The sequence below is a fragment of the Aythya ferina genome (assembly GCF_964211825.1).
Source record: "Aythya ferina genome assembly, chromosome: 6".
NCBI lineage: Eukaryota > Metazoa > Chordata > Aves > Anseriformes > Anatidae > Aythya > Aythya ferina.
This window is the reverse complement of record NC_140303.1, coordinates 17,117,801-17,189,889: the sequence shown is the minus strand read 5'-3', so window position 1 is coordinate 17,189,889 and position 72,089 is coordinate 17,117,801. Positions and strand designations below refer to the sequence as shown.

The window sequence follows — 72,089 nt, the reverse complement described above, 5'->3', positions numbered from 1 at the left end:
GAACATAGACAAAGATAGGAACCTATTGGACCTAAAATGTAGTTCAATCTCTTTCTTTACTTCTCCTCTAAATTTAGTTTTTCAGGAGAGTTGAGTGGGATTTTTATTTTATTTTATTTGACTGTAAAACTTTTTTTTAGGTTTGTTCGAAGTGGCTTGGAATCTTTTCACTTTGCAGAAGTTGCCTCAGGTTACTTCAACCCAAAAGGTTAAGGAGGTCCATGTGTTTTAAGCACTGACCCAGGGTCTGTGTAGTTCTCCAGTCTCCCCTCATCATCTATCACTCCTTTTCATGGGAAAGGCAGGGCAGAATTGTTCAAAGGATGCCCAACCTACCGTTGTTTTTCAGTCAGGCATATGAAACTTCCTGCTCATTTGTGTCTCTTTAATTATTATTCATCAGATCTGCCACCCTCACCAGTTTCAGCGTTACCAACACTTTAATGATCTGTCTCCAACAGGGAATGTACTTGCTAGTGAAACGGATATTTTTATAGCCTTATATTGTATAACATGGGAAAAAGATCAGCATGTTAATAACATTCTTGCTTATTGACTTCAAGAAGCTCCTTCTGGATAGATTACCCTGACCTCACACAGTAACAAGCCATCTACAAAGTCTGGATACACTTCCATCACATCCCTCCAAGTGAATTGGGTTAAAAGTGGCATCAACTGGTAAAACAGATTTACACTAGTGTAAAACTAGAATGAATTTGAAAGTAAATGGGCAAAATAAGAGAAGAGTTTTCGACACAAGCTAACATCTGTTACTGCTTAATATTATTAAAGGAAACTGAGACTGACAGGTTATGCTTTTTTTGCACAAAGCACTGCTTTTAGATAATTTTGGTTAGGAACAGTGTGAGTGCTGGTTCCATAATTGTATGACTGACCAGACTTGTGGTCTATTGTATACCCAATATTGGTCTTCAAAATTTGTTTAATCAGGTAATTGCTAGTTTATCAAGTAGACAATATAGTCTTGAAAGGATTGTAATTGCATCATTATTGTCCACAGTGGGCTATGAAAGAGCTATTATGGAATGAATAGTCAGTGTTTCAACCCAAGTAAGTATGGATGCTCCCTTATTTACAGAGAAGAAAAGGGAAAAGACAAAAAAAAAAAAAAAAAAAAAAAAAAAAAAAAAAGAAAGAGGTTTTAGTGTTTATTTGCTCTCAGCAGCCTAAAGAGATTTAAGTGGGTATCAGTTTAAAAGAATCCTAGGAGAGAGGACATTGGTTTCCCTGCATGAATGCCTTCTAATCCCTGTGTGTTTTTTTTCTGATTTTTTCTGTGTGAATTAGGGTCCTGTTCTCTACCCACGCGACAGCAATTGTCAGAATAAGAAATATTGAAATTTAAAGCAACAAAAGCCTACTAAATCACACAGCGAAACCCTCCAAGTTATGAAGCATGGATTTTATGTGTACTTAAAAAATCATTCTCTGTCTAATCTCACAATGAATGCCCCTTCATCTTCTTGATAAATTGAACATCCAAAACTTCTACTATGGAGAATAACTTTGGAAAAATTCTGGTTAAAAACAGTAATACTGATTAACTTGTATACAGCTATTTGGGTTTATGTTACTTGTATACCACAAATGTGGTCTCTAATACAGAGCAAAAGCACAACACTGGTTGATTTAGCTATTGTGGAGTATGTAACAGGCTATATTACTTGGTTTCTGTTAAATAAAAACTCTCTTTAAAAAGTTTTATTATTTCTTCTATTTAGGAATTTATATCTTCATTCAAATGTGAATGTTTATGAGCTTTAAGCATTTATTTTTAAAGATATTTCACTGTCACTCTATTACTATTTGTGGCTAGAAATGAAATTTTCAGAAGAATGTGTGAACAGATGATCATGTTTCCTGCATGTCCCAAGCCAGGGTACACTGAGATCTTTCAAAATAAATAAATAAATTTTATATAAAATAAAATTGCCTTTTGTGAAATTTTAGAACAATCATACACATCACAGAAGATATAAAATTGCCTTAGATTTGATCAGAAGCCCCTGTAATCAGACACCTATAACTTTCAATGTTAATTTGTTACCAGTAAAGATCTAGGATAAGTATGCTGTCTCCTCTCAAAACTCTGTTGATCTGAAAAGCATTTTAGTTTTTGTGGCATTTATTTTTCAGGAAGCTGAATCAGCTTCTGGATGAAAAGCAGAAGGCAGATACGACTTCTGTTGGTTCAGTTCAAAAGGAAAATGTGAAAGGATCTGTAGGAGTTTGACTTCACTAATCCTAGAGAAATGTAGGGATGAAGGAAATCCCACAAAATAATGATCAAGGCAGATGTAGTGTCCTATCTTTGTCTTTGGACTGGTTGTAAATGTGTGATGCTGACTCATGTAGATAAGAGTTCTCAGCAGACTCTCGTAACCAGAAGAGAGAAGGGAAGGATGAGCTAGGGCTGAAACATGCTGCTCTAATGCATTGCTGCAAAATACTTCAGGTTGCACCATTGCTCCTGCTGCAAGCCTTGAACAACTAGTCATAAATGTCAACTGCTCAAATGATATTTCGTTCAGCATAAATTTATTCTATTTAGAAAATCACTGTGATGGATAACAGAAAATGAGCCATTTGATTTGGGGTTAGTGTTTGTCCGTTCTAATAGATTGGTGATGATTTATATAAGAAAACATGATAGTGTCAGCAACATGACTGTATGCATACACACATAAAAACATATTTATTTGAACCATATTATATATGCCCATGTGTATATAATGTCTTATATCTGAGGAAAAGGAGAAAAATGAGAAATATTTATTCCAAGAAAAAGAAAAGAGAGCATTTGTTTCACTGGGGAAGAAAAGTAAAAAATAAAAATGAGCCAGTTAAAAAAAAAAAAAAAAAAGACTTACGGAGTATGAAAACATGGTACAAGAAGCTAGAAAGCTAGCAAGCAGGAAAATGTTAAAAGCAGGAGGACCAAGAATAATCTTAAGAGCCCTCTCACAACATTACTCAAACCTGGCAACAATGATCCAAAAAAGGCAGAGCTTGACAAATACTGCATTAAAGGTAGGTATAGCCCTTTGATAGCTAACGGAAATCTTAGACACAAACATGTTGAAAGCAGCTCATCAAAATAACCCTTGGTGAACACTTTTGCAAGCAAGGGATGCTAAGTGGCCTGTAACTTTGAGGTAGCTGGCAGTCGGGAGCTGTTTTGCTTGTTCTGGCTCTGGAGGGCTCAGGACTGAAGTGGGCTTCAGTGAAACAGCTTGTAGATCTCTAGTGGGCTTCCTATTACTTTTCTTATTGCTCGTTACATTTAAACGAGGCTTATTTCTTAAATTCACTCAAACAGACATTTACCAACACTGATTCAACTCAGTAAGTGTTAGCAAACATGCTAGTCAGTCATGCTGTCTCCACTGAAGGATGCTCAGTTCTTCCCTTTCTCTCCCTTTTCCTCTGATCTGAAAGCTAACCTTTGCAGATGGCTTTTTCTCATAATTTACACAGGATTTTTTTCAGTTACAGTGACCCACTAGTTTCATAACAGCTTTAAGAGTGAAATATTGAAATTGCATAGCCATGAGCAGAAGCGTTATACTCACAGACTGAGGCTTAAAGAAAAAAAAAAAAAAAAAAAAAAAAAAAGATTCCTCTTCAGCCTTCTGGAAAATGTCCATATTGTCCCATTACTTCAAGAAACCTGATTTTGGTCTCTGACCAACTTAAAGATGTGGCTGGTAACTACATAAAGGTACTTGCTTCAATCAGACTTTTGGCATGCTGTTCCTATCGACACCTATTTGTTTAGATTTGTCTAATAAAACCATCTAGTATGTGATTTATTGATACAGTAGAGCATTAACTTTTCAACTGGGACTTAAGCATGATGGCTTTTTTTTCTTTTTTTTTTTTTTTTTACAAGGATTTGTACCATTCCTATCAGTACTGAATATTCAAATCAACAAACTGCAAAGTACATATAAAATCATGGTGAACAAAATTTACAGATGACAGAAAGATGAATAGAGTGGTGAATCTTAAAAAAGGCTTGGCCAGCTGAAGCAAATATTCAAATACATCTAAATGCAATGTGTGTCTAGGGCCAATGAATGCAAACCACGTACACAGGATAAAGGGCTATTCCTACAGAACAAGCAGTGACTTTCAAGGAGAATTAGGGTGAAAGTGGACAACCAGAGAGTGGACAACCCTTAAGCTGTCACTGAATACACGTGGGGGAAAGTGAAAGGGAAACAATTTTAACTGTGAATCTGGTGTTTACAAGGTTGATAACTGAAATGATTAATTCAATTTCAATATCCACATTTTCAACGGGTATTGAAAGCACAAAAACAGCTACAAGATTGAATGCAAGAAAAGTTGCTTTCCAATGAGAGAAGCAGGGAATTCAGTCTGTTCGTGGAAAAGGGTGATTTGACTCCTACGCATGTGTAGCTGCCACATAAAAACACAAAATTCATATCACACGTTCTTTAACCTAGTGGAAAAAGCCATCATAAGAAGCAATGCCTGGAAGCTGAAGCCAGGTGAATCTAAATGAAGCATGCTAGATGAACCTTAGATGAACATTAGATGTTATCTGATGAATCACCAGACTGAATTGCCTTTGGAGGTCATGCACTTATAGTCACGTTTCCCTTAGATAAAGAAGGGATGATCTGCAGGAGGATAGGCTTTAGTTAAATGCAAGTTACATATTAGTACATCTCAAAACCTTGGGTAAACAGATTTTTAACAGGTTGTGAGACAGCAGTGTCTGATGGTCCTTTCTGCTTCAGGCTCCATGGATACACTGACAAATTGGAACACAGAAACTTGCTTTTTTTTAAGTCTACTTTCTAATAATATTTAATTGTTTCCCTTTTAAATATTTTCTGCCATGTCCAAACTAACCTGGCAAAATATCTTTGAATGTGCTGCCTTAGTATACAGAAACCTGAACATATAACAAATGTGTAAATGCAGGAAAAAAAAAAAAAAAAAAAAAAAAAAAAAAAAAAGTATGTATTTTTCAAGATCCAGACTTCACTACAAGATCTTTACAGAAGGCATGAGAGAGGAAGTGTGACTTTGTAGTCATTAATACTGCATTGTTCTGGCTTCCCACACAGAAATATACAGCACAGAGAAACACCTAAGGTAGGGAACTCTTGCTAATTCATTCTAGACTGTTCCTCAAGCTGAGACCCTTATCTGCATTTATATATTACTTCTGAAATGCAAAAAATGTGGATGTGTGAATTTTAATAAAATATTGCATTCAACATTTCAAGAGCTGTAATACTTGCTGTCACAAAGCAACATGATTTATAGGTGCACTTCCTCATGAAGAATAGCAGAGGAAAGGCTACCTGTGAGATGAATTCATCATAATGTCCAGGAATTGTCTGACTGAAAGGACAATATGGTTTTCTCTAACCAATTTCTGAATTGCCTCCTATTTCACCTGGCTTTCACAAAAAGCTTGTACTTGAGGAAATTTTATGGATCTTCCCTCATTCCCAGTCCTCCTTTTGTAGGACTGGAAGTCCTTCAAATACATCTGCCTTGCAGCTTGCACCACTTCTTTTCTTTCCCTGTGCTCCTCTAGGTATTAACAAAGATAAATTCATCTCAGTCTATAACTACTGCCAGAAATGGTCTGTATCTGGTTATCTAAAACGACCTTTAGTTTTGTTTTCATAAGTTTCAGTATGTACTTTCACCATTGCAAAGATTATTTGTAAAATCAACTGCTATACCGATACTACAGAAACTTGTATTAGGTCAGTATGTTTCCAGGAGAGAGTACTCTGGTCTTCCATACAGTCATGTACATTTGACCTGCTGGAAAGGACACTACCAGGTAACCCAGCTGCTAAGATCACAGACTCCAGGTGGTACAGCACCAATTTCACATCACACTGAGCTGCAGGGAGACTGTCCAGTCTCTGCAGATCAGCTGGTTGTGAGTGTTGGTTTAAGATTTCCTTTCCTACTGTCCAAGTCTCTAGTTCCCAGAGCAAGCCACTTCCATTCACGATTCTCACCATTATTTCCCTTGTGGAACTGGGACAACGCTGCAGCCCCTCTCAGCACCCATAAAATCCTCCCCTCTGGGCAGTGCTGCTCACTTAGGCTCCCAGTGACAACCTCACTGCTTCCCACTTTGTCCAAAATACCCACAAGCATCCACAGACTCCCCCTTCATGTGGGTTTTGAATTCCTGATCACGAGGTCACTGTTCTTCCCTAATCTATCCTGTCTGCATTTAATACAGGCTGACTCACACTCGTCTATTTGAAGTCAGTGTTCTGCCATGACCATCTGCTTCAGTATTACTTTCTTCTGTTTCATAAAAAAAAAAAAAATGAAAGAGAAAAAATAACTCCAAAAATAACTCTAAATGCAAAAGGAGAGATTGCCTCAGATTTGTCTATAAGGCTGATCATGATATATCTATTTAAAATAAAAATGTAGGGCCATTCTAATTTCCTATATCCGTACAAACACTTTCAGGACAGTGCTTTAAAACAATTGTAATAGAATTTGAACTGGCTCGTATTAATTTGTATTGGTGCCTGACTCAAATATACCTTAAGGTGTAGCTTACTGCCCTGATGACCTACTGTCTGTACCATGCTTATACTTTCTTGATAAGAACAGACTTTCTGTTCCCTAGATACATGTTAATGCTAACATGAATAGCAGCATACTTGTGTTATAGCATGTTTCAGGGGCATATATCTGTTTGGGGTCACTGATACCCTCAGGGCCAGAATCACCCTCACTGTAAACGAGAGCTTCACATCTGGCCCTACTGCTGGACGGGGTTGCTGACATGGAGTTTTCCTTGTCCCCTTCTTTCTTGCCAGGGGAAGGGCTCCTGGAGTTGCATCAGCAACTGTATCAGCAGCCTGGAGTTGCACAGGAGGGTTTTGGGGGGTGCTAGAGATTGCTCAGCTGAACAGCAAACCTGTAGCCACAGAGATGTGACTGCAGATCGTGAACCAAGAATTGAATGTCTTGGGTTGTTCTCCCCTGTCTCTTCTTACTAGAACAGCTGTGTAGATTGTCACTAGGGGATTCCTGATCATGAGGGAAAATCTGATTTTCTACTTATGCAAAAAAAAAAGTAAGTATGCAAGTACAGTCATATTACTGATTTCCAGGAGGCCCTACAAGAATATCTGTCCAGGATGGGAAAAGATTAAAAATGCCATTTATGTGACTGATGCTAAACCTTCTATCTTGTAGTCTAGTAAATGAATTTATGCCTCACAGACACCCCATATTATGAAAACATTTTACATTCAGATGGAATAATTGTATATTAAACTTCAAAATTACAACCTGCCTCAGGTTTTAATTTGTCAGGTCCACACTAGAACTGTAGAAATGTTAAGAAATAAAAAGGCTCAAGATAGAGCTGTCATGCATTGCAAACTATTCCGTCTTCCCTGAATTCTCTACTTCAGATGTTGAATCAAAATTTCTCATAGTTCAGGAAAACTCAATACTTGCCAGTCACTGAAGACCATTTAGTCCACTTGAGCTAGACTTCTGGGTTGTATTATAAGATGAGGAGCTATTACAGACTACCACTGCCAGCTTGCTCTATTGCTTTTAAATTGGTTTTGTATGCACAAATAGCTATGGAGCAGGATATATTCCTCATACAGACAGTTATTTAATCTCTTTTAAATTAAAAGAAGGCTGTGAAGTTGGTTTTATTTTTGAATCACTGCAGTAATGAATGCTTGCAAAGAGATAACAGCCCTGGTAATACAAGCGTGTGTAATGCCCAAGTGATTTCATTCATGGACTGTACAACGCTCCTGCCAGTTATGGCACCATTTGGCATCGAGATTGCCTATGCTTCATAGGGTCTGCTGAGAAAAGTGATAAAACACCTTAGAATTTGTACCAGCTTCATATGCTTGCAATTCAAAATCAGTGAAAAAGTGAAAATGTCACTAATTTCCTTTTTAAAAAATTATTATTATTTTAATACCAACAATCAGAGTCAGATGATAACATGTGGGCAGGTTAGAAAAGCAAACTGAGCTAATCTAAATAAAGTTTCACAGCACCTGGGGACAACCTCCTCTAATTTGCTGAAGGCTTTGCTGTTCATAAGGTTCAAGTAGCTATCTCGTGGTTTGGCAGGAGCTATTTCACAAAGTCAAAGACAAAGGCTGTACAAATAAAACTCATCAACTCAAGTAATGCATTAGTTTATACATTATTGAGTCTTTTGATCATGACAGAAAGTTGATTCTGCATAATGTGTTCTGCAGCTGAAATAATTTGCCTGAATAAAATACATGCAGAGAACTAATATGAAAATCAGTGGGGAAGTGGTAGTTGATTCTTTATATTTACCGAATAACTTTCTTCCTGGAATTTGATAGTGTATCACTTCAAATATATTTTTATAAGATGATCCTTTAAAATTGTGGTGACGTGGGATTTGCAGCTAACTTTAAATTGTCTCTAACCTCTAATGTAAGCTTGTTATTGTGTTTGTTATTTTTAATGCCATTGTTTCAAAGTTATTTCATTTGTTCATTGCATTTTCCAATTTTATTTATGTTTAACATTTAACTAAATGAGCACTTTTTAACTTCCTAACCTAGATTCAAGGAGAAAAAGATATAATTGTAATTCAAATCTTGTATTTCTGGTTACTTCTATATAGCTCATACATAACAACTTGGAATTATGCTTGAAATAGCTCTGAAATATTTGTGGGCTAAATATCTCTGAAAACATACATTAAACAGGAAACTGGTGCTATCACCATTATTGGAGTAAAACGTTCTTGCTAAATCTTTCCAATAAATCAGTCAATGAGGCGGTTATTTCATTTCTATGATCTAATGTCTTATGCTACTTTTAATTAAAAATGTATCTAATCATGTAAACATTATTATGAGCACAACATTTTCTACTTATGAGTTTTTAAGTGTCAGCAAACACATCTGGAACTTTGCTTAATAGATAATAGAAAAAGTGTCCAATTTTGCCAACAACAAAAATATAGACAGCAAATTTCAGGAGAAGAATGGGGTCTTGTGTTTATTTGAAACAGCCTGTAGGGGTGATAGATAACATAATGAAGGCTTCATTTAACCACCACCAGTAGGCCATTAATTAAACAAGGTAAGTACGTGTTTTTAGAGAAGACAACATGTTGGAATTTCAAATGACTTGGTTTCAATGTTTTCAGTGCTTTCCATAAAAATGTGCAAACAAAAACTGCCATGTATGATAGTATGTAATGACTGCATCTGCAGCGAATTGCACGGTTATTGCTCAGTCCACCAAATGACACCAAGTCAGAGGATGAGTCTGACTTCCCACCAGGTTGACTAACTGGTGTTGCTTCTGTTCAGTGACTTAAATGTGCTGAAATGTGCTAATTTGGGAGTACATTCCAGTGGGACGTTAAACAGTCAAACGAAGGGAAAAAAAAACATTTTTTTGCCACAAGTGGTGTGCATCGGGGCCTCAGCACCCTGCTGTTTCCCAAGTATGGATGAGCAGGTGAAGTCAAGAGGTGGGAGCTGCCCATTGTCAAGGAGCAGCAGCACATCTAAATTAAAATGACTCATATGGTTCTGCTTCACCTGGAAGACTGACCTCAACCATGAGCAGCGCCATGGATCAGTCCCACTCAGCACTAGGATTTTGCAGGAAGCTTGTAAATGAGGATCTGAGATGCCCTGGGCTCTCTGTGCAGCTATCAGATGGGCATGTCCAGGGTGTGACTGAACTAATCTAAACCTAAACAACTCAGGATCTGCAAAGTTGTATTCATGTGGGTCACAAAGAGAGGACTGAAAAAAACAGATACATAAAAACAGGCTCTTTTCAATTTTTTCCTCCATTCTTTTTATAAAATCTCACTGAAGTTAGTGTTTTAAATGTGAAGTCTTTCATCTTTTATCACCTAAGGATAACAGCTTTGATGCCATTTAAAAAAAAAAAAAAAAAAAAGAGCTCAGTTAGGGTCTTTAATACAGTAAGAAATATTTTGAATGGACTATTCAACATATGACTATTCCATTTATATATTCTGTCAGTCACTCTTTCACTATCCCACATAGAAAACCTTTTGCTGTTAGCTCATATTAGATACATAAAATTTCTGCATTCTTGGTCTGTCTTTTAAGAAATTAGAGGGGACAGCAAGAACAATAATGAGACAGATCCAGCAGACATAATAACATTTTCATTTAGATATTATTCAGGCTGTCTATCTGTAGAGTAGTGCTCTATAAATGATGTTTAACAGTTAACTATATTATTAGCTTTTATGAAATATCAAATTTGGATCCTAAAACTCAGCGTTTGAGAAAATCTTCCAAAACACCATTTGATTACCTGCAATTATATTCCTAAATTAATAATGTGTTAGCACTGTGTTCTAGTGAAAAGGGAGCTTTGTTCAATGTGCTGATAGACAGCAAGGTATCCTGGATGTTGTCAAACCTAAAGCATGCAACCTTATCAAACAGAAAGTAAAACTCTTGTTCCTGCCCTGTATAGGAATGTCTCAATGGGAACCTTTGTTCAGAGAAAGGCATCCCAAGGGCACCAAGAGGGCTTTATATACCAGTATCAAAGAAAAGCTGCCTTTACTTTAGAGACTTGTTTGGTTTTCTAGAACAGCTGTTAAACTGTTTCTGTAGAGTTGTTTTTTGGTATACTGCAGAGTGCTTTCAGCCCGCACTAACACGTCGCGCTTATGCTCACAGCCATGATCGAAGGAAAAGCATGAGGACGGCTTAGGTTTTGCTGACAAACAATGAAATTATATTTTGGTGTTTGTATGGGTGGTTGGACATTGACACCAATTTGTAATGTAAAATTTCAGCTTCTCTGCAGTTCCTGTGGAGTGCTCTTCAACCAGGTAATGCTGTCCTGACTCTCCTGCCTGCCTGTAATAGTAACCACCACCACGCTCTGGCCCAGGAACTGCTGAAGGGCTGCAAATGGAGTCAGCTTCCACATGGTGTTGGTTTGCCATCTAGATGATCTGTGCTTGTGGGTGCATGCTGAAGCTGTGGACCTCACCCCAGGGACCTTCCCCGGCTTTTAGGTGTCCCTAGTTCAAACGCATAGGCCTCACAATTAGCCTCATTTGGCCTGGGCACACTAGTGTGCTCCCATGAGTTGCATCAACAACGCAAATATTTTGACTTTTCTTATTTCTTTTGAGGCACATTTCTTCTTGTGATAAACAAAAGGTATCCTAACAGATAGCATGACTAGTTTTCAGTGAAAGAGACAGAAATCAGGGGCACACTTTTGTTTGCTGTGACCTTATAGCCGTTGAAGTTTCATTTCAGCAGGGAGTTAAAAGCAGGCAATGCACACCTCTGCACTAACACAAAAATGAGCCTACAGTCTGACAGATATGTGCATAACAATTACCTTACAATAGACAATCACAAACTTCACTCAAAAAGTGTGGACAAAGTGTCACCTTGTCCACTGTGGACAGGAGGAGTGGGGAGACCGGGGGACCTGAACAACCAAAATTCTCATTGAGTTACTCCTGTTGTTTGCCATGCAGATTCAGCACACGAGTAAAGAATGATGCCAAATCTAATCTGCTTCAACGACAAAAAAGATATCAGAAATACAGACAGCAACGGATTCCTTTAAACTGAATTTAAATATAATTGCAACTACAGTATCTATAAGTTTATACTTGTATAATTACTTTCACAACTACTAACTACAAATTATATATATGATTGTTTTTAACTGTTTGTTTCATCTAAGTAGTAGAGAACAGTATACTGATAAGTAGCCATGACTTGATGAGGTGAAAAAGAACATCATAGTTTTATTTTTGTGTCATGCTACAAGTAGTCTCCTTGAAGTCAGCTTATAAGTGCCTGACAGTGTGTGCTCTTAATTGGTAATTGTGCCTTCAGTGCTTTCAGCCGATAATATATGGATTTTCTAGAAACTTTTACGACAGTAAATTGCCATATTTAGTAGTCTCATCCTCTCAGATTCTTTTTCAAGCCATGGGAATTATTTCTTGCTGTGCGAAGGCAGCAGGACTTTCTCTCTTAATTTTTATCATTCCATTAAGTAAACCCGCTGAGCAAATAGCTGTTATTATGCTAGTGTAGATTTTCCTCTGCTCCATTAGAGTGAAAATAAAGTTGATAATTGACCAATATCTTATAGCATTTATCCTACATCCTAATTCCAGTTAGTCCCTATTCAGGTATTCTGTTCATTGTGTATAAACATCAGAAAAGAGATCAAATACATATCAGTAAAAAATTCTGGTTGAATGGGTGTGAACCACACAGGCTGTGAGTTATTAGACAGCACAGAACAACTTTTCTCCAAAAGAGTCTGATTCTTACTCTCTGTGTTTCAATTTTTGGATTAATCTCTATGATGTTTCATTTATTTGGTGTATTTTTACATTGCTGATCATTCCATTAATGTACAATGAGGTTTCCAAAGTAGTGAGATAAATGCATGTGCTCAAAACCAACTGACTTTACGTGACATGACTGAGCTGTTAAAACTGTTAAAAAACCAGCCAGGTTTACCTTCTAAATCACATGCATTTAAACTTGAGCACTTGTTGTTTCAAGCACCGATACTTTCCTTGCTTCTCCCTGATTCTCCTTGAGTCACCAAGAAATGCTAACTAGGAGTATGAGCTCACTTGAATGAACATGTCTGTCTTCATCTCAATATCCCAGCTCTCCAGAAAGAGGAAGAAATCCAGTTTATTGTGAAGAGTGCAATGTGTTTTACATGTATGTTGCACGCAATGCCTTTTATGTTGCACCCTGGTCTTCCTGTGCAAAGTCATTACAGTGCAGCATAAAATTCCCTGTCAGCATTCCTCACCCAACAGTAAGCTCTGTAAGAGATCCTACTAGCACAGGGGCTGTTTCCCTATATAAATTCAGCTGTTAGGAAGGATTAACATTTGTAATGGCAGCATTTGCACCATCTTTTCAGTACTAGGCCATGGATGTAAATCCCTTTCCTGAAAAGTTGTCAGGGTAAACTTCTCTAAAGATCATCTTTCAAAGTCTCTTCATTCAAATCACATCCTGTAAAAGGGAGGAGGCTGCTCTCCTCTGACTCAGATGTTCCTTTGTGATGGGCACTTTAGAAATTCAAAGATAATCAGCATGCTGGAAGAGGCATGCACATTAGAGGAACAGAGAAAAATAAAACAAAAGCAAACCCTTAGCCTTATCTAAATCTTAATGAATTTTATCAAAGGCTTTGGGTTTAGATGCCCGAAGTATAATATTTTGGTTTTATATCTAAAAGGACAGGAGAGGAACAAAAGAAAGCAGAACTGGGGAAATTCAACGTTAAGAAATGGACAGTATTTCAAAATGATGGTAAAAAAGGAACTAACTGCAGAGCAAAATACAGGCCCCAGAAATGCAAGAGGCATTATTTTTATATTGCATATACAGAGGAAAATTCTATGGAAAAAAATGGAATTGAAAAAAATGGAAAATTCTATGGAAAAAAAAAAATTATGGAAAATTCTTTCCATAGTCCATGTTAATGGTCATTTCCTAAAATATTCAACATTTCAATTTTCACATCACTGCTTCAGTTGATCTGAGAAGAGATTAAGCTTACCTAGCTGCTGTGTTCAAGAAAGTAATCGAGGCTGGGAATGTGGTTTACTTTTTCACCTCCCATGAGTTGTTTGGGGTTCTGTCATTCTTGCTGTAGCTGTGTTTTGATCAGGGGACATTTCCTGCTCAGTCCAGCATAAAAGACCCATAGGGACTCTGAGAGTTCAAAACCTCAGTCTCTTGATGAAAAGTTTCTATTAGTTTTTCATAAAGCAATTTTAAAGTAATGAGTTTATGTTCAGGGAATAAGTAAAAATAACTCAGAGAAAAATAAATGTGTTGAAAGAATCATGACAGTAGTTTAGCTTTTTCCTTTCTATGTCTTGGCTCTGATGTTTTCTCAGTGATCAAGATAGCTCCCCTCCACAGCACAGAATGTGTCAAGGGTTTGTAAAGCCCCTTTTCCCTTCTTGATCATATGTTATCCTTGTATACTTTTTCTTTCTTTTCTCTCTCTCTCTCTCTCTTTTTTTTTTTTTTTTTTTCAGTGCTTCAGTTTACTCACTACTTATAGTTCCCACATTCAGCTATGGGAAGAAACTGAAGCCACATCCTTTTGCTACTCTGCAAGGACTTCAGGGTCTTTCTCAAAACAGAGAGTAGCTTGTGTTTTTCCAGTTAACATTTTCCTTTTTTAACATGGGACTTCCTGTTACAAAAGAATGACTTGTACAAGGAAACACCAAAGCAAATGTTCAGCTCATTAAGAGTGCAGTTTTTGTAGGGCTAAATTGATTTTGCTGTGGTTTGCTGTCCTTTGGGAGACTATTGACTAATCCATAAGAAATGTAAAATAATAGTAGACTTATCTGGATAAGGTAGAAAGTGAGCTACATATGGAAATAACAGTAAAAGTTTTTACATTCCTCTCACTTCCCAACCTTACAATGTAATCTTAACACAATAAATGTGTAAGAATTATGTTGCATTTGCAACTCCTTTACTGCTATCCTCTCAGCAATGCACGCAGAGGCATACACAGCTGCAGCAGTGGACGTGTGTTACCAGTTGATCCTGTAGACAGCATGAACACAGATGATGTATAAGCCTAATTTCTCAATGAGGAATTGGATCTAGAAATGTGGCCCAGACATTACAGGGTTGTTTTGTGGCTTTTTGTGTGTATTTCTTTGTTGTTTTTAATTGTTTGTTTGTTTTTCATTGAGATTTTTGCTTCCTCCTCTGCCCACCAGAAAGTACTGCGGAGTCTTTTTGAACTTCAAATATGGGGCATTCTGTATTTTCCTTGCAATGACATTACAATTCTGTATTTTCCTTACAATGACTTAAGACTGCCAGAAAGTTCAGTAGAGAACTACACAAAGCAAAACCTCAGTGCTTGTGTTTGGTGGGTGCAGTTTTACTTATCCTTCAGCATTCCAGGAAAAAATGTGGAGTGAATTGCAGTAGAGACCAACTGGGTTGAGCATGCTGTCTGCAGCAGCAGGGTCTGTGCCATACTGCCCAGTCATGCAGCGGCGTGTGCCTGCATCCTTGCTCTGCCCTCAGGTATGAAGCAGAAATGCACAAGGAATTTTTTGTGTTCCCAGTGTTGACACAAAAGAGGCTGTGCTTTCTAAAAAGTTTGAAAGCCCCTGATCTAGTGCAATCTCATCTGGCTGCCTCAGAAAGCTTGCCAATGCTTTTCTGCCTTTGATTCTGTTAATGTTTCCATTCAGAAATATTTGCATTAGACAGGGAATGTGAGATCAACCACAGCCTTTTAGCATGGCAAACTCAGAGACAGGCAGCAGAGGTTTGTGAGCTCTTTGTTAGATGACACGAGCCAAAAGTGGAAAAAAATATTGTAAATGCTCTATTGAAAAACTAATATTTAAAACTTCTAAAAAACATTTATTTTAAGCACCAAAAGTTTATGTAGCTTGTAAGAAATCAGTTTTTGGGACAATAAATATCTGTTTCTATAGTTCTTTTATGTCATTTATGCCTCTTCTCCTACCACCAATAAAACACAGAGATGCCTATAAATCAGCTGGTAGAACCAGTAAAATAACTTACTTCCTTACAGAATATGCTACATCCAAGTATCTTTATTTTTTTGTAACACGTACTGTACTGTCTGTCATGCACTATCGTGTCTTCTTCCCCTCGGTGGCAGGAAGATGTCTGATCCAATTCAGACAGATCATCAGTTAACTATTTTTAAGAGTGGCATTGTTTTCACATGGACAGCATTGAAACCATATGGTCTTTCCTTTTCTTGTCTCGTGCTTTCATCTAACAGATATTTATGTTTGAAAGTACTGGAAAGCATTTAGCTTTAGAATCTATCCCTACCTTCTGGCACTCTGCTTAATTTCCAAGTTTTAACATCAATGAAAGCAGTATTTCAGCGTGAAAGATTTTTTTTTTTTCTTTCTCTTTCTCCTTTCCACCTTCCAAGAGAAGTGATCTGTGCTATTGAGGAAGGAATTAAACAGCTGAGGACTTGCCGAAAATGGGCAGTTTTATTTAAAAGGTTTTAAGACCTTTTGTGTGAGCTAGTACATCGAAATACTTTTTTCAAAATAATGCATTATTTTAATAAGTGCTATGCAGTAAAAATAATAATAATAAAATAAAAAAGGAAGAAGAAGAAAATTAAATTTTGTACTGGATGGAAAAAGATCTAAAAATACAAATTTGTTTATCTGGAATAATTTTGTACTTGAAGTAATTGAAAATGTTTTTTATGAATAAGCACATGACAGTCTTATTCAGCAGACTACTTCAGTACATGCATGCACCTAGCTGCAATTAGTCTGAAGAATGAGAGTTACTCTGGGCTTGTTTACTTGCCAATCCGATGTGTCATTATCAGTGTTTTCTGAGGCTGAAACAAGGCTGATCACACCCCTCCTTCTCTGAGCCAGCAGCTCCTTGCATGATCGGTGCCGGGGATGTGGTGATTCATGCTTGGGGTCACAAGGGGATGAAGCAGAACCCTGTGCCCTAAGCAGAACTTAATCTCAGTTCCACCTGCCTATTTGCCAGCCTGCAGGTTAAAAAAAGTTCAAGGCGTGGGCAGTGAATGAGCACATTTAGGGAAACACGAGTTGAACCATGATCCTTGTTGTGTAGATGAATGCTTAGCTATACATTCTTCCATCTGCCTCTGATAATCATGGTCATGCATCATTAGGGATCTATGAAGGGGCAGTCATGCAAGAATAAGTTAGTCCCTGCCTTCTTATCTTGTGCATTACATTTGCTTTGTCAAAATGTACACAGTCCTGCCCTGCAGGATCAAGCTCCTTCTCTACCAATTACTTCCTTGTCTTCAGAAACTTTTATTTCTTAGATTTTGCACATGGGTTGCAAACATTTTTATAAATGTCAGTAGCTATGTTTTGGGTGTTAAATACAGGAAATCCAGTACGCAGTGATGCACCTGAGATCTGAAGAGGCTGTGGGCCACCCAGGAGGAGGATGGGAGTTTGCAGGGGAAGTGAGACACACCAGACAAGCAAACCAAGAAGACCTGGCAAGGCATTTATCGAGTGCCTTAGCTAACCACCGCATAGCAAGGAGAATCTCTGGATAAATGAAAAGACATATAAAAGGAAGAGTATGCATGGAGGTAGTATTCATCATCATTTCCAGCTTCAAAAGGGTTCAGGAAGCTACATTTTTGCATTGTCTTTCCACACAGCTCTGACTTGTGACCTTTTAAGATGCTCGCCCATCACCAGTTACATACTTTATTGATGTTTTAAATTGAATTGCCTTTCTTGACACCAGGAAAAGCTAGCTTCTTTCCTATGAGAGAGGATCAGAAGCAAATTTTATGCAGAGGAAGTCCAGTTCATATGCACTGTCTTTGTTATTGTCACTATCAGGCCACTTAGCTGGCATGATGAGCCTGGCCAACTCTCAGAGAACTTTGAGCTGGTGCTGGTGGCATGAAATAGGACTGCCATACTGGAGCTGCCACAGCTTTGGGAAGAGACTCCTGCCTTAGCCTATCTAATATTGCAACTGGTTGGTTTCATGTAAATGCAAAAGGAGGGCATTTAAGCAAATATCAAAACCTTATCAACTAACTGCTCTGTTTGGAAGAATTGCACACTGACCCCCAGAGAAAGAGAAGGCTGCCAAAGAATCAAGCTCTAGAGAATCCTTTTTTTTTTTTTCTTTTTCTCCAAAGACTTGGTTTTAGAAGAACGATACTGAGCACATTAATGGCAGAATACAGAAATAAATGAAAATAATGTACTACTAGCCTACCAGATGTGCACAGATACATACAACACTAAGGAAGTGGAAGCATACTTCCAAATGCCCATTGGAAGTGAATCTTAGCCATGCTGCAGAAGTTAAGATGCAGAGACTGAGAGTGGCTACACCTGTGGGCAGTAAGCTCAGCATGAGCATGAGGTCAGTGTCAGAAAACACCAACTTATTTGTCACCAGTCTTTGAAGAGATTAGATCTGAGACACAACCTACCTTTGTTACTCTGGGGTTACTGAATCATGGGGGTCTCATTCCCTGATGACAACTTTAACTGTCCATGGTTAAAAATTCACTGCTGTTATATCCATGTCTCTGTTATCTTTTTCTTCAAGATCTCCCTTTGGTGCAACTGAGGATAAAAGCTCTCTCCTGTGTCATGGGAGCAAACCTCAGGGGAAAGACAAGAACAGCCTATGCTGCGGGCAGAGCAGGAGTGGGCTCTGGCTCACCAAGTGCACATGAAAATGGCTGGGTTTTGCAAGACCCTTTTTGATTATGCACATTAAAGTTTGTATTATATGTAATATGTAATATTTGATTATGCAGGTAAAGATTGTATAGAGACTGACCTACTATACATTTCTTTTCAGGATGACTCCTGTTTTTAAAGGTGACTAGAAGTGTCTAACTCTTGATTTTACAGAGAAAATAACAGGGACTATGTGAAGGTGTGAATGTTTGCATGTTCAGGTGTTCCTTTCTGGAATTTGCCCAAAGAGCTGCTAGAGCTTCCCTATATAATCAAAGGGCCTGAAATTGTCTGAGTGATGCCAGAGAAAGATGCTACCTTGCAATGCAGCGCCAGAACATTTCCACAGTGAGAAGAAAAAAATAAATAAATTGCTAACAGTTTGGGAGGCTTTTTGAAACTCTTTCCATATAAAGCTGTTTTTCAATCTGTCATCAATCCGCAGTAACCCAGTGAAGAAAAACAGAGCTGTGGTATCAGTTTGGATGTCAGATCCAGTTGTAAAAAGCTGCTAAAAACATGCAAAGCCAAATTTGGAAGATCTCAATTTCATATTCCTGGAAAAGGATACATTGGCAGAGACGTGAGTAGAAGTTTTAAGTTATACAAAGAGACTTCCCTAAAACATGTTTATGCTCCTCATTTGACCAGTCTTTGGAGTTCAAATTCTCCTGTCTTTTTGCCTGAGTGGCCAGGTTTGCTTTCACAGTATAAGAGCTCCTACTCTGCCACTGGCATGGTTAAATTCAGAAGCATTTCACATCTTGGTTTAACATATCCTGACCAATCCTCTCGTAAAATTACAGAGAAACATTTCACAAAGTAAATATTGGGAAACTCCTATGACCAGTGATTAAAAAAATTCAAAAGATTTAAAAGCCCATCTTGGAGCCTGCTGTTATGGACACTTTTCAAAGGCTTCCATAAAAGCTTTTATAGACTCTATGTAGAGTAATTTTGTGTTGGCGTTGCCTGCCTGCAGTTTTGTCTTCTCAATTTAAATTGATTTTTCTTTATTTCCTGATCATATTTCCTTCTTCTTACAACTCTCCAGATAGCCCCTTCTTTTTCTTCCTATAGTACATTTTTTTTTCTTGAGATCATAAAAACTGGATCTCAAAGGAAAAAGGCCTTTTTGTTACATGGAATAGATTGTTAGAAATGCAATTCATTTTCTCTGAGCTCCAGTAATTTCAGTGGCAGAAGAGGATAGCGATTCCCCTTGTTTTTCTTACATGCCACCTTTCCCCAGAGTTTCCTCAGGTTGCTGGTAGCACCTCTCACCTAGCTGATGGCCCCAGACACAAACACACACTCAACAGGGGAAGAGCAGGAGAATAGCTCTGCACTGTTCCACAGATTCTTGTTGAACACTTGGTTACTGCCCCAAACCCATTTAGTGGCATTTTTTTTGGTCTATGCTGACAGCTCCCTATCATCTCAACTAGGAACCTTATACTAGGCTTTTGTAAGCATGAGTGTAAATACCTGGGCTCTGCTTATGCTGTACAAAGCATTGAAAGACTTTTGCTTGTGCAAACTGCCATGTCTACTTGTGAATAACAAATTAATATTATGTTCCGTTGTCTGTGAATCATTTCACAGTGTTTCCAGGTAAGTCAGAAGTTGAACAGTTATGTTGCAATGTGACCCTACTTATGCTGTGTCACAGGGAACTCACATAGCATCAAATGCAGCAGTAAAAGATCATGCAAAAGTCTTCCTTTGGTGTTTCAATTAACACACTGAATTTCACACCCATGTGTCACAGCTGCTGTTAGACTTTTAAGCTTAAACATCTGGAGAATCACAAAGTCTATTGTAAGATGATAAACATAGATGTTTAGATGTTTGGGGCAGACAGAAGATATGCATTTTTTTCTTTCATGCAGTCCTAAATATACCATCTATTTTAAAGGTCATTGTGATGTTAGAAAACCATTTCTAAAAAGAATGAAATAAAGTGAATAATATATTTCTGGTTGCTCTTGGCTCTTTGAAAATGGATAGCCAGTCCAATTAGTAAGTCTTGGATAAAAGCAGCTGTTAAACATTTACACGTGTTATATTTCGGATTCCAATCAGGTAACTGTACAGTTCCACTTTTAAATAGAGTTCATATTTCACTGTCACAAAAGGAGGATTTTCAGAAGGGTACATTTAATCAGTTTTCTTGGTCTTATAGCTTTCAGAAGATAATGGTTTTCTTGTTGTTCTTGTTTGTTTTGTTTTGTTTTTCCAACCTTCTCTGAAGCTACTGTATGTAAGAGAGGCCAAATGCAGATGCACAATGTGCCCTGCGCTGCTGATCCTGCTCAAGGGCTGTGTCCTATTCATCTCCACCTTGTAAGCCACCCAGAAGCTGTGTGTTCACCACAGCAGCAGTTCTCTGGCAGACTGTAAACCCTTCTATCTTTGAGAAATGTTCTCATGCAAAACAGCATTGGTCAGTGGATCTTGTTTTCAATTATATCATGAAAATTAAAATCTGGACAAGGTTTGGGATAAGCTATTTCTATGGATTTCTAAAATTGCAATGTAAAGAAACAATATTCAAGAATTTTGGAAGAAATATAAATCCCCATGTTTGAATATTAGGGTTCAAAAGAACTGTTGAACAATAGCAATGGGAAAAATGTTTCTAGATACCTTTATGAGAACTACAAATTTCCCTGTACATTTTCCTAAAGCAAATGCTATTGTAATATTGAAATTCATGCTATTGTTTTTGAGTATTTGAATTGCATTACTACTACAAAAATTTGTAAGAACTAGCATTAATCATTATAAAGAGACAAGATTTCACTGGATTGCAAATTTGCAGAATGGTACTATCATCTCTGGCTCATTGTAAAAGGAAGTCAGTGGAAGTGAAGAAGCATAATTCAAGTATATTGGATTTCTTCCCAGTTCCTAATTTTCCATTTCCATTGAGTCTGTGAGAATTGGTCTCAATCCAATTCCCATGGTATTTAAAGGACTAGCTTAAATACAGCTATATTTGTGACTACATATTATGATCAACTCACACATAGAAAAGAAGGTGCCTCACAGGAGACTCAAAAACTGGTTTTCTGTGCCCTTCTTGAGATCAGAAGTGGGAATCTTGGGAAGTCCCAACATTCAGCATCTGCTCTCCACATAGCAAACCCATGGAATTTTAGCATTGGATAGTACTGTGGATTTATATAAACACTGAGAAACTCCCTACCTAGACCTGAAGAGTTAGAAAAACTAATGAGAAGAGCAACTGTCTGTACAAGAGCCAAAGGATAGAGGAACGGCCACACCGTGCATTTTGTACTTTAGATTTGTTCTTGTTACAGTCTAATTGTGTAGTGTATTCCTGTCATTCGGTGATTATTTTCTGGAAACAGAAGCAGCAAGAAATATTTGTAATAATCACCCTGGACCTTCAGTGCTGCCCTCCAAGCTGTTCTTACATCCATCCTTGGCTTTAGTTGGATGGAATCACAGAGGCTTTCAGGATCAGAAAGCTTTAAAAGCCTCATATGTGTGAAAGCACAAATCTTGCTCCTGTCACAAAAACCACCATGCTAGAATCATGCAAGAATAATATAAGACTCCTCTGAAATACCATGTAAAAAAAAATATTTAATTATTCTAAAATTGAAATTATTCAATATAATAAAATTATTCACTTTTATTATTAAAAATGAAATTATTCTAAAAATGAAAATGTATAAAATATAAGACTTCTTGTTCAGTTAAGAAGAAATCAGAAACTTGTACCTGATGTTTCTGAATGAACTTTGAATCTGAGAATTTCCTCTGTATTCAGTTGGCTAAAGGAAGAGCTATGAAACTGAGCACAAGAAAGTGTCACACATACCAGTTTAAATTGATTATATTCTTGCTATACATTATTATTATTATTATTGTTATTGTTATTATTATTAAATAAGCAACAGAAAATTGAATATGAGATGAGGATCTCAACGATATGCCTGAAATTGGGACTTGAGGATGATGAGATTAAAAGCAATTTCTTCTGTCTACTCAAAATGGGGAGTGAGACTCTGAGCTGTGCTATTCCTTACCAGAGGTATTTATCATGAGAATCCGAGAGCAAAGTGAACATATGATAACTAATGAGCTGCAAAATACAGCATGCCAAGTAGAAGAAAGGAGAGAAGAAGCTGTGTGAAGATCAGACTGCTTTTCTGGAACACTTCCTGCTGTCTCAGTATCTCTTATTTTTATGCTGGTATATTGGATTTGACTGCATGAGTCAAAGTGTCTGGCAGCTCTCATGCCAAGAGAATTACAAGTGGTTTCATGGAAAAGAAAGAGATACTGATTCCATTCCTTTCTCATTGGTAACTTTTATTTGTAATGGTAAAAGCAGAAGCAACGATACTATGAGGGGCTCCCTTCATACAAGGGAAGTGAAAAGGAACAGTGACAGGGAGAGGGACCTGAACATGCAGTCCTTACAGTGGCAAAAGCTGCAGCCCAAATGAGCGAGCCCTGTCCTGCCCTGAAGGGGTGGCAGAACAGTGCCAGCACAGTCCTTACTGCAGAACTGCAGCCCTGACTGTGAACAAGGAGCAGAGCCTTTGGAAAGCAGGCAGTTTTTACAAAAAGGCACGTCCCACAGCGCAGGAGCTTACAATTGGGTTGACAGTAACACACCTGATTTATGGATACCCGCTGCTGCGGTGGTGTCTGTCAGTGGCAGTGGAGGAGTACCTGAGTTTCCAAGCAATTTATGGTAATAGAAATAACCTGTTTCTTGTGAGTACTCACCGCCCTTCCATCTGCTGAACATTTGGAAGAGATACTTTCCATCCAAATTGGATCAGACACTAACTGCATTGGGCACAAATGAAATGCTACAGCCAGCTATTGCTGCCTTGCAAAATTTGTCCCAGACAAAGCATGAAACCTTCCTCCACTTACAACATTTGACATGCTCTGTTTCTTCTAGCAAAATAGGTCCTGTGTAATGAAATAGAGGATTTTGTAAAGGCTATTTGTAACACCACTCAAAACCATTTTCCTGAAGCTAAGAAAATCATGAAATTGCAAACACCTCCAGTGAGAAACCAATGCAAATATTAATGATAGTAACAAAGAAGTATTTACAGGATTGCAAAATATGCGTTTTCGCCTATAACCAATTTAGATGTGGGAAATTTTAAACTGTCCCATTGTAATGTAGTCTCTGAAACTTATTTGTTGCAGCCAGGCTTTACAGTAACCCCCTGATTTTAAATGCAGCTTTTGCAGAATGCAAATGGTGCCAAGATGCTTCTCTACACTCTTCGCACATTCAAGTTCATCTATCTTTTTTAAGTGCCAGTTTACATCAATAAACTTCTGTTCATGAACTTTTGTGTTTCTGTCTAGGTTATGTAATAGCTTTCAAGCCTCCGACAATATATGTGAAAGTATAGCACACTGGTTTTCTGAAAAAGTTGACCTTTTAAATTATTACTATTATTTTTTATTTATTTCTGCACCATATAACATAGCCCTGAGATCTATGTGAAGGGTGCAGTCTGTCACACTCTGGTATTCCTCAAGGTGAGAATCACAGCTTTTAAAACACATGGAGACTTTTAGTTTCTTTCATAAATAAAGACTCAGTAATAGCAGCTGTTTTTTTTAGGTATTATAGTGAATGAAGATTAAAGCCTCTCTTTTTCCTAATAAGGATGCTTTTTTTTTTTTTTTTTTTTTTTCCTTCCCTTACAGCCTTTTGTTTTCTAGTCCAACCTCTTGCTTTTCATTAAAACTTTGTAGAAAATGTGGTCCCATTATGCACCATTCACACACATTTTAGTATTTGTAGAAGTGGAACTCCAGATAGGCTCTCATGATTGATTAAGTGGATGCCGGGACTTCAGAAAATAGTGTATTTTGTTCCAGTGTAGACCTGATATATTTTTGCTCTTTCATTCAATTTTAATGCAAAACATGAGATTTTGAACGTTGATACCTGATGCTGTTTGTGACCCAGCTGGCATATATCTGATGGAATGTATCTATTGCCCACTAATAACTAACATATACAAATATTTAGGTACTTTCTCATGATTCTGTACCTCAAGCAATCAAAACGTGATACTATTTTTTTTTCTTTACATGGTAGAATCAGAAACTATTTGTACACTGGAACTTTTTTTTTATACTTGATAAAAAAAAGTAGATTGATGAGGTTTGGGAGTGGCTCGGGAGACTTGGTTGGTTTTTTAGATAATTGGCACAGCATGTTTTCTGGGGCAAAGAGTTCTCTTTTCACCCTACTCTTATTTCCTTCCTTGCTGTCTTGGAGCAGATGTCATTAACAATGTCTAATTCCAGATTTCTTAATGCATCTTACTTCAATGACCAAAAAAAAAATATATACTTTACTACTAAACATTCACAAGAGCACACAAACTAATACCCATATTTTCTTTTTTTTTTTTTTTGCAATTCTGTAGCACTCTCATTGATCTTGTACTAAATATTTAAATTCACTAATTTTTAACCTTGTCCCTACTCTGCTTCTGAACACAAAATTTTAGCTCTCTGGAAAAAGTAGTTTTTCAAGGATGCTTAAAATTAATTTAGGCTTTTACAGCTCACTCACTGCATTCAGCAGTATTTGGTGATTTAACAGTATGGTTCCAGAATTCAAGTGCCAAGCTTTTTTTTTTTTTTTTTTTTTTAAATTTAAAACAAAATGTATTAATCTCTTCATCTGACTTACTTTAATAGTATTTTTAAAGGTTCCATTAACCATTGTTACTGTTTGTTAGTCTCAGGAGATCACAAGAAAAGGTATAAAATTAACTTTTCAAAGGGACACAAGTAAGAGACAGAACTCTTAGCAACTTATGTCACCCACCCATCAGCAGTATAATACGATTTCTCTCTGATAAGTATCTCTCCAGCAACATCAGGTCTTCATTAAGAGTTTGATGATAACAAATGACCCTAAGGAGGACTCTTTGGTTCAGCTCAAGATCTTTACTAATAATCCACAGCTGTTTGAAGAGTGATGGTGGTGGGAGCTGTTGGGAGCTGCCCTGAAAGAGTTTAAATAGCTTTTCAGGTGGCTTCTATGGTTTCTTTGGGGTAAACAGCCTGGTGCACCAGCTCAGCTGCAGAGACCTGTTCCTGGTTTCTTCTCAGTTCTTGACTGCATATTTTTCTCATTACCCTCATGAAATTAACTCTTCCCATGGAAAGAAGATAGGGAGGTAGGTAGATGTATTGTTGCAAAATGATGCCAACATACTGCAAAGAAGATAAGTTTTGTGAAATCCAATAGTTATTAGTTTCCTTCTCTGTTATTGGTCTCTCCCTCTTGGAAGTTAGTCTTTATCTAACTTCTGAGATAGAACAACTGTTTGATGCTGTTATGCTATCTTGTTAATTTACGTAGAGTGTAAAAAGAGTAGAATGAAGCCTGCTAGTAATGATCCTTAAAGTGAATTAGGGATTTAGCTGGTGCATGTAATTTAAGAAGAAGTGACAAGGAGCATACTGAAGTAAAAGAGTGAAGAATATGGTTAAAGATATGAATGTTTTCAGCTTCATGCAAGTGTTAAAATTTGGACTTAGTTATTGAGTCATAAAAACATAAGAAGTGATACACAGTAATTTTTCCATATAATTATGTGCAAATAAGAACACAAATGATATAGCTTATCCTAGAAGGACAATATTAAAGATTCATGATTACACATCACAGTGGAAAAGTGTTGCCTAATTCATATTTCTGTACAAAATTAAACCCATGAACACATGTAAAACTATGTATTTGTATACAGAGCTATAGGAAAAAAAAGGCCCAAATTGTAATTTAGACTCCTACTCCATAGCATGTTGTTTAACCTGATAGTGAATTCTTATGATCTGTTCCTAAACTGGCCTGAAAAGGCAGTGTTATGAACACGCTAGAATTTCTCAGTCTTTGGCTGACCCTGTTACTACATAACATGACCGCATTGTTGCATGAAGATGACTTACTGCATCAATATTATCATATGTTGTCTATTTATTGTTACTTTAATATTGTTCTAAATGAATTTAACAAACTGACTGTACAGCATTTATATAAAAAATAAAAGCTAAAAAGCTGCCCTCTTGTCCCCTTTTTTTGATAAAATTGTTAGCCAGCTCATATACCAACTGAGTGGTTTAAAATCCTTCCTGTATTGTAGATAATGCAATTTCAATTAGACCAAATTTCACATTTGTAGTAGTTCTTGCACTTCACTTCATATAAGTTACAATGGCTGGCAGGAGGCATACTCCAGATGTGGTTCAGGTTTGCCTTAAAAAAAAAAAATCATCAGAAGAAGCTACCCACAGCATGGTTCCACATTGCTTTTGGCCCCAGTTTGTCGTTTGGCAATTTTTTCCACATTTACTTTAATCAACACAAAGAAGTTTGTTTCTACCAGGAGAAGAATGAATACTTCTGCCTGGGATGTTATTTTTTTTGCCCCAAATTAGCAATTTGAGTTGAACAAAGCATTTCCTGAGTTCATTTTGATCATTTCCAGTGAAGAAAAACAGAACTCCGAGACCATCCAATGTTGAAACATCTTGTTGCAAAACTAAAAGCAAAGTTTGTAGGAATTCAATTTCTTATGTAAAAATAGATCTATGTTGTGACCTTCTAGAGACCTAAAAATATATAAAAAAAAAAAAAAAGCATTCTGTGTAAACAGTACGTATTTCACTGTTTAAAAAAAAAATTGAGTTTTCCTTTTATTTCTTAATTCCAGTTTGTCTTAAATTATTTATTTCCCAAGTCACTCAAACACATTCAGCTATCCATAGGGCTCTGATTCTAGCCATTTGCAATTGTTTCTCATATTGTTTGCAATTAGGTGATAGAAGCCAAATCTTAGAGGAATAGAACAAGATGGAAAGAGGGGTTTTAAAAAGGAAAAGGCAGGTTTGTGCAATGGAGGAAGAGGACAGGGAATTCTCTTGTCAGATGATACATCAGAAAATGTTACTGGAGAGCCTGAGAAAACTGCCAGGTTTATTAAGTAGTCCATTACTTAATGTACAGGTGCAATGTGCAGAGATGAGCTGTCTGTAGAAGAGGTAAGGTCAGAATTCAGATCAGTCACTAACACCTCACCCTGCCAAATTGTTGCCATTTTCCTCAGTCAGAGCAGGGTTCACCATCTCCTTGAGACCTCCTGTGCATTTGAGTTGCTCTGACTCTGGTCCTTGCCACCCTGAAATGCTCTTCTCCAGGAGAAAACAGAGACTGTAGCTACACAACATAAGAGAGCTTTTTAGAAAATGAAGAATGGAACACAGCCAGGACCTGGCTGCTTATGTAAAGCTTTGACTAAGGTAGTGTCAGCATCTATATTTTCCTGAAATTATGACATAAGGAAGTGTCCTTTCATAGCTTATTCAGCTGGGGGAAAAGAAGAAACAATAGCATGACATTTTCTAATCAGATTTTTTCCCCACTTTTCCAAAAGACAGTGTCCATCTGTTTTAGCATCTGCTTAGTGTAGTTCAAAATCATACTAAAAACAACAAATAAGTGAAATGGCTTCACTGCCTTCAAAATGTCGAGATCTAAGGATTTCCTGGGGGGAAAAAAGTTGCACGTGTTGTCATTATTACTGCAATAAAGTGTTGCTGACCCCTGTCTCTTTAAATACAGCGTGCAATCTCCCCTTATTTCAGCAAGTCTGAGAGATGTTCTTCACTCAGTTTTGATGCTTCTAAACACAAATAATAAAAAAAAAAAAAAGTGCAAAAATTTGTCCTACTCTAGACTCATGTTAAAGGTGCTGATCTTTCATTGTGCTTTCCTTGGATCAATTACAGCAAAAATGAAGGAGCTGACTATGCCCTTGAAATGAAATACCACTTACAGAACACCTGATAGAAAAACTTGAAGTCATAAATCAATCTATACATATTTTTTTTTCCACATATCTTCAACAGAAGATGATGGGAAGGAGTTCTTTGCAAAAGGCTCATGCTGGCCATCTTTTTCTCTCTCTCTTTGAGTGCATGCTGGCCATACCCTGCTCTAGTGAGTTCTAGTTCCCCAGACATGCAGAGCAGATACCTTCACTCCTGCTGAACACTGAAAACATTAAATTTTACTGTCGCTTTTACTAATACTCCTGGGAGGGCACTTTCAGGGTTACATTTTTTGCCCTCAAGTGTGCTCATTCTGCAGTTCCAGTGATCTAGCACACTGCACAGAAGTAATTTGATCTCAATATTCATAAAATAATTTTAGTTGGAAGGGATCTTTGGTGCTCATTCAGCAGTTAATCAACTCACATGCTGTGTTCATAAAATAATTTTATCTCAGTTGTCATAACCTGATGGCATATCAGATGCATGTCTACCTGGCACGTGAACTTCTGCTGAGTACTACATTTATAAAATCATTTATGTTTTCATGTCCATTTTAGAATGTTGTCAGAACATTTTAGAAGTCTAAAACATTCTAAAACACCTCTAAGTTGTAGTTCATTGAATAAGTATGGATATGACCAAAAAAAAAATGTTGCCATAACGTATTGTTTCAGGCAAAAGAAGTAGAAAAGAAAGAAGTAGAAAGGTTTAGAAGAAAAAACATTCTAGTTTGGGATGTCTTATATTCAGTGTGATTTTCTAGGAAAATTTCAATACTTGTGTATGTATGCTTTATGCTCAACTCCAAACTGTGTCTTACAATGTTCCTTTAAGGAAAGGAGCATGCCTATCCTAGTGTGGTAAAAGACAGATGCAGCAAAATTTATTATTGCTTCTTATGTTCCCTGTTCTTCTTCCTATGTGTGCTGACCCATCTTCTGCCTCATACATTATGTATTCCAAAAATGATCTTCCAGCATGTGTTTCTATTGTTCCACGTTGTCAGTCTGATAGTACCTGCTTGAATGAGGAAGGGTGGCCCAGGTCCAGCTTTCCTGAAAGGATCAGCCAGTATCTGACAGATATTACTAGAATGAGGTAATCAAACAGTAAGCTACCAAGAGAATTGAAGGATTTCAGTTTCACAGATTCTCTGTGGGAGCCAGACAAGGTTCCAACTGAACCAGACAATAATATGAAAGGATAATTATGAAAGAAAGATATTATTTTGTTTTCTTCAAAAAATGAAGCAAATAGATTTCCAGTCAGAATAACCCTCATACCCATGTTACCTGGGGGTTCAGAATTAAGGAGAGAGATCTACTCCATTGCCTTTATTAATGCTGAGCTGTCTATCCATTTTGTTGAATAGCAGTGGTCCATACTTAGCACATCACAGCAAAAGATTTGGTTTTGCTTATGTTTTTACCTCTGAGGAGAATGAAAGGTCTGCAAGTAGGGAAAGTTGTTCATGCACATGTACTGACATCTGCATTATTAAGCAATGAAGTCTGATTTATCCCACCTATTTCTGTTCCTTCCTTTCCCCTTTTTCCCACAGTTAAAGTTCTTGCTGATTATTGCTGAAACTAGCATTTGTACACTTCCATGAAAGTCAATATATTAGAAAACAAGGGGTTTGGAAACAGTAAGAGATAAAAACAACTGGTGACGGATAAATTAATTGTGTTAACATTGCTGACAAATGTCAGGGTGGATAATAAAGCATGGTTAGAAGCAGCAAGAGAGATGAAATATAATGTAGAGGTTTCAAATAATACCTAGTCATGGTAATTTCATACTGAAACAAATACATCTAAATAGCTGACCTTATTTATAGAAAGAATGGCATTTATATGGCAAAAGCAATGGAATTTAAATTATTGTCTGTAAATGGCAGTAATTAAAGATTACAAGGCTACAGCAGTCTTCTGTAGAAATAGATGGATATCTGATAGCATGAATTAGTGATGGAAAAACCTCTATTCAGTGCATAATTCTCGTCAGATTTTCTTTATCTGAAAACAGTGTTATAGCTCTATCATCAGTGACTAAAATGGAACGAATTAACATGTCATCTGGAATTAAGTCTATCGTTTTGTTGTTATTCATTTTTTCTATCAGTGGAATTTTTGCATGAGGAGGGAAAATATCAATTTATCTGATAAAGTCAGTTTTACTAGCAGTTTCAGCCTACAATGATTATTGTTTTCAGTAACTTAATTAAAACATGAGCTGTGTTAAGGATTCCTGCTTTTTAACTATATGGATAAATTCATTGAATCAAAAGGATTATACTTGTTTTTGAAAGTGTATAAAAGGTAGTCTATACATAGGTTTTGGTGAGAAGTACAAGCAGCATAGTTAGCTACAAATTTTATTGCAGATTTAGTTTAAAATAATGTGAAAAACTTATTTACTGTAGTATATTCTTCTTCTTTCTCTTTTTGTACAATAAATTCTGTGGAATCTGGGCTCCTTGGTTGGTTGCTTTGAAATTCACTTTGTAAGTGAATAATGAATTTGGGAGAACAGCCCATGGAAAAATGAAATGTCTTTTACAGTTATTTAAGTGTTATTATCAAACCAGAAGGCTGGGTAACAGATGAGGTTGTGAGTGCAAAATGTATTCCTTATGCAGATAGCAAAAAGGATTTATCCATAGATCAGATTCATACATGTATAGATTTTTAAAGAAACTCCTATTTCTGAATATTAGTGAAAGTAGAGATAATTCTTTCCTTTTTAACACAACTTTGTGACAACAGAAATATAAATAAACTCTTTTCTAGCTCAAGTTCTACGGTCACAGGAGCAGTTGTACTTATTTCTTATACCCTTTCATTGCTTTTTACCTTGGAGCACTCTGAAAGACATTGCTGTGAGTTTGCTAGCCCAGCAGAGGGTTTGCATTCACAGGGGATTTGCAGCAGTGCGTGTCCTGGGGGTGGCTGCCCCCCTGTCACCGGCAGTGCTGAAGCGGGACACAGTGCTCTGGAAGTGTGGTAAGGACAGTGCTTTGCTCAGGGGATCTGACTAAGGAAGAGGGTAAAGCTTTCCGTGTAAGGAAAAGGCTGCTTTTAAATTAAACTACTGATCTTTAATGTGTTTAACTAATCTTATAACAGGAAGGAAGAAGGAAAGCAGGGAATATATTTTAAATTTTCTTTTACTATCCTACTAAGAATAAATCAAGGAAACTACAAGGTGCCAGTTTTGTACATCCTAGAGTGCTGTGCACTGTTCTCTAGAGATCCTGGGAACTGCTGCTTCTGGACCCCAAGTATGCAATCCCAAATATTCTGCATGAGTTGTTTTAGGAGACCTTATATACAGGAAAATAGTGTATTTAAATAGTGTATTTAAACCTAAGCATAGATGAAGTATAATGAACAATCTGTTAAATGTTAATGCAATTTATCCTTTCTTAATTTACAAACATGACATATTGCATGTATTTAGTGTTAATCTGTTTTAGACACTCATTTGTTTTGACCTATGTCCATAATATATTATGTACCTTGAGATATTTATCTTGTCACTTTGAAACAAGATTACAATTAATATGACACACATGAGTTTAAATTAGTACTCCAACTAGAGATGTGTGAGTAATGAATTAGCCACAGTCTTGAACTGTTGGCAGACAATTTAAATTGCCTGCCTCTTTCTGATGCACGATCTGGAATTGCTAAATATGTACATGGTCTTAAGTCAACATGTTTTTTAGATCATTGACTGAGCAATCCTATTTAAGCACTTTTTCTAGTAGAAACTGAAAAAAAAAAAAAAAAAGTTAGTTTGGGACTGTATAGTCAGATGTCTGACTGTAAACAATTCTTCCACAGATTTATTTTGTCACACCACATTTGGTTTGCTATTGTAAGGTCAAGGCTAAAAAGTTAAGTGGTTGTCTATAGGAAGCAGGACTGTAATTGTGATATCATTAGAAATACTGAATTGTGGATAATACTTTATATTTGTACTTGTCACTTGTCTGGTTTTTGACAAGAAGAGGCAGTTTTGATGGGCTTCCTGTGGTCCTTGTGTTTTTTATCCTGTTATCCAATTTTCTGCTGCACTGCTTTCCTTCTGTCACACTGACTGCTAGCCAGCCTTGCCTCCTTTGCTGGAAGGGCATACAAAGCTTTTCGCTATAGTGGACAGAAATAAAGGGAGAAGCAATAACAGGGCTGAATTTTGATAAGTACCTTATGTCCCCTGCCCAGGGTAAGTCATACACGATCTATGTATCACCTGAAGGTCTTTCAAATATTATGGAAAAAGTAAAATTTATGGAATTTGTGTATATAACCCAATATATACTTTTTGAAATTAAATTAGTCCTGAAGAGTGAGAAAACAGTATATAACTTCAACAGCTATTTATATGTGGCAGGGAAGTACTTAAGTGAAGTGAACCTGTAGTCTCTGAAAAGAAAAAAAAAATGTTTGAAAAAAAAAAAATCATAATGTAAATCCTAGTACATAAGTGAATACTACCAACTAAACCTTTACTCTTTATTCAAGTTATAACATCCACTAGTCTTTTGGATATGAATTTCCACTAGGTTTCCATTTTTTATATTTGGAATTCAGCACAGACAAGATTGGACATATACAAGGTTTATGGTCTTTGCTCATGCTTGCATGCTGATTTAATCTGATTTAGATGTATCATGTACAAAACTGGCTTAGTCTCTGCTAACAGCTACATTTGCTCCTATTCACTGAAAACAAGTTCCTTAACATTGTTTTTTCCCCGGTTCAGCAGTTGATAACACTTTAATGCTTTCACCTGTCCCTCTGAAAGGTCACGCACACATGTAGGCAGTTTGCATCAAGCTGAACAGCAGCCTCCTAAGTGCCCTGTAGTGTTGGCCCTGACTTTGCATGAACCTCTGGCTTTTTCTTATGCTTGTTGTATTTTAATACGCTTATAAACTTCAGGATGCAGGTGTAATTATATAAGCAAAATATCGAGGCTTCATCTGAACTGGTAAAGCTTGGAGTGCTTCGTGTTCCTGCACTCAGATTCATGCTTCATTCAGCCTCTGCTATGAAGTGAGGCAGAGCATGCAAGAACTGCCACCTCCCACCACGCCTGTCTCCTTTGGTAGGGATCTGGTCAGCAGGGGAGGGGTGGCACACATCTGGATACCCTGGAGCCAGGAAAATTGGTGTGCCTTGGGGTGCTTCTGAACACTGCTCAGGAGAGCTATGTTTCCTTCCCAATGCACCTACTAGCCCGCTCTGGCTCCTCAGAAGACTCCCAGGTGCATTGTTTTCTTTTGCATAGCTGAGGTAGGAATGCTCTTACTACAGGCTATTTTGCCATATGCTATAGACTGCCAATACTCTAGCCATTGCTATAATACCATAATAGATAATGTAGTTGATATGAAAATTATGAAAATCCTTTGTTTCCTACTAATAAAAATACAAGAGTAGACTTACGGTTCTTAAAATACAACTTGATAGCAGAGAGAGCAGTAAGCCCCACCTGCAATATCCATTCATGGGCAGGAGAGATTGTTTCAGAAGGTCACTGCTACACACAATCATCTCTTTTCTCAGTAGAGTTTATGCAATAGACATATCTGAAAACATACACATGTATCTTGGCTAATATAATGACAATTTCTGAATACCTTTTTGTTGTTGTTGTTTATGGTAACTATTGTTCAATTTTGTAATTAGCAGTTACTCAATTGCCCTAGGAGATCTTGGTTAAATATGAAATCTTCATGCAAGAAAAAAGCTTCATAAGATTAAACAAAATCAAAAATCCTGATGCGCTAGGATGACAAAAGTTCCCAGATTTTCTCCACTTTGAAAGAAGTAACAGACAAACATTATTGTAGCTGGACAAGCTGTGGAAGTTTGAAATGTATACTGCTGTTTGCACAGCCCAGGCATTTATGTTTTCAGTTAAGTGGTCACACTTGCTATATTCTGCCTGATGTGGGTGATACTTGCTAGAAAGATGTTAAATGGAAACAAAAAAACATAGGTTCAGTAAGCTAGCAGCCATAGCTGTGTTACCGAAAGAATAAACATCTATGTGCTCCCTTTGTCATTGATGTGTATTAAGAAAACACATTCCTCCTATACTTTTAATCATTAAAATACATTTTCAGCACAGGGGATTTCTGGCTTATGTAGAACATTTTTGTGTATGTTATTTTCTCTATTATTCCTCTTGCTATATTCAATATGAACATATACTCTGAAGGAAGAAATAATATCCCTGAACATTTGGGAAATCTTGACACTGCTGTTTTTGGAAAACAAGGCAGTGTCCCAATGAAGCATCTGAATCCTTGATAATAATCAAGGATTGATTAATCCTTGATAATCCTTGATCCCAGTACTTTTAAAACTAGTTTGAATAATGCAATAAGTTATAGAATTATAAACGAAAACACGACTTTAATCAGAGGTTGAGCTATGAGTTTGTAGATCTCTTTATAACTTTGTTTTAAAAAGTTTTTTTTTTTTTTTTTTTTTTTAATGTGCCATATGGGGTGTAGGATGGAGCTGGAACAGATTGGTACTCATTAATCAGTAATTCATACTTCATACAGAGCAGAATTAGTGTTAAAAGTAATGAATTCTGTAAGTTAACATTCTCAGTCAGGGACAGCAAACACAAGAATAATGATTGTTGTCCTTACAGGGTGTCTTCCACAACCTCCTCCTTCATTCCCACAGTACAGCAAGAGTGTATGCAGTTTTAGGCTTGGAAATGAGTGGCTGCAGGAGCCAACATTCATGCTGAGGTATTAAGAGGCAAAGGTGATACAGAGAACCATGAACTGAGAACAGTCAGTCACACCCCAAGCAAATCTGGGATGAGACGGCAGGAGTTACATGATATCATAAGAAAACTGACAACATAAATGAAACTTTAAGGGCATCACCAAGCTTTGATAAGCCAAGAGAAAGGAAATCAGACTAATTTAATGCTCAAAGGTTTGGTTAAAAAAAAAAAAAAAAAAAAAGAAAAAGAAAAAAGTTAGAGTTATATACTGGAACTAGAACTACAATGGACTGCCCAATATATTAGCAAGGTATTTATACATATTTTTCTCTAATTTGATTTTATACTATTGGTGATCTTAAGAAATATTGCTTTTTTTTAGACCACTTAATGAAGGGATGTCATCTGGTACCTCCCAAGCCCAGGACTGCAGTCAGCAGAGCATGCACGATGGAGTCATCTGCAAGGTATGGAAGATGCCCAGGAAGTGCCTTCAGGCAATAAATGGGAAAGTCGGAGTTCTTAATTACTGCTATGACTTTCTTGTCTACTGGTTTTATCCTTACATATAACAAGGCACCATCCCATTGACCTGGTTGTAGTGGTACAGCTCTTCTACTTTTATTCTATTCCTTCATATATTTTGTGTTTCTTCTCATAGGAAATAAGCATTAGGGTACTTTAAATATTTTTGTTTTACTCCAGGCATAAACTTGTGTGTAGGCCTGTGCTAAAATGTGTTATTTGGGTTCAGGTGGAGTATCACAAATCCTACTAACTGGAAAAGCTAAAGAAGATGATCTTAAGCCAAAATAGGTGCTCTCATCCTTAGTGTGCTGCAGAATAGCTATGCATCCATGCCTGTGAAAGAGCTCTTGTAAATGCTTAGATTCGATTAAGTACAGGCTGGATGTCCTGTATTTATTTCTTTTTATATCAAAACACAGGCAACATAAAGGTCTACTCTGTTCAAAAGCTCACTTATATTAAGATCATGCTTTCTGTTTTAATGTTTCTCATTTTAAGGTTGCTTTTATAGACTCCTGCGGTTCAGTGCTGGTAAGTCATATCTGACTGTGGTACACTTCTGAACTTCTGGATACTTATTCATTCTGAAACTCCAGATGTCTTATGTCTTGTGGTTTTGTGCCACAGTAAGATGGTGCAAGGCACTTCATGTTGTCACAGCTCACCTGGGATGTGAGCAAAATATTACATATCTGGATTTGAACAGCCCAGTTCACAAATAATCAGGGCTTTTTTTTTTTTTTTTGGCCCAGTGACTACGGACTAGTAATTTCAGTAGCATTATAACTGTACACTCCCTGGACTCAACCACCATAATAAGGTTTTGAGTTTCCTTAGGAGTAAATGACTGCAAGAGACAATTCCTCTTCTAAACAACAATTAGAGCATTAGCTGAACAAAGAGCTTCATCTGGCAATTAGTATTCCTGTGGTGAACAGGGAGAGAATTAGTCAGAGATGCAAGAGGCTCAGGCTGCAAGAGCTGGAGCAAAAGGCTCAGTGCACAAGCTTTCTGATGCTCCGATGCCTTTTCTCTTCCCAGTTTGAGAATCTCTTGCATTTATTTTTCACAATAGGTTAATGCTCTCATGTTGAAAGAATACATTATGGCTCAAACATTCATCTCTGCTTCAAAAGATAGGCAACAGCTACTGGAAGCAGCAGGGCTCTCTGCTGTGTTTTCAGTCCTGAGGCTGATCAATAAGCTCTGGTGACACAAGGGAGGAAGGGGTAACGCACTCACACACTGTTCAGCCCCAGGAATGCAGAAAGGATGAATAGAAAGCTAAATGTTTCTTTAAGGAAAGAGACCCAAGCACAGATGGCACTCTGTATTCATGGAAGGCTCCCACATGGTGCAAAGAATTAGAGCCTGCAGGGCCTCATAAAAATAATGGAATCACCTATATTCAAAATCTTCAGCCTGATTCACTCTCAGCTACATTGCTGTAAGATAGTAGGAGTAAAGGTATTACAGTCATTGGATTAACGCAGTCTAACACTGTCCTTACAGCTGAAGCTCATACCCACTGTGCAAACTGGTTATCCAAAGGGCTTGTAGTGACTGTGTCATGAATAAACTAGTCAAGAAACCTAAAACTTCATTTTTAGCCCCTCAGAACCAGATCTTGGATACCATATGGGGCTACTGATTCTCCCAGTTGAGGTGGAAGCAACCCAGAAATCTAGTTTAGCAGAGCAGGTGGGGATTTCACAGCAATGGGAACTAGCTCTTGCATTATCCATTACTACAGTGCTGTCTCTATATTTATTTTCTTTAGCTTGAGTAGTGTGAAGTCACAAGGAAAAACAAAATAAAAAAGAAAAATCTTGCTCTTTCTGTCTAGTAATCATCAGATGTCTGAAGCTCCTTTAGGAGAAAAAATGAACTAATGTCATTCTTTGCTCTCTAAGTTGCCAGTCAGAAGAACAAATTTCCAGATATTCCAGAATCTCGGATGTCCTGGAACAGATTAAAACCTTGCTGCTAGAGGAACTTAGCTAATTCCAGGAATCTGTACCTTAAATGGAAATGAGCAGAATTTATCTGGTAAGCATATGTAGTGGATACAAATAATCCATGCCATGTAGAGTCAAATATTTGTATTACTTTCAGCCAATTAAGTCTTTCTACAATTTCTGGATCACTAAATTCATTTGGGGTACTTATTTCAGTACCACAGAAGACGTAAGAAGAAAATAAAATTGTCTCGATTTTGATTCAATATGAATTCAATATGAATTTGATTCAATAGATGCTGGTTGTTTAGGTGTGTCTTTGTAATGTCCCCTAGTAGGTCATTTAGCAAATATCACCACTTCTTCAGATTTTAGGTCCTGTGAGTGTGTCAGTTCTGAATTCTCCCTTGGTAATGGGAAATACTAGTTATATGTCAGTACTGTATTTGCTGCCTGCTTGTAAACAAACATGTATTTGAACTTTTGAGACTGCAGAGCAGTGAAGTTGAAGCAATCTGTGAAGACAAAACCTCTTTATCAACTCTGCTGTACACCCAAATCTGCCAGACTGTTCTCTAGGCAGCCAAGCAGGGAGAAGGGTGATGTGGCTGTGTCTGTAGCTCAGGCATACACCAGGAATTGTATCTGTTCCTGTCTGAGGAATCTTCCTTGCCTGAGATTCTACCAAGAAAAGGACAGATGGAAAGGAACCCTATTCACCCCACACTGTACGTCTTCCCAATCTCCATCTTCTCAGCCATGAGTGAATTGTTCTGTTGTGGTTTTCTGCTTAAAAAGGCCCTTTGGTCTGGGACATGCCTTGAGCAATGCTCCAGCAGGGTCTGGCCCAGGGAGAGTTTTGAGAAGTCATGACTTGACATAAATCCACTCTGACTGGACCTTGAATTCCTGGTAGAAAGGGTCGTTGGTGAGGTAACCTCTGTGAGAAATGTGTGGTTTTGAAATACACAACTGGATTTGGAGGGAAAGAAGCATAATCAGACGATAGTCAGGGCCCACTGCAAATATTGTCAGGTATGTTTTGAATGTTTGAATTTAGAATAAAATTGGAGACTGAGGAAGAAGAGAAGATCATTATGTGAATGGCCATAGGATTTTTGCCATTTATAAATAATAGTGTGTGTTTCAACTACCATGTCAAATGGAGGTACTCTCACCTCTGTACTGCTCCAGAGCGTCATCCTACAAACCCTCATCCTGTCTGGCCATGCATTGGCCCTTAGAAAACCACTCTTTCAGAAGCAGGAGGCCCCTCAGCCTAGAGAGGCAGCCTGCAGCATCCCTCTGTGCCACTACTAGCTGCAGCTGTTGCTGCTACAAGGACACTTAAATACAATACATTACTAACCAGTCAGATTTTCTTCAGGTGCTACAGTTTCCTAGGTGGATTCTAGGTTGTTTGTTTGATGGAAATGCATCCAAGAGCAACATTAGGTGTAAGAGGTCTGTCTGCTTTTAGGCATGTAGCTTAAATGCTTGGTTTTAGATACTTGAGTGAGGCTAGATTAAGCACTGCTGAATTTGGAGATCATAGAAATGACTATCCTACAAATATACATGCTTATTAGGCATTATAGAGCCAGCACATAAACTAAGTTGGAGTAATTAAATAAGAGGAAGGCGAAGGGGTGAAAGAAAACACCATCTGCTAACTCTCGATCAGTCACTTATAAGCAAGCTGGAGTATAATGAAGACCATTGCATTCTGATCATGAATGGATCCTTCTGCTCGCCTTGTGTTATTTTTCCTCAAAAATAGTGCATATGTTTTGTCACAGTTTGGTAAACACATGAAAAAGGGAGGAAAAAGAAAGCTAAAAAACTCTGTTGAACTGTATGAAAAGCAGCAATTTAATGCTTCATAACTTTTTAATATTTATTTTATAGGCATTTTTAATAACATTTACAATATCAATAGTTTGATTTGCAGGCTAAGGGCTTGATTATCCACTGTTAGCAGTTTCACATCATCATAAGATCATTGCATTTGACAGAGTGACTGTGATTTGTCCAGATCAACACTGATTCATGACTTTCCATTCCCAGTTATTTATAGCTGTTAACACTGATTTTATTAGCTGGCTGTTAAATGTAGGGTATTCATGGAATCTCCTCTAGGGTTGAAATAGCAATTGTTTTTTAAGTGTGTGCATTTTCCAAAATGAATGATGACTTTCTATGCTATTAATATAGAAGAATGATATAAAATGACATACCCACCTGTTAACTACTCTTAGCCAATAACATATGTTAACACAAGGCCAATATTCTTTAATAGTTACAAAATGAAAGAAATCAATATTTGGAGTAGATGCAAGTAAATGAATTATTACAAAAAGTAAGCATTGTCATGGGCATTCAAATTCTACTCCTGAAGCACTTAAGCAGACTAATGATTTTATATGAGAAGGAACATGCCACAGTGTGTGGGACAATGTGTATGAAATACACTTGTGCTTGCATGTTTTTTTTTTGGAAGAGATTATATTGAGACATGCAATCACAGATACAGTCTTTTAAGGGGACTTTAAAGGCAAGGAACTCTCACCCACACCTGTGGTAAGGTCCAGCGATGTTAGTTCAGTTCAGCTATGTAACTGAGAGAGAGTCTGAAGAATCTTTTCAGAAATTGTGAGGTTTGTTACGTTGAATAATGTTGAAAATTCAGTGTCCCTAATAAAGGATTTCTCTCTCTCTTTTTTTTTTTTTTTTTTTTTTTTTTAAATCTGGAGGACCTTTTAATCAGATCTCGTCAAAAAATAAAAACCTCTAATTGTGACAGGAATTATCTATTTTCATTGCAAATTTCATTTGAATGGAATTTTGAAAACTAGCTCATCATTAGGTCATTTAGAATGAAAATACTGCATGCCATTTTCACTTTTGGAAGTTGATTTTGTTCTCCGCTTATGCTCATACTGTACCTCTTCTGACATTGCCAGAATATAGTATGATGAATAGCAGTGTGGGATCAGTGTCAGATTCCTCATTGTTTATCTTTGGGTCTGGAGTTAGCAACAATCAAGTCCTTGTTCTTATGAAGTCTATCAAAGCACCCCTTTGCAGGGAAGGCAGACTCCTACAACTGTGGAAGGTCCAATTATGCCTTTGTGTAATGGGGCTGTACAAACTGAGGCTGACAAACTGCAGTGAAAACATGCTTGGGGGAAATGTCCAGTCTGCCCCTAAAATGCATATATTTTCCTGCTCACAACTTCTTGAGGAAAGACAATGTGTTACTTAAAAGTAAGGAAAATAAATCCAAAACATGGTGTATGTCCACGAGGCATTAATTAGGACTTCAAAGTACTTGAAACACTTGACTTGGCGTTAAGAAGAATTTATATGATAACCGTTATGTTTTGCTGCTTGCAAGTGCTCTTCTTTTGGCCTAATTTCTGTTAATGACCTTTGACTGTGAAAAGCAAACTTAAGAGGCACAGATACAATTGTGCTTGAGATGTGCTATTAATGCTCTCATTAGAGTCAGTATGTTTGTTTCTTTGCCAGCTCTTAGAATGCTTTTAAAGTTATGTCCCTGGAGATTACAAAGTCATTTCAGTGCATCTCAAATTGGTTTTAAGGCTGTTAAGGCTGGAGGATTAAAGCACGACACTTGTTTGATTGCATTTCAGCCCAACAAACCAGGACAGATCATGCTCACATATGATCAGAAGCATGTATGCCTCTCTGTGCACTCATGTAAAATTGGAAACTCCAAAACAGAGAAAAGAAAAAGTCCACCTAGAGAGCTTAAGGGAATGACTTTCTCTAACAGCTAATTCTTGTTTCTGAAATTGTATTGCCCCCTTTACACTCAGGGTAGCATAGTTATCACCAGATATATTTTTTTCAACTGACAGGGCTCTCTGAGAACCCTTTCCCTAGCTCCAAAATTATTTGCCTTGCAACATCCACAAAAAGAAATGAAAAGCACTACAGGGCTCTTTAAACATGAGTCTTGGGGAGCTGCTCTCTAATCTGCAAAGTACAGTAGGAGAATGTCAGAGCTACATGATGATAAATGTGCAGGGGCTGTCTCTTGTTTTATCATAAAGGTTTCTTTTTTCCCTATATTTAACTTACATCATATAGTCATCAAGGGTGAGTGGGTGCTGTGGAAGAACTATGTGGGAGCAAATTCCATAGCTAAACTCTTGGGCAGCTTATAACTTAATACAGAAAACGTATCTTTGCTGTGATTGTACTGTATCGCTGGAGTTATTTTAGCTTAGCTGAATGCTACAGTGAATTTTCTGTTGCAAAATAACCTCCCACTTGCCTATTTGACATCCAGAAACTTGAAGGGGGTAAGTTGCTGCCTTATGTCATAGTCAATTACTTTTTAAAAGACAATTTTACCAGTTGGCACCCAGCTAACTGACCGTAGCTGCCCTTTCCTTGGAGGCAGTCTCCCTAGATCAGTTCTGAAGTACACGGGGGAAGTATGTGCACTGTATCTGTGAGAAATAAATAGACATCTCCACTTAAGGAATAATCTGATTTATCCTGTTTTTCTTATGCTGATATACATAAAGGCAGGAATAGGAGGTTTGTAGCTACCCCTTGTTTCACCACAGAGCTCCTGTTATGCTCCCATTTCTATTAAAAATTGGAGGGAGGGAGGGAGGGAGGGAGGGAGGGAGGGAGGGAGGGAGGGAGGGGGAAGTATATTTTGGCATCATGAAACACACCATTACTTGCATATCATTTCAAAGCAGAGGAACCATGGTCTCTGTCACACATTTGTTACTGGGAGAAAAAGATAGGAGTCATAGCGTAGTCAGCCAGGCCACAACAGTGATAATACAAAGCTCTCTTGCCCTTAATATTTAAAAGACCAAGAATATTCTAGAAACTGAAAAGGAACAAATCGGCTGAGTGTGGTTTAACTGACCAGGAAGAGGGACAGGAAGATGATGCAGCCCAGTAAATGGGATCTTCCTGATAAAATAAATGAATAAACTGCTCTTTCAGAGGAATCATAGAATCATTCAGGTTGGAGAAGACCCTCCCAAGATCATCCAGTCCAACCTTTATCCTAGTACTAAAGTCCATCACTAAACTAAGCTCCAAATCTACACATTTCTTGAAAACCTCCAGGGATGGTGACTCAACCACTTCCCTGGGCAGCCTACTCCAAAGCTGCACAACCCTTTCATTAACAAAATGTCTCCTAATATCCAACCTAAACTCTCCCTGGTGCAACTTGAGGCTATTTTGCCTCATCTCAAATGTAGGTGACATTGTTTCTGTTTTTAACAGGAACACGAGGCATTTCACCACTGTGTATTCTTTCCTCGACAGTATTGGTCTAAATAACTGTTATGCACTGAGGTTTGAGATGCGTTTATTGATGTTGTGCTTCTTTAATAGTCCATGTCCTCCCCTAATTCAAATCCATTTGTTCTCCTTTGCATAAGTATCTAGTATGCTTTATAGAAAATCAGTCTTGTTCTAGAAGAAAACAATTGTTACGTTCTGTTCAAAGAAAAGAATTATGGAATTTTTTTTTTTTTGAAAAGCAACTATTGCTACATGTGGAAAAATGCAGAAAAACAGAGTACTTCTTTTCTTTCCTGTCTTTTAGGGAATGGTATGGACTATTCAGACTATATAATATTTAGTTAGGTGAGGAACATTAACAATTAACCTTTTTCTTGTATGTAATTGATGTAGCAGTTAGCAATGAGTACTCAAATAAATTTGCTTGCAGGAAATCATCCCCTTTCCTCCTTTTTATTCTAATAAAGGGTCGAGGTTTAACTATCCCTAAGTAGACCAGATTTAGAGCCAGCATCCTCTGTAACCTGACTTACACACATTTTCATTTTACTAACTCTCATAAATGGTTTATATTAAAGAAACTGAACTATGGAATTTCAAGTGTTTTTGTCCTACCAGGTGTTAGTAGATCAAAAATGAAAAATAAAAGCATGAAAAAAAATTGAAGAGAGCTCCACAGGTGTTTTGGATCTGTAACCAGACAACCTTGGACTGTATTTTTGAAACTGAAAGGAGGAGCTCAACACAATGAGTTACAATGAGTCTCCTCTTGATGTTAATGGATACTCCCTTTCCTTTCAACATCTGCAGAGGACTGCTGATTAACATCTGCTTGTTAAATTCATAAGAAATGCACACATGGTCCATCTAGCTTAGTCATCTGTTTCAAACAGAGGCAATGGGAGATTGCAATGGAATTTAGGCAATGGGAATTTAGGATTTAACTAGTTAATTATTTAAAGGTAGAACTCAAGCCTGGCCTGTTTGCGATGTAGTCTGTCAGTATTCTCCAGCAACCAGAACCGTTGTTGTCAGGGATATTAGGAAGTACGCTCCTCCTGAGAACTTCTACTATTCAGCTGTTGACTTGCTGTTGATGAATTTATCTCATTCTTTTTTCATCCTGCTAACAGTTTCTGCCTTTCTGTGGCAAAAAGTTCCAGAAATTCATTATCTGCTGCATGAAGGAGTTTCTTTTTTCTGTTTACAGATCACTTTTAAGTTTCATAAAAATAATCCTATCTATTTTCCTCATTTGAATATATTACATCTTCCTACATCTTCATGCCCTGCTTCTTTCCATGCAGAAGTGCTGTTTAGATGCACGAAGGACACACACTGCTCATTTTTCAGGTTACTCATCTCTGTATTGCAAATTTCAGCATTTGTTTTACCTAATCCTCAGATGCCATGCACACTTCTGAATGATTAAGCTGCAAATGTGATGGACAGATTTTATTTTCTCAGAATTTGAAATACTGTAGGTGCTCTGAACATAGACTGGTCCTACTGATGAGGAACAAAGGTGGTTCTGTGGTTTCAGACTAGAGGTGTATATTTGCTGCCTCTCATAAACATATTATACATGGCTTGCAGCAAGAATTTTTATTTCATAAAAAAAAAAAAAAAAAAGTCTTTTCATATATAGAAAAAAGTAGATGTAGGCTGCTAGCACAGAAAGATTCCTGTGCAATTTGGTATATAAACAGTTGCTTTACCTACTTGCTCCTCTCCACCTCACCAATTAAGAGTTTAAATAAACCTAGAAAGTGAATCCCTGCTGCAAGGCAAACATACACAGACAGAAGATTAAGAAAAATAATGAACAAAATAGACCAAGTATTTTTATCAAAGGATTTTACACGGAGATGTAAAAAGGAAGCAAAATGTGATGAAGATAGCTGTGCATCAGTGGGAAGGTAAAAGTTTTATCTACTTAAGTTTTCACAATCTATCTTTGACCTGTTTGAGTCAGAAATATAACACGCTGTGACCTCCACTGTTTCCCAGGGGAGTCTTCTGTACACCACAATTCCCCTACTGTTCTTAACATAAGGGACTTCTCATGAGCAAAGATGTAAGCTTGTTTAGTGTAGTCAAAGACTATATAAAATGACTTAATCCCATAGGAACTGTGCAGATACATTGTCTGTGAAAAAAATCCAAGCTTCTCCTTCACAAACAAAAGATCATGAGCCATCCTGTGCAAGCAGGAACAAGGAGACTGTCAGTTATATGTTATGGTGGTTTTTGTTTGTTTGTTTGTTTGTTTTTCCTATCTATGGGATTGCATGGAGAAGATCTGTAACTCTTAGAAGGCCCCTTTGAGATGCATCTCAGAAGTGGTGTAGACACAGGTAGTTTTCAATAAGTGTGAGCATCTATTTTTGACTTAGAGGTTGGGTTAACTCCACTGGGAGCTGATGGCAGCATGCAATAAATAGGAAGACAAACACTTAGGGACTTAAAGCTCCTATAAAAATCAGTGGGAATTATATGAATCCTGTAGGCTATTCAAGATACGTACACAATTTCAGACCATTTCCACCTCCCCAAACGATTTTGAATCCTGCACTTAAAAGCCCTGCACTATACAAGACAAAATCCTGAGGTCTAACATTTAAAATGTTTACACAGAAATATATGGAAAGATAAACAAGCTTTTAAACATGTGTAAGTAAACCACTTAAATCTCTTTCTATTCACCTTAATTTCACCTTTTTATTCACCTTAAAAACACTTAATGTGGATGAGAATATACATACACTAGAAGTTTAGGTAATGTAACTGACTTTAACTGCCACCTTTAGTCGCTTCAAGTGAATCTTTTTGTGTGAAAACAAGCCCTGAATTTTAACTGATACATGCAAGGCTGCCCTGTGAATCACTTGCCTGACCGTTGGAAAGCCTGAGAGCAGATGAAAGTATGTTAAAATAAATGAGCTAAAAAGAATACCTACTTATTATTAGAAATAGTTAGGATGTACTCCTCATGGTATTCCAGATACAAGTTTACTATCACTGTATTGATGGTTTTCAAAGTCATTCTGGTGTTCTGTGTCATATCTTATTTTTATAATGATATGCTTTTTAATATTATTTTCATTTTCTATCTAAAAGTAATGCACTTAAATATCAGACAAGAATATTTTCAGAAAGCATACACTGCTATTTAATTTTTGTTTTTGTATACCTCTAATGCAACATTTTGCAAGAAAATTTCATCTCTGATAAACTTACATAGAAATGGGAAAATTCACTGAAAATAGCAACACTATGCAGCGTTGCATGAGAGTGCAGGGTTGAACAGGGTGACCTGCTGTGATCTCTAAACTCAGGGGAGTGGGATTTCTTAAAAGGATGTGTAACCGAAGCCTCATCTGTGTTTAATTAACAGTTACAGAAGTCAGGGAACTTTGTGAAATATATTCTCATTTAGTTAATGCTTTGTATGGTAAAGATGTACATTTTAATGACAATGAGTGATAATAAAGTATTAATTTAAAAAAACATATGAACTAAATGAAGTTAACATTGTTTCACTCATAATTTACACATATTATTAGAAGTAGCCATACTAGGTTCATATTTAATATCTCGAATATTTCAAGAAAAAAATAGGTACAAGTACCTTTTATCATAAGAAAACAGAAAAGCTGATTTTAAGTATTCCTTTTCAAGTTTTTCATGATTTTAATACGCCATAGCACATTCCAGAGTTCCTCTTTTTTAAGTCTACCACATAGTCACATAGAAAAAAAAATCATACATAGCAAAAATCAGTCTGTATTTTTTGGTGGCATACAGAGCTATGCTCCTCCTTTGTAGAGCTGTGTCTTAGTCAGTATTTCTGAGGGAGCTTTGTGATATCATTAAAACAATAGAAAAATTACAGAACTATTTCAAGAGTCTTTGCATTTTCTTCCATATTGATATTGCAGCTGGTAAACACTAAACTAAGTATGAGATACCTGCCAAAAAAAAAGATGTGATCTCACTGCTGGTCTTAGAGATGGTTTCCAGCTGATGTTCTCAGCATTGTTGCCTTATACTAACAAAAGCAAAACAAACAAATGGAGACTAAAATGACAAAAGTCATTATTTAAAAGTCACATCTATAATAAAAATTAAAGTACTGGTATAGTCTTATGGTCAGGTACAAATTGTAAATGGTAAGAAATATCTGTAAAGTTATAGTATGAATCACGTACTAAATGCTCCAGTTTTTTGTTAGTTTATGGTTCAAATTGGAAGTATTATTGTATGTGATAACCATGCAAAAAAAAAAAAAAGGGCTAATTCTTTTTTTCCTGAATGCACCACAAGACTGTACTACTGTAACATGTTATTTGATATGGCCTGGGCTCCAAGCTTGCCATTCTCACCCAAACTGAGAACTACAAGGCCTGAGCTGAGTTCCTTTAAATAGTTTCCTCTAGATTTAGTGAACTTTTAATCAGATCCTTGGATCAGAACATTATGATAACTGTCACCACCTGCCTTCTCAAAAGAAATAGGATATTCGAAGTGAGTTTACATACGCACCAGTTTTCAGTGGGTCTGTGCACAGTTTATGAACACTAAAGAGTTCAGATTGCAAATTCTAAGATCATTCCAAGGGTTTAGATGGTTAAAATTTATTTTTAATAGAGTAACTTCAAGGGATATCAACTAAAATATCTTATTTTTTTATTTTTTTTCCTTTTCACATGCTTATTTTTGTTTTGTCTTTCATTTTCCCAAGTGTAAGGTTATATTGTGGAAATTAAAGGGAAGCACTTTCCCTGTATTATCCACTTGATAGTACTTGATTTTACTTTGTTTCAGCTGTTTCCCATCCTTATAGTGAAATGTTTCTTCTGTTCTGTTGTTATTGTTGTTGTTTATTTGTTGTTTTGTTTTTAAACTTCTTTTTTCCACAGCAACAAAGGCAGTGAAGAAGTATAAAAATAGGGCAAGATCTAATTGCAACAAAACCCCAGAAGTATTATAAATTGCTAAAGAATTCCAAAAGCCTAAAAAACTCTCTCCTGCAGCTCCACAGACTGGCTTCTTATAAGAGCAATAGAACATGTTGACTTTGGTGGAAGTTTATTGAACATACCAATTGCTGCAAAGTTTGTCTCATTGCTAACTGGGGAGGCAGATATATTTAAAAGGTGGTGTGTTTTTTTTTTCAAGGGTGAAAATAAATAAATTCCATGAAGATGTAAAGAAAAATACTGCAACAAATATGCTACTAAAAAAAAATATGTCTGACTGGGGATTTCAAAATGTCAAACTTCATGGAAGAATTACAAAATCATGCCATGAAATTTGCATCCTTTAAGGAGCAGTGAGAAGGATGCAACATATTTATGACTCAGGATATTTACTTCTCCCAGAGGACTTGAAGGTGCAGGGGACCCCAACAGTTTACTTGAAGGCACCGTGTGCACTTCTCCTGCTGCTCTTCATGCTCTGCTCTTCTTTAGCCTAGAAAGAGGCTGAGTTCTGAGCACTGGAAATTTTCCCAAATAAAAGATGCCTTATTTATGTTCCTTGCTGTGCCTCTTTGGGCACTATCTTAGCATTACAGAAAGCCTGTATGGCATTTTAAATCACATTTAACAGCATAGTGTCAACAAAATTTTATTTAATCTCTGTTTTGCCATATGTTTTAGGTTCATGCTGCATGAAAAAATGTTGTAATGTTAATGGCAGGTACATATTGGTTAATAATTGGCACATAAGCATCCTTAAAAAATCCTTGTTGTGCATGAAATTTCAGTAAGATTGTCTTTACAGTAGACCTCTGGTGAAAAAAAATAATAATCATGTGCATAAAAATGTGCAATACATAATTTGAACTGTAAGCACTGCCAAAGTGTAGAGGAGCAAAGCATGTTTTGGCCTGGGCAGTTACATGGAGAATGACTGGTTCTGTTAAACAAGTCTGTAAGCAATCACTGAAGTAAGTTGGTAGTTGTATTAACAGTTTAAGTTCATCCAGAACAGAAATTCATAGTGTACCCTTGAGAAGAATAAAAGAATGTTTAACATCAATGCATAACCATGTTTGCATTCATATGAATGAGTTTCATTGTTTCCATTAGCAGAAGCAGGAACAGACTGGGCATTTTAAATTCCTTTGATCAAAGTATATAAACAAGCCATGTTAAAATTATCCCGAGAGTCCTGAGTCTAGTCAAAAGAAAATATGTAGCGAAGAAAATTTTCTTCTTTTGGCTTCGAAGAGGATGTCTTCAGAAACATTCACAGGTTTTTTTTTGTGTTGTTTTGTTTTGTTTTTATAGTCTTCACAGAAATAATAAATATCTCCTGGGCAAGTTCCCGTATAGTAAGTTATGTCCAAGATGGATATTGAGAGAAGTCCTGCTGGGGGTCACTGGGAGAAAAGGATGTTTAGATGACTCCTATCTCCCATGGATCTATTTTTAGCAGGGGCACATTTAAAATTATTTTGTGAAGGTTTTTTTTCATTATCATCTGGATACTGTGAGCTTCATTCTGAACAGAGCACAAAGAATATAGGAATGTTCTTTGATCAAAATTCTGCTTTCTCTACTCTGTATTTTCACATGATAAAGTTTTCTCCATGGCATATAGTCATAGTCTTAAAAGACTAGTCTCTAGTCTTAAAAAACACAAGGTAATTGTCATTGATCACTCAAAATGCTATGAAAAAGAGGTAAACTTGAAAGATAAACCAGATATCAGAAAATAGTGAGAAGATAGAAAATATGGCATTAATAATTATTTCAAGATACCGGTCTGCTTCCTTAGGAAATGCTTTTACTTTGGGTACCAGGGAAGGCTGGACTGGGCAAACTCTTCTGGTGTAGTATGGCCCTTAAATGTAACTACTGGAATAAACGCACAGAAATTGTACCATTTTTTAGTCCCATTAGAAAGGCTACAGAGATTTCTTGTTTTTCAAGTGTATGTTTAAACATATTAAAGATATAAACTCATGGTCTGTACCCCTTTGTACCTTCATTTGCCCTATTTTGCAGTAGTTATCTACAGTGCATGAGAAGAAAGCCAGTCAAGGCACTGGGGAAAAAAAAGAGATTTGATGAGTTCATTCTGTAATATTCAATCAGAAGATGGAAAATTGCATCTTGTGTCCTTTTATTCATTTAATCCCTGTAAAATTCTGTTCCATACCCAGTGGGGTATTTTGTTTGTGTTTTCTGTAGAACCCTGTGGGAGTATCTATCCATCGTCCAAACCCATGTACAATACATAACTTGAATAAACACAAGTTGAATTCACCAGAAGCTTTGCCAACAATACAATAAAATAACATGACACTTCTTCAGATATAGTTGCCATGTCCTATGTGTTTTCCTCTTATGATTTACCTTCTGGGAAAAGTAATATGTGATAAACTTGTTGCAGGTGGTAATAAATTAGTAAATGCAGAACTGATTCAGAGCAGCCACGTCCGCCCATCGCTAGCACAGATGTTCTGCAAAAGATTTAGAGACTGCTCAGCCGGCATTCAGCCCCTGAGGTGAATTAGTTGCATGCTTGCAAGGAAAAATGGAAACAGTCCTATTTTGCATGCAGTCCCATGATTATTTGCTTTTTCCTTCCTTCACACTCCTTCACAGAGCCTCTCCCAAGTACAGTATGTCCATGTGCTTACGCTGAGGACAGTTTTTAATCTGCAACACAGTTTTGCTTCTGGTGCGTAATCTTCCTTTAAACCATCTTGTAGTATCTTTACTTGGACTTCTAATAATTTCAGTAAATGTACTCACTAGAAATGTACTCATCAGAAAGTACTTGTTTTTCTAAGAATTGTTACTAGATTAGAGCAGCACAACTTTTGTGGTCAGAAGGGCTGGTTGTTCTATCAGGTTATACTTATCCTATTATAAATCCAGGATTATAGTTACAGGTAAGGATCACCAGACTGTTCTTATGCTTAACTCTCACTGCTCCTTTGCTTAAGGAGGACCTCTGTTAGTATAATTTTTGAGAATGGTGGCTATTTCAGATATGACGCAACACAGCCTTGTCAATCTTACTGGTGTTTACTATATTATTCTTTTTCTTGGCACTGGCCTTTAATCTCAGAAATCTCATTTAGAATCCAAACAGACTGAGAAAGGTCTGTCTGGGCTCTCCTATGACAGCTGAAAAAGGTTAGATGTAATGTACTCAGATAGGTTCAGCAAAGCTGTCCCTCTCTAAATTCAAATAATTAATCTTTTCCAGATTGGCAGTAATTCAACAGTGAATACATAGAAGCTCAAGCTTTGATATTCATGTGGCTCTTCAGCACTTCAGGATAATATATTACTAGGTTAAGGCACATTGAAGATGAATATTTCTGTCCTTACAGTGTCCTTTCCCTCATGTTGTCCTATCTTTAAACTAAAAATACAATGGTGACAGATAATGCTTACAACTGGATGTTGAACTTGCCTCACAATGTCAGTGGCATTTCTATTAATGGCAGACAGCAACCTTGCTGATCAAATGAATAAAGGGTACATTGCCTGGTGGAAATGGTGAATAACCTAAAAACACACAGCCTGGCACCAGTCACACCCACTGGGAATTTGGAGTCCCCATGAATGACTTTTTCATCTCTGTTCTCAGAGGACACTATGCCATAGTGCTTGTAAGCTCATACAGAGGCTAACCTGACTTTACTGCTTGCTGTAGCGATGAATTAAGGTCCCGATCCGCACAGGTATATGGGTGCTCTGAGTGTCTTCTACTTTAATTTCAGTTCTTCGACCTTCTTTGCTGAGTGTATTTGAGTAACTTTGTAGATGTGCACTAACTTCACTTAATGCAGGATCAATTCTAAAATTACTGTTTTATTTGTTATACATGATTTTAAAACACCTCCATAATTGCTGTGAACTAGCTTTGTATCTTTAATAACAGAAGCATCAAAACCAAGCAACAACACCAAAAATTTGAAAGTAGTTGCATCACATCTTGGTCTCATGGTGTAAAATACCTCACCGTAGATTTACAAAGGCATGAATAAATCCTGCAAATGCAAGTTTTGCTCTTGTAAGACCTCACAGCATAAATGCACATACAGCGACTGCTCAGCCTGCTGCTGGATTTATATTTTTTGATACTTCCCAGCCAGGGAACCACAGCTCTAGAGCATCCTCAAAGAGTCACTGTGATGCTTGGAGTCAAAAACAAAGAAAGAGCACGCTTGTTGTGGGGACACGGAAACCTCTTCTAGGTCTGTATGTTCTCTGCTTCCCAGTACAGCTCTGTATAGATGCAATCTGCAATGTTCTGCGATCTGTGCAAAACATTGATTTATTTTGTTGTTTGTTTGTTTTTGCAGTTCAGGTGCTATTCCCTTACACAACTGAGCAAGCTAAACCATGTTAAATTCTGAGGAAGATTTACCATCAACCACAGAAACAATTCTTTTCATACCTCAGTTTTTTAGTAGCATTGCATGCTGTGAGAGTCCACAAGGAGAGGTACTTATTGAGTTGTGTCCTGACAAATGTCACCTCTGCTTAGCAGGTGTCATCAGTGATGAAGTTACCTGGTACGTTACCTTCTAGTGTGCACAGTGAACTGCTGGATGCTTCAATGGAAAAGGAGCCTGACTCCTCATTTAGCACCAGCTATAGGAATGCTCAGGATTCACACTTTCATCTGGATGAACACATGGGCTATCTAACCTGTCTTTTAAAATGGTGAGTGACAGCAAATATATCACAGTCCTTGGATAACTGCCATTGCTGATAACAACACAGGTTTTATTTTGGTCCAAGCTGTTCTAGCTTTAACGTTAGCTCTCTGCATCTGCTCCTTCCTACTTGGTATTTGCCTGTAGCACACTGACAGCATCTACAGATGTGAGCTCATATTTGCAAGTATGAGACTCCTACCCATTTTCTCTTGCTTTATACTTCCATACTCCGGCTGAAAAATGTTGTCATAAGCCCCCTTCACTTTTATTCAAGCAATCCTATTCTCAAACAGGTGTAAGGCACCAACACCTTTTTCTATGCTGAAATGGTCTGTCAAGTTAAGAGGAGCCCAATTCTAAGCAAACCTCCTACTACATGATCACAATTGAGGTGACTACCAGTGGTGTGTCCTCATTACCAGAAAGCTGAGGAGATCAGCGTCCAGTATAGAGACTTTTCTGAGGTGCAACCAACAGAGAGAAGCATCTCAAAAGCATCTGACTGGAGCTTCCAGCTTCTGCTGAAGCAGTGTTGTGCAGGCAGTGGGATTTGAGAGCCTTCACACCCCACTCCCCCCAAGAAGATGACTTTTTCATGTGCTGTAGGAGTGCAAACTAAGCTGGCCTGAGCACCAAAATGTCTTGCTGTCTGTGATATAGTGTAGTGATGCTAAAATTGCACATAATTTAATATGGCAGACAGCTTCTGATTCACAGCTGAACAGATCCACAAAGAATCATATTATTACGCACAGAGGAAACCATGTATGATATGAATGTGATCTGACACAACTGACAAAACCAGACCATATGTATCAAGCTAATCATGCAGACAACAAATTGGGCAGTTTTCAGAGAACAGGTTTTTGATGTTTAGTTATTTTCCACAATAAGACATAAAAGCCTTTTTTTTTTCTGTTGTTTTGACCTTTTGCCCCTGCACTGAAAGTGATGGAAAAAATCTTTGATTTCACGGGTTGTTGGATCAGGCCCAGGGACCACAGTAGTGTAGCAATTTAAGTCTGAAGGGCACCATCAGAGCTGTGCGGAGGCAGTGGGTTAGGACAGTTGAAGAGATTAATAACAGAGCTGAGATTCATAGGGAGAATCACCAATGTGAAGCTCGCCAGGACCTTCTCCCACTGAGTATACCTCTGTTTAGCAAGATCAATCACTCACTTCCACATCAACCAGATTTTTCCAAGATTAGGAAGATAGTAATAATAAATAATTAGCATTTACATCACACCTTTCATCTTCAAAGCATCTTACAAACATTCACTAATTAATCCTCACAACAGCCTCATGAGTTTGGAATTTTCATCCCACTTTTACAGCATTCATTAAGGACTCAAAATCTACAAAGTAAAAGAAAAAAGGAAAAAGAAAAAAAAATGTAGCAATGCCCAAGCTCCCCGTTCCTGACTATATGAATGTTTACTGTCCACCAGTACGTGGGAAAATGTACAAATGCACTGTGTCTTGGGAACACTTCTTTCCCAGTAATTCTTGCATTCTGTGAAAGGTAAATACATATGTATCATAAGCTCATGAATGAAACATAGGGTAAAGTAAACCCTATTATTTTAAGAGTCTTTGAGATTGTAAAAAGTATTAAATACATGAATTCTGAAACAATTACACAATTATTTAATCTTTTACCAGTTACTCTAAGCATCAATTATGCTTTCCTATTATAGATCCCTGAAATATCAAGAGAACCTTTGCAAGTATCTATTAACTATCTATTTGTTGGATGAGTGCTGGGAACATAAATGCAGTGGTCTTAAGAGACAGTAAAGCAGCTGTGTTTCTCAAAGCAGCTAAAAGGACTCATGAAATATTGCTTGCAGTATCTTTTATATCCAGTTTTACATTCATTCTGTGCAAGAAGAAGCTACTAATGGGGAAAGGAGGAAATGTTAATGAATTCCATCCCTACCTCTTAATGCAGGTTACTTAGAAACAAATGGTATCTTTAAATCTTCTAGTTAGTATGCAGCATGGAGAACAAGTTATAGCAAAAGATAAAAAACTGCACAGAACTACAATAATGGTGTCTCCCTGCTCCCTATTGTGTGTAAATTGGAATAGATCAACTGAAGTAGATGGAGCTCAGCTGATTCATGTGAGGCAAAAATGCGGTGTGACTTTGTGGTTTATAGACCCCCTTTGTCTTAGAGAGTCTCTCCAATAAGCAGCTCTGCATTTTTCCAAATGACAAAGAATGTGCTGAGAAACTGCTAAACAGAAAGCCAGTTTGGCTTTGCAGTTGTTTCTTAGATCTTCATTTTACCTGTGGTCAGAAGAGGAAAGCTAAACAGGTAGCTTCTTTTTTGTTTCAGAAGAGGTAGGATCATGTACTTCTGCAGTATTCACACAAAGAAAATTGCTGCTACTTCAAGGTGAATATAGTTTCATTTAGCAGGTTACAAAGCTTCTTTTCTTGCACTGAAACCTAAAAAGAAAATCTCATTCTTGGGAAACACATTGAAATATTTTTTTTTTACTTTGTATTCTGTTTCTACAGAGGCAGTTGATGAACTGTTTAAGCTAGTGGCTTTTATATTAAAAATTGTTATAAAGTATGGCTACAAAAATGAAATGTTATTCACTGAATAGCTGTATCAGCTCAGATTGTGTTGGAGGTGTCTGGGGCTGTGTTGGTAAAAGCTAGTTTCTGAGCTGAATGTTAACTATCTCCAGAAATATCTAATCCCTTTTGTCATCTGTCCTCTGTTGGAAGTTATAAAGCTTTATAAATCTGCTGAGTTCTGCAACTGACTCCTCTCCCTGCTTCCTTGCCTATCTGCTTAGGTTCAAACCTGTAAATCTCCACTTCCCTGCTCTCTGACCTCACCCTTGGATCTGCCTGTTCCTTGCCTATTGCCCACCTCCTGTGCTCTTCCCTCTATATATGCCAGCTGCCAATTCTAACCCACTTCCTTTCCAATTCATTGCACATAGCGCTGTTCCAGGCTTTTTCTGGTTTGATGCTGTATTTTGGTTTTGTTGTTGTCGTTGTTGTTGTTGTTGTTTTGGGGAGGAGGTGTTGCGTTTGTTTGTTTCTTGGAGCCAGGGGAGTGGCACAGATGAGTTCACCATCATGTAATGTCATACGATACTTCACCTTACTCAGGAGACATTCTGGGTCATGTCATGTTACACAGTGCCAGAAGCTCATTAGAAGTTGCTGGAGCCCAGTCTGAGTGACCAGTTAATGCTCACCCACCCTGTATCCTATCAACGTGAGAATGCTGATGCAGAATGTAAGGGATAAAATTCCCCTGTGCCAGATCTTTCTTAGAAGCTCAACTTTTTTTCAACATCAACACAGTTCATCTGTGGTGAGATACGGCATTAGACCACTGACCGCACATACATGTAGTACTGAAAGCACTATATCCATACACATACGTTTATAGTCTGTACATGCAGCATGCATAATGAGACGTATACACTCTGCTATTCTGAATTACAAAGATTTTATAAATGGATAACTGGACAGCAGAAAATTGCTAACTCAAATAGCAAGAGATGACAGGAAAGCAAGTTTGCTGGGCTTCCTGGAACACCTCTTGGCATATCCTACTGTATATTGTACCTATGGGTAAACAAGGGGATGCTTCACTGATGGAAAGAGGACAGAGATGGAGTCTTCCAAGGAAGTTTGAAAGATGTAATTGAATTTCAAAGAAATCTCTAGGAAATCACCCTAGATATAGATGTCAAGTGTTAGGACAATTGTAATATTAATAAAATGCATATATTTGGTTATTATATATATATTAGCATTAGCTTTGGTCCTAAGAAATGTTTACTATCATAATCAAAAATACAGTAACAGAACAAAACCATGCACATTTTATCTCTAGGACAAACCCAGCATTAAACTCTGGATACTTTTAAAAGAAGATGTAAACTTTGGAACCATGTAAGGAAATAGCTCTTTTCCTTTCAGTGCTGACCAGTATTATATTTGTGCTGTGCCAATCAGAAAGATGTAATTATGAGATGTGCCTGCTTGATTACCCTCCAGGAATCACATATTCCCCTAGAGGAATCCTCTCCTCTCTTCCTCTCCTACGAGGACCTCTCACTTCAGGTTATGGGATATGACTGGGTGTCATGAATCCACTGAATCCCAGGCTTTCACTTTTTGGGGGGCTTGAGTGGGCAATGCGGATGGCCAGGAGCTAGAGGTGGATAAAAGTGACTGCCCTGTGTATCAGCCAGAACTTCATAGTGAGTGTAGGTTTGTGGTTAAGGTCAAGAAGCCAGACAAAAATGGACTATAAAACAGGGACTAAATGAAAACAAGCTATTTTTAAAAAAATATTATTATTCAGAACAATAAAATGATTCCAAATATACTGAAGAACAGTTGCATTGTTCCTCAAGCACTAAGGAGAAATTAATTAACACCTTTGTAGTGAACTTCGCTTGAGTTTGAGGTTTCAAAATCTGGAAGGTGAGTGTGGTTTTGAGATTGATCATAATCATTTTACAAGTTTATTCATTTTTCCCAACCCAGAGATTTTCTCTCAGAAATATTATTGCTCCATTTTGTCACACTTAAATTAGTCTTCATTTTGTGAATTTCTTCACTAAAGCAATTTGGATGGTTTGTATTCAGCTGCATAATTCATTTTGAACAATACACAGGTAATGGAGCAAAAGATGTATAAGGTAAAAAACATGTGCTGAACATATGTACCCCTGTGATGCATGCCAAACTTAATTAAAAATCTGACCCTAATTTGCTGTGGGATCTAGATAGCGTACTGCTTTGTCCAGATGTTTTCAAAATGAGAAAAATATATTCTCTATTGTAAGTTTGTATTTTGCAGACTCTGGGAAACTATTGTCCAAGCACTATACAGTCCCTGTTCCTTAAATACAGCCACATTGTTGATGGTATAGCTTATAAAGCTCAAGTACAATTGAGGCCCTCTGAGGACTGCTCATTTTACATTAGGGAGACTCAATGTATAATGATGAAAAGAAGTCTTAACAGACCCCTCTGAGAATACAGGTTCTTAGGCTATTCAACAGGAGTCTATCAGCCTTTCTTCTAAAGTACAATGTAAGCAATAATTTCAGGTTGCCTGATATTACTTTTGTATACATCATGATAAATGCAGAAAAACATTTTATTTAATATTTGATTTTATTGTATACAGTTTATTAATATATCTGTTTCCTGCAACTATTTCAGCATACTGGTTTACTGACACTGTCCTTTATTTCTGCAGTGTAAAAGAGAGAATGATTGGAGGACTTTATAATCCAGCATATTGCTGGATGTACTCATTAAATGCAATTTTGAAATTTTATTAATAGCTATTCAAGCTACAAAAATATATGTATTTCAATGAAAAAAAAAAATCCATTTTGACATACTTATTTGCATCATTTGCAGTGGCCTACTCAAGAAGAGAAATTAACTGCAAAAATTATTCTGGGAGTTATTTAGATAAGAAGTCCGTGTTTCTTTCACATCATTAGTTATTTTTAAGATGGTTAGTTTTTGATAAAATATTAACAAAGGTGTAGTTTATAACTAATAGTATTCACTGAGCATAGTGGAATATGGAAAATTCCTGGCCCCTATGGAAATCACTGACAAAATTTGACACAGTATTTTGCATCTTTGGGGCAACAGAAGAAGAATTATCCTTACATGATCTTTAATTGGCATGCAGGTAAAAATTTTTACTAGCTAACAGAATCAACTTAATATTTAACAAATTTAATTGTTTCATTTATTATACAGCATATTTTAATGCACCTCTTTGCTGCAAAAAATGATTACTATTTAAAAATCTTAAACTACCCTATTTTTCCCCTTTGTTTATTTACCTCTCTATACTGCCAATAATATCCGATCATGCAGACTGAGTTCAGTAACAACATCCAACATTGAATGAATTATCTGAGGCCTAGCTGATAGGCTCACAAGGAGAGTAATGGATCTCATTAGTCGACGGGAGCTCCTAATCTAAGACCAAGGTCTTGCAATGTTTAGAGACAGCTGAAGTTGAGACCTCTGCTCCTTGCATGGTTCAGTACTAGCTCCATAATATCTCTGGACTTTCCACAGGTCTGGATCCAACCCCCTGACTTTGTCTTTTACTGAGGTTGTGAGCTCTTTAAAAACATCACTCTTGTCATGCTCTTGTTCAGCACTTAGCAGAAAAACACACTCTTCCCGGGCTATCTTCTGGGTGATAAAATAAGACAAATAACTGCTCCTGCATTTCTGGGGAAAGACTTCTTGCTGGAAGGGAGTTTCTCTCTGTCCCCTTTTGACTGTGTGAAGAACATCCCAGGAAGATTTTGGATGAAGTTACAGATTTTTTACAGTCACAGAAATATCATGAAAACCTACCAGATTGTAGCTTGCTAAGAATACTGCGAGCAAGAAAACAGCCTGGACTCAGACAACACTGACAGGAATAAAAACGATGTTCTCAGGGTATTAATAAACTGCAGAATTTCTCAATAGCTCTGAATAGATTTTTCTGTATATATTGTCACAGAACCTCAAATATAAAAGGACTGATTCACTAATTGTTTTCCTTCACACAATTTCTATTAACAAACACACTTTTAATATTTTCCTGTTATTTTAACCCTTATTTAACTCTTTGCCACAATGGAATTCTATGGCCTGTTGTGCTATTTCCTGGAAGACCATAAGGCTCCTTGCCACAAGCATTCTTTAATTTGTCTTCAGGGCTGACAAAAAATTGCTTCTACTGATCTGCTGTGTGTGTGTACATGAGTTCAGTGGAGACTCAGCTCAGAGGAACAATGAAGACACCGAAGGCCCAGTTACTAACAGCTGTCTGTGCAGGAATGAAAAAAATGAGGAAAAGCAAAAAGATAGCAAGAAAAAATCTCCTGGTGCCACCTGATCCTCTCACCTGATATTTCAGAACTTGCTCCCAGGAACACCACTGCTTATATTTCATCTTCTGTTAATCTGTCATTTTTCCTTCAAGTACATGTCAGGCAAGGAAAGGTAAACCTTGCTTCGAACATTTGTAAGTCAAAGGAGAACCTTTTGGACATGAAGTGCTCATAGCATAGCACCTGTGTCAGCATCAAAACCACTATCCACTGTCATGAAACAAGGCACCCCCTCGAACACTGTAGTGAGAACCTTAGTACTTCCCACCCTACAGCGCTTGGATGAAATCCTGCTCATAGCAAAGCTGGTTGAAGCAGGAAGGGGGACAGCTTTTGGACTGGGAGAACAGAGCCACACAAAGAAATGATTCTTACAGGTAACGGAGAAGACTTCTGTTGGGAGCTTTGCTACTGCCCAGCTAGATGCTCTGACTCTTTCTCAGGAGACCTGGGGATGAAAAGTGTGCACTTGCAGCTAAGCAGTATGGATAACACCTCAGCATTTCTCCATGGGTTTAATGAGAGCAGGATCCCACTTTCTTTGTGTATCAATATTTCCATGTGATGCTAATATAGGTTTGTTATCAATAAAATGATTTTTTCTTTACACATTACAAAATATTAAATAGAAATAAAATACAAAATTTGTTAAATACTCAAGCAAAACAAGATTTTTTATGAAGATAGACTTGAAACAGAACTGGTCTGGTTCATCATTAATTGTGGTTCTACGTTTTAATGCTATGCTTCTTAGTAGGTATTATTCACAGCTCAGAGTTTTAGGTGTAACCATCATAAGCTTAATGAGAACTAATATTTTTCCTGACAGAGTATTTATCCTGACAACTCTCTGAAGAGTGGTTAAGAGCAGCATAGATAAGGAGTATGGCCTGCCCTCTCAAACTGGGCGGCAGCTTCCACATGTCAGGGGTTCAGGCATTCTGGCAAGGCAACACAGAGCCAGCCAGTGCTGGTGCCTGGTGTTCTGTGCACTAATAGTAAACATCAAATTCCACTGTAATTAATGAAGATATGAAGAGGTCTCAGTGGTGAGTAACATCTAAAGTGTATAGATCTAATTATCTGTAAAAAACATTTCTCTGTCTCTTAGATGAATGCATTTTCCTTCATAGAAAGGACTATTGGATTCTTTCACATAGTAAGCAATAAGACTTACTTTAAAACTAGTTAGTTTGGCATCTTTCTCATTACTGTCCATCAGATTAAGAACAGAGAAGTAACCCCTTGCCAGCAGATGCTCAGAAAAAGTATTCAATAGTCACTGCTACCCACTTTGGTGCACTGAAAAGGCCAGTGAATAGACTTGGGCGATGCTGAAATACCTACGTATCTATAGCTAGACCAAGTTATGGTGTGCCATACTGTTGACCAAAGAACATATGCTAAAGTGAAGACATTTTGTGTGGTGGGAATATTGAGTACTTGTACAAGATAACAGAATATAAAGATCTTGAATACTGAAATGTCAACAGAAATGGTTACATTTTGAAAGAATATAGTTAATAGCTAGGTCCCTTCCACCTAGAATCTTTATTTGTGGCAACTCATTTCCTAAACAACTTATTTTTTAATGAATTCCCCAAGGGTGAAAATACTAATCTATTGTTTAAGTACTGTATTCCCTGGTATTGGTGGAGATTTAGTATTTGTAAGTAAAAGAATAATTTGTGTGAGAGAACAACACTTATCTCTTCCAAAGTTTCAGTGTTCTAGAAATTACAACTGTCAAATACTGTAACCAGTAAAAATAAAATAAAATAAATAAATAAAATAAAATAAAATAAAATAAAATAAAATAAAATAAAATAAAATAAAATAAAATAAAATAAAATTGTAGTCACCAAAATTATAACTTGTGAAAAATAGATCATTTGCTTATCTCATTACAGTGCTGATATATGTATACCATAACATTTTTGAATTAGGTTCAAGTAACTTATAAATATTCTTATTTTTACTCTTTGGTATTTGTCACTGCAAATACGTAGTGTAGCTATATAATCCACAGGAACAAGTGAAAGGCTATATACCTAGGCAGAAACAATTGAGAAGCTTGAAACTGTGGTTAATATTTTCAGCTGGCTACTAGAAAAGCTGCCAGCACATAACTTCCACGTGAGTGTAAAAGCCCAGGAAGTGACTCTTGGACTATGTGAGGCAGTAGCACAGTGGGCCCTGATGATGGGAATTCTCAGCCAAGAGGGCGTATTTTGGACAAAATGTCACAATCATGCCATCTACTATTACCATAGTGAGAAAACAGCTTGGGGAAAATCTTTGGCTGAAGCAGCAGAAGGAGAGATAATTCCCCTGGGTAAAGAAAGAATGAATGGAGCAGAATATAGTCCCAGAAATATTGGAGAGGCAAAATTTAGTGAACTCTCACTTGACCCTTTAATAAACCATCATTTCAGACTGAGATTTCAGAACATGATGTATAGGGGTTCTGAATCCTATCTCCCAAATTAAACACTTATTTGCCTGCAAGAGTAAGCAGGCTAAACAGTAACTTTTAACAGTCTTACCTTCTGTGTTGTTTTTTTTTTTTGTTTGTTTGTTTTTCGGGGGGGGGGGGGGCTTTTTTGTTTCTTTTTTGTTTTTCTGGTTAGTTGCTTAGTTTGTTGGTTCGTTTTTGGTTGTTGTTTTTTAATATCATAGTCTTTAACACTGCTTTCACAGCTACCTCATAAATATTTCAAACAATAAAAAAGATCTTGAAATTTTATGCAGGTTGTTACCTAGCTTCATTACCATGCCTGTACAGAAACTGCTATGAGCTATACTTAGCATTGTAAGCCAATTTCCTCCTGTCTTTTAGGGCTGCAGAGAACCACCTGTCTGACTGTGGCAGTAAGCCAGAAAACAACTGCATGATTTACGCCCACTGATTTCCTACAAGCTGTGGGAGTGTAACCTTAACCACCAAGTTCTTGCACAAAAGATCCTGAGAACCACTTTATTTATTTTTTTACTATTTTTTCCAAAAGGGCATACTCTGAATTAAATATTTAATACACTTCCTTCCTTCACATTCTCAGAGTCTGACATGGATAGTATCTCTTTAAGAAAGTATCTGCTATTTTTCATGCAACTTGAGAAACACTAACTGAGTCAAGAATTTCTGTGCTATGGCAAGAGGCTAATTGTATACAGCCAGCTCTATGAAGGTAGTCAGACCTGAATCTCAGTGGTATTAGTGTAATTAGGCATTTAAACGCTTTTCAAAATGTGACTCATGCTGCAGTCAGTCTTACTGCAGAACCCAGCTCCAGCCCTGAAATAGTAAACTAGGCTTCATAAGCATCCATCTCTACCAAAGGATTTGTTTGTGACATGTTGCTTATATTAGGTGATAATTCATTATATAGACAGTTACAGAATTGAATGGAAGAATTTATGAAGAGTTATAATATTTAGTAAATTAAAAAAAAATATCGTAAACAGTTTCTCTATGAGAAGAAATACAGTGACACTAAAATATCAAAGAAGACAAATCATATGGTAAACCATGTGCACTACTGGTATATCAGTCAAGATAAATATTTAATAAAGGCTTCTCAAAATCCCAAATCTTTATAAACTGATAGGTCAGAGCAATATGCAGATCAGCTTGGATGTCAGGGATAGAGTTTCCTTTCAGACTTTGTGTTGTGACTGGTTATGTGCAGTGTCCCTCACAGCTAATGCCAGAGTCCTTTTGTTATTCCCTACTGTCTAGGGGGAATCTTCTCCCATAGATACAAAAGGGAGCAATATTTGCTTCCCTGATTCACAAGTGAAAGCTCATTTATGAATCTCTAAAACCATTTCCTCCAGAAACACTGCAGCTTTCTTCCTTGAACTTGTTAATGGGAAAACAGTAAAGTACATCCTGGCTGCAGACCTCATCATCTGAGAACTTCCTAACAATTCAGGTACCTGTTTAGGAAAACCAGAGGGGAAGAAAAGGGGGGGAGAGGTGAAGGAGTGGGAGGGAGGGGGAGAGAGAAGATGCAAAGGGAGAGGTGGTGCTGGAGGATTAACTTGTTTATGTGATGTTCTGTGTAGCTCTCTGAAGACCTAAGACTGATTCTTTTGCATACTACTACTCTGTGCAGTTCACTCCTTCAAAAAGATGCACAAGATGGATAGCATGAAATGTACTTATTGCAGGTGCACAACAAAGCCTTCTTCCCAGCTGTCTGAAACCCTAATGTCTACCTCTGCTCTCCTGTGGTTAGAAGATGTTCTAAATATAAATACTTCCCTTGAAATGAGAATGAGTAAAGGAACCGCCTTTACTGGTGATCAAAGGCAATCAAAAGTGATCAAAGGTGATCAAAATCATCCTGCACTTGAATCATTGCTAGTGACAGGAACTGCTTTAACCACTTGAGGTCCTGGGAATGTGTCAAGCTTTTCTTCCCAGATCCACCCAATAACTGCAAAGTTCCATGCTCACATTCTTTGTTCATGCAACTGAATGCATGAATGCATGCAGCTTCTCACTTTGAAAAGTCCTTATACCCTTTCTCTTTTATGGCCTGCAAACTATCACAAAAATAAAGTTCTTCCAAATCAGTTTTTATTAGATAGAAACCTATATAAGCCCTATTCCTCGCAAGCAGATTCAGCACACAGGATGCTTTAAAGCATCTCCAGTTGTCCTCAACATTTCTCAACAGTTTCAACTATGGCATTTTATCTGCATTTATCTCCCCTTATTTTCCACTCAGAATATTTCCTTAGCTCGTTTTACTCCCAGTACCATGTGTTTTCAGTAATCGTTCAGTCAGATAGTGTTTCATTCAGTGCCTGTGCCCTACCCCACCAGCACGGCTAAGCACGGGCTCCCATCTCAGCACAACAACTGGTTCCAGCTGGCTCATGCTGGGGACCCTGGGAGGTATACCCTGCCCAGGGGAGCCGGCTGGCTGTGAGCACACAGTCCTCGTGATACATGGCAGCTGTTGGGGTGCAGCACTCTGGGAGCGGGAAACATTCCCGGTGTTTTCTGTAGGCAGCACAGCTCTGCTGCAGTGCTCTTACCCCGCAAGTCATACCCCAGGTATGGCGTGAGGCTCTTAGTGCCCCCTGAGACAGCTGCTGTTGCAGGGGAAGAAATAGAAAGTGGCAAATCGTTCTGTTAGGTTTTTCTGTTAGGTTACAAAAATGAGTCTGACTTCAGCTAATTAGATAAGCATGGGTGCGACATTTCAAATCAATAAGGCTTTAAAAGACTATACCCACTTAACCTCTTTTTTTTACCTTCTATTCTCTCATCCCTACACAGGTCAATGTTCAAATAGTATCATACAGCCCTACCTGATAATCTAACTTTTTTCCTGTTTTTATCACTGTATGTAGCAATGGAAAGTTGCTTCATCCAGCCCAAGATGGCTTTGTATTTTTTACTTCCCAAGTGTGCATTTTTTTGCCTCCTTTAGCCCTCTGCATGCCAGGTATAAGGATCTCACAGGAGAAGGTCAGATATGCAGTAGCTCACAGTTATTTCTTTGCTGACAGAGGGATTTAGTGCAGGGGGAATGACAGCTGCTGCATGTATCTTATCATGAATGGGCTTTACCAGGAAGGAACAAAACCATTATGCCAGAAGTGACATGAGGGTGGAAGATGGGGACGTCTGTCACATCCCCCAACTTGATTCCTTCTTTGATACATTTTTGGCCAGCTGTCAGGGTCTCACATGGCAACTCTGACATGCCTTCCCTCTCCCTCTCTCTCATTCATGTCTACCCACAAACAATTTTTTTTTTATTATTTTTTTTTGGAGGGGGGTGGAGGGTGGGGGAAGAGAGGAGTTAGCAGAAATGTTGTTTCTTTGTCATTAATCAGCAAATCTTCTACTTGACAGAGGTTTCTGTCCTGTAGCTGTTGCCTACATCTCCTCCACATGGCAGTTGTCCCTAGATTCTGCTCACAGTCCAGGTTGCTCACCTGGGCTCTGTGATCTGGTGGGAAGCACTTGTCATGCTGGGGGTTTTCCTCACTGGCAGTTTCCTGGCTATAATTTAGAAGGTGTAATTTTTTACTGAGAAAGGACCAGAATTTATAGACAACAATAGAAACTTTTATCCTAGGAAATGGCACCATCAGGTACTTGGTGCTTGATCGCTGGGAAAATTTAAGTGATTCAAACTGATGATACCTGTGTGTGGGAGAACACGGGCACATAACACAAGACCTCACAGATTTTATAAGAGTTCTTCTGTTGTTTTTTTTTTTGTTGTTGTTGTTGTTGTTTGTTTGTTTGTTTGTTTTTTGTTATTATTGAAACTATGTCAAGAAAAGAAAAAAAAAAGAGAGAGATTAACACAGTACAAAAAGGATGTTCTTGGTGTTCAGACCTCATACTTCCTTCTCTCATTTGTTTTATGTTCATAGTGTTAGGCTTCACTAAGTTACATGGATTGGTTATGAAGGTCAGGTCATACGTTATCATTGTAAACAACTGTGCTTGAACAGCACTCAGTTTTCCTAACAAATGGATATGTTTTTATGGTAGGATGTGTGGTATAAATGTAACTGGTATTTTTTCTTTAAAAGCATATCTTCAGCACTGTGGATCTAATGCTGTGCCTTCAGCTCTACTTAAAGCTTTGCCATTCCAAAGATCAAGCACTTAATACTTGCAAACTGCCTTCAAAACATTAGCATAAGGAGTTAAGCAAATGGATTTCTGCAATTCTCACACTCTCATAAATATGTCCAAGTTTTTGCAAAGCTCTTTTGTTGATGTTCACAGTCAAGCTGGGTTTTGATTGTCTATTTTTGTTCAAATTACATGCAGAAAACTTGATCTTTCTAACCCACCCTGGCCAAGGGAGTGAGGGAACAACTTGTAACATTAACAACCTAATCAGCAAGGAACAATTAATACAAGTTTTAACTTGCAGGCTCCTTAGAACATTTTCTGTCTTGCCTGGTTTTCACAAGGCTGCATATTTGAGGGGAAAAAAAAAAAATACTGTATAAGTCACAGGTAGAGGTCAGCTTCTCTCAGAAAGCTGCATCTAATGGTATACAGATGACATCCTCAAGGTAATGCATGGATCATAAGTATGCTAAGGAGAGCTGAAAATGACAGAGAGCACCTTAAAAAACTCTGTGGAGAATACACCCACCTGCAGCAAATAGGTGATGGGAATATACTACTGAAACACACAATAACGCACCGGAACATAAGTTACTTGATCAGTTTAAGGAGTCACAGAATGGTTCTTGATTTCTGTACAGTACATCAATGTGCTTTGTTAAATGCTCTTGCTTTACAGTTAGCACAATAGAAACTCACAGCTACAGTGAAGCAAATCTACTTGTGAATGTCTCAGTGAATCTTGACGCCATATTTCAGTTCTATTATTCTGTTTTGCACTGAAATAATCAGTAAGTCCCACATCAAGACATTAGGCCTTCTCCAAGATAAAGAAAAGCTAGGGAAATTATTCACAAATGTTTGCTTGAATTCTAAATTGCTTTTCTATTCAGAAGTGTTCACACCCCTTTTGGTGATTAATCCATGAACATTTGTGCTAATGGACATCTGCCTACACAAATGTTTGGCTCTTCACTAAGTGACAACTTATTTTATTTGCAAATAAGGTATTTGTGCCCCAATAGGGCACTCACCATCATCCAGTCAAAGAGTAGGAACAGTGCCGTGTGGTTTAGGTTACTAATCTTATATAATGAATTGTGAATAGGCAAAGATATAGTAGGATTAACAGTTGAGGAATACCACATGAGTATAAATGTGCTCTGGCTGGGTGTTTGGCATTTTAAACAACCATAAAAAAAAAAAAAAAGGCTGTTGTGAAAATGGAAAAAGGGCTGCATCAAATTAAAGTGTTTCTGTAAGTAGTACAACCTGTTACAGCTGTACTATGACAGCCTGGTTTCAGCCAGGTCTGAAACTTGTTGGCTTGAAGTTCTAGGAGAGAATGTAAGGGGGAAGGGGAAAGAAGAAACAACAGATTTTTGAAATACATTCAAAGCAAGACTGGAGAATTTAGATAACTAGGTGCGCATAACTTGCAGGCTTACTGAAATGCTGAAACAAACTTCCCAAGCTATTAGTAGTTACTACTGGGTTCAGAAAAGCAGCAAAAAGCCAATACACATTTTGCAGCTTTCAGTCTTAACATTTATTTAAACTTAGAAGTTTTTGTTTGTTTGTTTTTTGTAAGGTTGGCAATATTACAGATCTATTTACTTAGCTCTGGGGTTCTCAGGTGGCAGACATCACAAAGATGATCACATAGATATTTACCCAGCAGCTTCAGGAAAGTGCTCTTTTCATCCGTCTTTTTCATCAACATTTCATCAAAGGACTTTCAGCTGTTACTCTGAGCTTAGTGGACATTTTGTAAGTGCATTCAGCAAAGAAGAGTTTTAAAACTTCCAGTTTTCAGTGACCAGCTACCAAGAAGCAATTCCTTTCTTTTTCCAAGACATGTCAGATTTCTACATTTACAAGCTCATACAGTTGCCTTATAGATACTCCAATGCATTTGCATTCTTAATTGATTTCAGATGTCAGGGAAGGTCAGGCCTAATCAGTTCTTGGATGGGCAAACTCTGATGAGCAGGTTGTGGTGATGCAGTATAAGGGACTTCATGCAGCATAAGGGACTTAGCTGGTAAGTGGAACGTTCCTGTCCACAATCGTGGCAGTTTCTAGTTTGCTGCTCCTGCAGCTCTCTTTGTTTTTGATAAGATATTAGCTGTCATACCTGGATCAAGCCTTCAATGGGAAATTACAGAAGGCCTAATGTTAAAATAGCTGAACAGGTTTTAGCAGATGAAGGATGAAGTTATCAGCTATAAATTATAATAAACCTAACAGTTTCTGCTTAATTTCGTTTTGATAGGTAACCATTACTTCTTGTCCTGCACTATTGGGTAGTGTTATGTCCCTTTTAAACAGCTCTCCTTTTCTACCACAGAGGTAATCATAATTGTGTGACAGATAAAGTTGTCTCTTTGCCATGTGCAGTATATGGTGTGCTTATGTGCACAAAAAGTTATGAGCTATTATACCACCATCACTGCTTCTATTGTCAGCTTACACACTTAATATCCTCCCAGCTACAGCAGCACTGTTAGCTCAGTTTCAGTTGTAACAGAGAAGAAATGCAACCAGAAGTTAGGGGAAAGCTGCTTTGACTACTCTCATGACTTGAATGACTGCTCTTCAACCTGCCTGAGCATGCCAGCAGTATTTGCAATACTCTGCTAAATACATTTAACGGTGAGGTTGGCAGACTGTTTTGCTTATTTTTGCTTTAACTCCTTGAAGCCACTTTCTATACATGCCCCTTTTGTATATGCTTTACAATAGCATCCGCTAACTGCTAATATTAAAGAGTATAACTGGCAAGATAGTTGTCTGGTCTAACCCAATGTGTCCACTGCTGTCTTCTGATCTTATCCCCAACAAGAGTTGGACAAGCAATTTTCTTGCTTCTTCCTTCTATGCCAACCTTCATTTTGGAGGGGGTTCTTTATAAGTCAGATCTCTTCCTTCCTGCCCACTGCACAAACACAGTGTTGTGAAACATACCATGAGGAACAAGGATGGAGCTGGCTGCCCCTGTGTGCCCCTTGCTACTCACACTCTCTTGTTCACTGAAAGCTCCTATTGACTTTGAATCAGTTCCATGGGGCTTTGTGATGACAGAAATTTGCCCAGAGACAATTTGGATGAATTTTGTTTTCAGACTTCAAAGAACATTGTGCTTGTACATGTAGTTCAGACAGAATTATTGATAAAGTTGGAGTGGGATTAACAAAAAGTGCTGCTGGGGCCATGCCTGTAAACTCTGAACCTATGATGTGCCATGAAACATTGGATTTTAAATCTGACCTTTAGGGCTTCCCATATCATTATGAATTTGAGGCAAAATTTTATTTGTATTGTTAGTTTTCAACTTTCTGCTTGTTTTAGGATTTCAAATTTTACACACAGATTTTTGTGTGCATCTGTTACTACAGAAGTTTTAGCCTGAGGATGCTCATCATTAACTGCATGAAGTTCAACAAGGCCAAGTGCCGGGTCCTGCACCTGGGGCGCAATAACCCCAAGCAGAGCTACAGGCTGGGAGAGGAATGGTTGGAAAGCTGCCAGGCAGAGAAGGACCTGGGAGTGATGGTGGATAGTCGGCTGAATATGAGCCAGCAGTGTGCTCAGGTGGCCAAGAAGGCCAACGGCATCCTGGCTTGTATCAGGAACAGCGTGACCAGCAGGGCTAGGGAGGTGATCGTCCCCCTGTACTCAGCTCTGGTGAGGCCGCACCTCGAGTACTGTGTTCAGTTTTGGGCCCCTCGCTACAAGAAGGACATGGAGGTGCTTGAGCGGGTGCAGAGAAGGGTGACAAAGCTGGTGAGGGGTCTGGAGAACAAGTCCTACGAGGAGCGGCTGAGGGAGCTGGGCTTGTTCAGCCTGGAGAAGAGGAGGCTCAGGGGCGACCTTATCGCTCTCTATAGGTACCTCAAGGGAGGCTGTAGCGAGGTGGGGGTTGGCCTGTTCTCCCACGTGCCTGGTGACAGGACGAGGGGGAATGGGCTTAAGTTGAGCCAGGGGAGTTTTAGGTTAGATGTTAGGAAGAACTTCTTCACTGAAAGGGTTGTGAGGCATTGGAACAGGCTGCCCAGGGAAGTGGTGGAGTCACCATCCCTGGAAGTCTTCAAAAGACGTTTAGATGTAGAGCTTAGGGATATGGTTTAGTGGAGGGCTGTTAGCGTTAGGTTGGAGGTTGGACTCGATGACCTTGAGGTCTCTTCCAACCTAGAAAATTCTGTGATTCTGTGATTCTGTGATCACAGTCAAAAGAGATAAATCTAAGACTTAGTAACATGTAAAAACAGGCATTGCCCTTATACTATATTATCTTTCTGTTATTATATATAAAGCTTTTCACCATTTGAATAAAATCTGGAAAACTGGTGTGGGAATGGGCAGAGAAGGGAGACTAAAACTAAGTGTTCTTGTTTGGTTATTTATATTTTTGAAGATTTTTTAAAATGAAAACTTCGAATATTTCAGAAATGGTGAAATGGCACGATTGCTCAGAAGCAGGGGAGCTGGTGGGCGGGGGGACCATAATCCAGCTGCTGGTATTTTTAGACATTTTAAGAAAAGCAGGCTAAAGAATTGCCATGCCTCTCATTTATAATCAGGTTAAATGGCAACAGCTTTTTGTTCTTTCCTCAGGGTGCTTCACCCTTTCATCCTAATGCACACGGACCTTGGGCCTAGGATGCACATTTCTAGTCCCCTGTACGATGCGACCTCAAACTGCATCTTAAGCCCCCTTTTCATCAGTATAATGTCATTATCAGAAATCTTCTGTGACCTCTGTGGCATCAAACTATTCTGTCAATATGCACGGCCATTAGCAAGCTGCTAAAAGGGCTTAGTGCATGATGAGGGATGTTAGAGTGCTTTTTCTTCAAGACCTTTTTTTTATGAAACTATTTTTACTGCAAGTCTGCATAGGAAAAGCTTGTATGAATTTACCTCTGAATGATGGGATTAAAAAAAAAATAGCAGGCTGATTGCCCTATGGTGATTTTCTACTGTAACTTCTCTAAGTAGTTATGGTATTTATAATTAAGAGAATTTTTATTATAGTTATATAATAAAAATGCATACAGATACTGTCTGTATGCCTAGTGACATACATGTATACATCATTTATAATTATACGTATTTTGTTTCATTTTTGCATTTATTTTGTTTGCCTAAATTTATTTTATACTATTGTATATAATGTGTAGCAAAAAGTAGAATCACCCTGTGGCTCTTGCTATCTCAGGATGCTTTCCTGCCTCCATCTCCTCCATCGGGAGCACCCTGCATAACCCCAGCCCACAACAGTGCTCATGAAGGACTGCTTTATACTGGGACTTCTGAGCACACACATCATAACATTAGGACCAAATCCACAGAAGTATTTTATCACTTCTTTTCTGACTTTACCCCTCTGTGCTGGGGAGAATGGTGTTTCACTGAGAGGTTTCAGGGTTTGTTCTCCCTGCCCAGCCCCTCTGTTTGCAGACTGAAGCAGACAGATGACCCAGCAAACAGTTTACAAATACCAGTTACTTTGCAGGACATCAGCAGATTTTCCATATGTCTGCCACAGCTGCCATGTAAGCGCAACAGTTCCCTAGTCAAAATCTGACTTCTCTGTTCTGGCATTGCACTATTTTGATCTCTGTGACCATAAATGAGCACGATGGGGCCAAAAAGTCATCGAGTCACACAGCTTAAATTTCTTATCACAACCATCCAAGGAGCAAGTTACAAAACATCTTTGCACCTTCATGAGTAAATTATGAAATAACCACTGAGGCTTGGAGAATAAAGCAAAATTTCCCTCAGAAAATATTAGTGATAGGATTGTAAAATATCTCTAGGCACCCAGTTGGTGCTTGTAACATGTTTCCTTGGAGAGTAATGTAAGTAATTTCTTCCCCAAATTAGTTAAGTTCCAGATAAGCTCTTTCAAGAATAAACTCTCACCAATGTGAGCAAACAAAATCTAGACTAAGAAGTAGAGATTTTTACTCTTTGTGGCGGTATATGTACCCAGTAATGAAGACATGACACAAGGCACTCTGTGTGGTGTGGTGGAGGAGAAGAGATGTTACATGTTTCTGTTTAACTCCTCGTTTTTTATCT

The 72,089-nt window shown here is 37.6% G+C and overlaps 1 long non-coding RNA gene across 1 annotated transcript; it reads left to right on the top strand.

Annotated features, from left to right (window-relative positions):
• The first annotated feature begins 25,419 nt into the window (after positions 1 to 25,419).
• Positions 25,420 to 60,038, top strand: LOC311438669. Its single transcript, XR_014694263.1, has 5 exons — positions 25,420 to 25,563; positions 35,364 to 35,448; positions 37,423 to 37,558; positions 52,297 to 52,472; positions 58,572 to 60,038. It is a non-coding gene; the product is annotated as an uncharacterized lncRNA (long non-coding RNA).
• Positions 60,039 to 72,089: the final 12,051 nt, after the last annotated feature.